The 72,089-nt window shown below is 43.9% G+C and overlaps 1 protein-coding gene across 4 annotated transcripts; it reads left to right on the forward strand.

Moving 5' to 3' along the window:
- Positions 1–3,311: 3,311 nt before the first annotated feature.
- LOC142906541 (uncharacterized) lies at positions 3,312–37,383 on the forward strand. Of its 4 annotated transcripts, XM_076054607.1 has the most exons (8): positions 3,329–3,970; positions 7,105–7,210; positions 8,332–8,463; positions 11,814–11,948; positions 12,854–12,991; positions 18,012–18,149; positions 21,105–21,175; positions 33,571–37,383. In XM_076054607.1, exons 1-8 carry the CDS (start codon positions 3,968–3,970, stop codon positions 34,639–34,641), a joined length of 1,794 nt encoding a protein of 597 aa, XP_075910722.1. In that variant the 5' UTR covers positions 3,329–3,967; the 3' UTR covers positions 34,642–37,383. The 4 variants fall into 4 exon arrangements, with proteins under 4 accessions (XP_075910719.1, XP_075910721.1, XP_075910720.1 ...); XM_076054604.1 differs by lacking the exon at positions 33,571–37,383 and having other exon boundaries at positions 3,312–3,970; positions 21,105–23,863; XM_076054606.1 differs by lacking the exon at positions 33,571–37,383 and having other exon boundaries at positions 3,312–3,920; positions 21,105–23,863.
- The last annotated feature ends 34,706 nt before the right edge of the window (positions 37,384–72,089 follow it).

A 72,089-nucleotide genomic window follows, 5' to 3' on the forward strand; every position in this document is an offset into this window, starting at 1 on the left:
CTAATGGATAATACGGCCCTGGTGGGTGAGTGGGTGGCTGGGTGAGTGAGTAGGCCCTTGACACAGTGCCTACTGTGGCCTATTGGATAACACGGCCCTGGTGGGTGGGTGGGTGAGTGGGTGGTTGGGTGAGTAGGCCCTTGACACAGTGCCTACTGTGGGCTAATGGATAATACGGCCCTGGTGGGTGAGTGAGTGGGTGGTTGGGTGAGTAGGCCCTTGACACAGTGCCTACTGTGGCCTATTGGATAATAACGGCCCTGGCCTACGCCCTGATGTTCGACACGAATGACGGGGCATCGAGGAGTGGATTCTGCTCCCATCTCGACGATGACGCCGCTCAACCGCCATCCCGAGGAGCGAGCGAAAAGGTGCGTACGGCCTGGGGGACTTCCATGCCCGGGTGGCCACTGTGGCCGCAGCATTTGGACCGGAAACCCATTGGCAAGGTCGGGGGGTGGGAAGAAAAGTCAACGCCAAACAGCATTTCTCCTCCTTACCCAAGTGTGTCCAACACGGCCTGATCTGATCATGACAAACGCAGTCGGTCGCCAGAGAGACCAACAAAAGACCACGCGGAAGCACCCCAGGTTCCAAGCACTGGCACCTCCTGGACCAGTGGTTCTTAACCTTGTTGGAGGTACCGAACCCCACCAGTTTCATATGCGCATTCACCGAACCCCTCTTTAGTGAAAAATAAAATGTGATTATTTTCAAATTCAAGACATAGATATGTTTTTTACTGGTACACAAAATGAGCCGTGCATGAACATTACCTTGTTCAAAGAATAAAACCAACACAATGCATAAACTCACAACAAATTACATACCTGGAAATCAATGTGACTTCTGCTGTTGCCTTTGAGAGATCAGTTCAGATATGCGTGGCTTCACCTTGGCAAGTGCCACTCTCATGTCATTTTCACAGCAAAGTCTGTTCCTTTAATTCGTTTTTATGTCCAGCATCCTCGAAAAGGATTGCTCACAAAGATATGTTGTAACAAATGGTATAAAAAAAATCCAGGGCTTTCTTAGCAATAACTGGATACTTGTTCATTTGTCGACACCAAAACGTTGAGAGCGTTATTGTTCTGAAGAGTTGCTGTTGAACCTGGCTCTGCTGAATTTCAATGATTTCGTCGAGGAATTCATCATTGACATCTGCTGTTTCAACAGCAAACGTGAACGGCTGTCTCACCCATGCTGGATATGACTCTCTTGTAGGGAAATATCCGTCGAGAGACTTTGCAAGCTCATCTAAGTGCGTGGCAATTGTTTGCTTCAGTTCCGTGGATACATCTTCGATCTTACTTGCACAGTCGTCCAGAAGCGGGAAGTTTGCGAAGTTATTGTTCTCTGTTCGTCGTTTCCATAACGGTAGCTTTTTTTGAAAAGCCTTCAGGTGTTCTTCCGCTTCCATGATATTGACTCCACCACCCTGCATCTGCTGATTGAGATGATTGAGAGCTGCGAATATATCAGCCATGTACGCTAAAATGAGAATGAACTCAGGATTTTTGAAGCAATCTGCATGGCAGTGTTGGTGCTCTTGCAAAAACAGGGCTAATTCCACACGCATGGCAAAAACACGATTCAGCACCTGTCCCCGGGATAACCACCGAATATTAGAATGGAGCAGAAGTACCTCAAATTCAGAGCCCATTTCTTTACACAGCTCACTGAAGATGCGGTGCCTCAGAGCACTTTTTCGCACATAGTTCACACATTCCACCACAGTTTTTAATACTTCTGCCATTTTTGGAGGTAAGGTTTTTGTTGCCAACGCATGCCTGTGCAGAATACAATGCGTCACAATGATGTGTGGTGCATCGGCCTTTACTAGCGCACCAAAACCAGACTTTCTTCCCAGCATGACTGGAGCTCCGTCCGTACAAACTGCAGAAACCATATCCCATGAAAGATTGTTGTCTCTGAAGAAGTCATCCACAAGCTTCTTCACATCGGCTGCCTTCGTTGTTGTTGTAAGAGGCTTACAAAATAAAAACTCTTCTTTTATCATGTCGTCTTTCACATAGCGTACAAAAACAGCAAGCTGGCTTAGATCAGAAACGTCTGTGGTTTCGTCGAGTTGAAGGCTGAATTTTGCCGGGCTTGAAATCAGATCCGCGACTACTTGAGCCAAGATGTCTTTACTCATGTCTTCTATTCTGTCACTGACGGTGTCATTTGAAAGGGGAATTTGGGATAATTTACCTTCGGCCGCTGTTCCGAGTATCAGATTCGCCATCTTTAATGCAGCTGGTTTCACAAGTGTTTCACCAATGGTGTGTGGCTTGCCCTGCTTTGCGATCAGGTAAGCAACTTCGTACGATGCTGTCAGGATCGGTTTGTTAACAGGTACAAATCCAAGAGCAGGCAGAGTGGCCCTTTCATCGAATCTGGCTCTCTTCACCCTGAATTCAGCAAGTGTTGTGTTCTTGTATTCCCCGTCTCCATGCAGCTTCAAGAAGTGTTCCTTTAGTTTTGCCGGTGCAAGACTAGAGTTGCTCAACTTGGTGTTGCAAATCATGCAGATAGGACGCTCACTCCCATCACGTTCCGTGATACATGAGAATCCATGTTGTACATATTCGTCCGACCACTTTCTTCTTTTGCCCGACATAGTTAGTATGGATAAAATATTAAAGAAATCACACGACGTACAACAACAACAGTCACACGTTGACTACTGAGTACGCACTAAATTCCCCGCAGCGCTGATTGGCCAAGCAGTGTAGCATGATCATCTGCAGCCAGTGATGGCCAAGCGGGCCGTGTGTGTCATCACAAATTTACACAATAATTCAAGTGTGTCCGGACCTCCGTGGCGGGGGCTCTGCCGAACCCCTGAGATCGACTCACCGAACCCCTGGGGTTCGATCGAACCCAGGTTAAGAACCACTGTCCTGGACTTAACGCCATCGTCCGTGCCATTGATCTGAGAGACACGCAGCGCGTGTGGGCTACACGGGGGACCTTTGTGTGTGCTCACAGCACTTGCCCCTACAGCCCGTGTGGGCTACACGGGGGACCTTTGTCTGTGTGTGTGCTCACAGCACTTGCCCTACATCCCGTGTGGGCTACACGGGGGACCTTTGCTTTTGTGTGTGTGCTCACAGCACTTGCCCCTACAGCCCGTGTGGGCTACACGGGGGACCTTTGCTTTTGTGTTTGTGCTCACAGCACTTGCCCCTACAGCCCGTGTGGGCTACACGGGGGACCTTTGCTTTTGTGTGTGTGCTCACAGCACTTGCCCCTACAGCCCGTGTGGGCTACACGGGGGACCTTTGCTTTTGTGTGTGTGCTCACAGCACTTGCCCCTACAGCCCGTGTGGGCTACACGGGGGACCTTTGTGTGTGTGTGTGCTCACAGCACTTGCCCCTACAGCCCGTGTGGGCTACACAGGGGACCTTTGTCATTGCACTGAGCCAGCAGGCAGCACGGAGTGGAAAGGGATTTTTTATTCATTTGTAATCTCTCTAGTGTGTGTGTGGCGTTTTAATGTGATCGCTGAATTGCGTGTGATGTGAATCCTCTTCGTAATTTAACCGTTAACTTTTTTCTATATTTTTAAAAGTGCGAAATAAAACACGCAGGCACACATCCCTTGTGTCCTGGCGGGCCCCGGGCCCAAGCGCAAGCGCAGGGCCTGCCTTGCCTGATTTCGCTGCCGGACAAAAGCCCTCGTTGTCCCGGCGCTTCCCGGGCCTGCGCCAGGGCCTGCCTTGCCTGATTTCGCTGCCGGACAAAAGCCCTCGTTGTCCCGGCGCTTCCCGGGCCCGCGCCAGGGCCTGCCTTGCCTGATTTCGCTGCCGGACAAAAGCCCTCGTCCCGGCGCTCCCCGGGCCCGCGCCAGGGCCTGCCTTGCCTGATTTCGCTGCCGGAGACCTCGCGCGCCTTGCCGGGCGACGGAGTCCGGGTGAGACCGTGGTAGGTCCAATCCGGTTACGTGACCGATGTGATTTGATGGTGAGCTAATTAAATCCACGCGTGTTCGTCATTCTGCCGCTTAAGTTTAAATTGTACCCCGTCTCTCAATGCAATCGTAAGCGCGCGCATTGATTTTTAAATTGTTCTAATGCTCTAATCCACTGCTTCGTTAAGGTTGACGCGTCTCGAACGTATGGCACACACTGCCGTGTACTGTATTATTATTTTACTTAGATATTACAATACGTAGCGTGGACACAATACATATTATTGCTACGGTATTACTATATATTTTTTTAAGTATGTTAAGTTTACCAGTTGTAAGCACCCCCCCCCCCAAACTGAACTGCTTTGTCGCTTTTTTTGAGAAGGCGACCTGATCATCACAGATGATAGCTCGACCAAAGTGGTGGATCTTCATCATTCTTGATTTGAAGCTTTCGTGACTGCAGGAATCAATACTCCTTGGTTCTTTCGGTAAGGTCACGTAGAATGAGAATAAAATAATAAAATAACACGATAACATTCTCTCGACGTTTCGGCCACAACGCAAGCGGCCGTCTTAAGGTGAAAGGTACAGACCGCTTGCGTTGTGGCCGAAACGTCGTGAGAATTTTATCGTGTTATTTTATTATTTTATTCTTATTCTACGTGACCTTACCGAAAGAACCAAAGAGTATAATCATCATCGTCGCGTGGAAATTTATAGCAGCAGTCAAATCCTCTATAGCAAGGACTGGTGGAATGCACAATTATTGCATACCGTGATCATAACAATATTAACTTGACCGGGCACGGTCGAGTTAAAACTATAAAACCACTGTAAAAACGTTGTTTTTTTATTACTACTACACACTTTTATTCAACTTTCCGTGTTATCTGTTTATATTCTTTGTAATATTTGAACGCGTTCATGTCTTCGGATCGACGCAGCCCTAACAAAGCTTGACATTTTTTTCCACACAGACTGGCCGCCTCACGTGATCCATCGCGGTCATATTCGTGTTTTTAACTAAATGTTAATAATTAATCATCTTACATTTTACCCCTCCTCCCTCCCTCCCCCCCGTTTTTTTTTTAAATCGTGAATGGTCGTGCCCCAGCCACGAGGGCAAACGTCCGGTGCAATCACAGCGGCTGTTGCTGGGCCAGCCTTCTGTCGCCGCTCGTTATGACGCCGGAGCGGCCACTGTGTGTCCCACTTCCTCCTTTTACCCCTTCTTCTTTGTCACGTCTCCTGTCCAACCTATATAGTCCCTTCCCAGTATTATGCACAGGCCACCGCTTCTGGTGTTGGCATTGCAAAATCTTGAGGAGTGCGTCGTGATGCTGCAGGGGGCATCTCGGCAGATGATCCATGTGGTTTGCTTCTCCTGAAGCTGCCCCATGATTTCACGAGAGAGTTGCATCTGGCGAAATAACACTCTCGGTCTGTTTAGGCTCCGCCATGTGAGCCATTTGGAATTGGAGCCAGATGCGAGCTCCTCACTCGTCCCACTCTCACGACTTGCCGGTCGTGGTCAGCTGCTACCCTGGTCCTAATGTTAGGGGGCGCTATGCCAGATACTATGAAAAGCCAGGAAACGGATGTTTCCTCAGGCACCATGTTACGATTCTGCACGTGTTATTTAGGGCGGTGTCGACATGGTTACTGTGGGTTGAGCGTCCCCAGTTAGAGCATGCATATTCAGCCACAGAGAAACAAAGTGCTTCCTTAGCGCTGTGTGACAGGATAAAATGAATCTGCGACACATAAAGACAATTAAACATCGAAATTAAGCCACCCACTTTTATTCAGTACATCACATTTTGTTCATTTCTGGGGTGATAATTTATTTTTCTACTTTTTAGTGAAAATAAAAGTGTGTGCATTGAAAAACTAGTTTTTACCTAATTTATTTTACCAGGTAAGGCCCCACTGAGCTATGTTTTCTTTTCAGAAGTGACCTGTCCATCACAAATGATAGCTCAACTTAAGTTGCTTGTCATCGCGTGCAAATTTATAGCAGTAGTCAAATACTCTAAATGCGTGATGTTGATTCTGATTAACTAAATCAAATGTAGTCAATTATTTGACTACGAGCATTTAAGTATTTGAAGGAGACTTGATTGCTGCCATACCACACCCGACTTCCTTTGGGTGAGACAAAGGTGGCTAGGTGTGGTGTTAGCCAAACCACTGCCACCTTGTACACCGTGGTGACCATAACAGATGCTTGCGCACAGCACTTCTCACACAATAGGCGATATAGATCACTGCAGGAATCCATACTCTTTGGTTCTTTCGGTAAAGTCACTTAGATAGGAAATTAATAGATCACGACGTTTTGATCTGCTGGCTGACTGCGTCAGCAGTTCTCTTGCTGTGTTTGTCTCACCTGATGACGGTTGCTTGTGTTGCAATCGAAACGTCGTGATTTATTAATTTTCTAAATACGTAACTTTGCCGAAAGGCTATATAGGGTTATTTGTAGGATGTTTTATTTATACGTGTGTAGTCTCCAAAAAATAGGAGTCATTTTCTCAGGCACGGGACACATGCGGGTTTTCAAGGATTCCCTTCACTTCAGGAATCTCAAACTATCTTGCTTTCCCTTAAAATATCCCTCAAGCCCCTTTCCCAAAGGTTCCTTAACCTTCTGAAATGCCTCCAGCCAATCGCCTTGCATTTTCTCTAATGCATTCCAACCATCCTCCCTGTCAATCTTCCTCCGTTTCACGCTCTGAGGAGTCATTTTCTCAGGCACGGGACACATGCGGGTTTTCAAGGATTCCCTTCACTTCAGGAATCTCAAACTATCTTGCTTTCCCTTAAAATATCCCTCAAGCCCCTTTCCCAAAGGTTCCTTAACCTTCTGAAATGCCTCCAGCCAATCGCCTTCCATTTTCTCTAATGCATTCCAACCGTCCTCCCTGTCAATCTTCCTCCGTTTCACGCTCTTTCACGCTCTTTCCATGTTTATTTCTCCTCCAATCCCCTTAAATTTCCCTGCCTTGTACCAATCCACTTTCAGGCCCGTGAAGTACCAATCAGGGGGGCTTGTTTTTATTTTCATGACTGTCCGTGTCATGCACGCCGTGTCCATAAAGTCAGGGGTGGGTATTTTCGGTTGTGATCGAATCACTACACGTGTGCATGGCTGATTTTTGTTGGTTTTATTTTTGCTCCTCAGATGGCTTCTTGGATTGACTTTGCACCCATCAAACAAGAATGTGAAGACAATACGAGTCTTGGGACTTGGCCGGATTTGGTGATGAAAAGTGCAGACATTGATGGCGGTGAGATCAGCAGCACCTATTCTTGTCTCTGACACGTACAGTAGACTCTCAATTATCTGTGCTAATGAAGGGGAGGACGGCCGTGGATAATCCAAAAATATTCATTTCTCGCGGATCTCGCTACCAAAAACACTAATCTACGTATAAATTACATTTCAGTTAAGAAAATGTAGTTGTTTTAAAGAATAGAAAAATACGTGGAGTAAATAATTTATTGATATTGTTTTATTACAACTGACGATTTCGATTGTTACTCTTTCGATTTAGAACAAATACTAACATCGACCGATTGATGCGTGTGCTTCGTGATAACATTTTCCTGCTCCCGTGCAGAAGACTCCGCCCACTAAGTGGACAGCAGAGCCACGCCAAATACAAATAAACAAAACTCCACCCACTGTTGTAAATATAGGCAACTACTGTACTGTAGAGGCAATCACATGGATTTCTGATTAACCTGAGCACATCTTTTTTTAGGTTTAAGCATGTGACTTGTAAAAATATTTTCAGAAATAACAATATATAACTATTTTGAGATTATTATTTGGACTAAAGGGAAAATCCACGAGTTATTAATTTGTCAAAATCTCAGGTGCGCGGTTAATCCGCAAATGGGATAAACCGCACACGCATGTAATCGAGAGTCTACTGTATAATAATTTCAATGTAATTGGAAGTCCAAGACTCCAGTCACAAACTAAGGAACTGCATCAACGTTTAGTGTGAGAAACGTCCATATTCGGGCCGTTTAAATATCTTGTTCTTGTATGCATTACACCTCCCATTTATTTAATACACCAATAAACCTCATCCCACTTATCAATTACACTGGTCTTCAAGAGAAAAGAGTATACAGTTGGTGATGTTTCAGAAAATTAGCATGGTTGGCACCTCCGATTAGCACGGTTGGCTACGTACGGTGCGAAAACAGTTTAACATAAATACGGTTGGCTACGTTCATTCTAGATTTGAAGTTTTCGTGACTGCAAGGATTCATACTCTTTGTTTTTTTCGGTAAAGTCACGTAGGTTAAAAAAAAAGTTCAACACATACACATGGGGCAATGATCCTTACAGTACATATGAAAAGCCACACCTTATTTATTCATTTATTAATTTCAGCTCAACTTCCAAAGAATGTTAAGATTGATGGAGGCAGTGAGAGGCGAGAGGAGATGGCGGATTCCCGTGCGTGTGTAGCCACTTCAGACCAGGACTACGTCAAGGTGGAATTGGAGAAGTACGCTGCTCGAGGTGAGTTGTCCCGTTTTGGTCACGGAGAAGGCGTCGTTGTTGCTGTGGAGACGAGGAGACTGGGAGATCGATGATCTCTGTTCGGTTGATGGCATTCGTCGTGATTTATCACTTTACAGAGTGGGCCTTGTGAAGGCTGCTGCCATATTCCACACAGTTGCGAGATGTTAACTACCTTGCCTGGTATACAGGAGGTCGTGAGTTTTATCCTGATTTTGATGCCTGCTGTATATTTGGAGTTTGTGTCTCTCTTTCTCCCTGTAGTCATGTGGATTTTTCTCTGGGTCCTCCGGTTTTTCCCTTCATAGATCAACATGCATTTAGAATATTTGGTTACTGTTCTAAATTTTCACGTGATAATAAATAGTTTATCGCAAAGTACTGTTTACTCATGCAGAACAATAACACTGTGGTCTTAAAAATAAATCTACATCTATCTTCTATGTAAATAAAGACCTTAATTTGTATGTATTTATCAAAATATCTAGGGTACTTCCTGACAAGGGAGAGCTGAAATTTGGCACATAGATAGCTTTTAGGACACAAACAACAGAAAAAATCAGAAAATCTGAGATTTTTTATTTTAAAACCCCTAAAACTCGATTTTAAGTGCCCCATAAACATGTTTGTGCTTGTCATTCAGAAACCGTAAAAAATATAAGATTGCGGGTTTCTTCATTTTATGGAGCGTTAAACAGCAAATGAATTTAAAGTGAGAATCATTGTTCTATATTTTATTGTTTTTGAGATATTTCAGATAAAAGTGGTTTTGAACGAAAACATTTTTATGATGTTCAAATCTGAATAATATGAAAATGGTAAAAGATAGGAGCTTCCCCTCATAGAGTATTTAGTTCATACATTTTTGTTCTTTCTAATAAAGAGAACGGATTCTTTAAATTGAGAGATTTCTAATGGGTACGTCTTTAAATATAAAAAGTCGAATCAAATCAACAATTTTAGTTTTTTTGTGGAAAAGTAAAAAAAAATTTAGTAATTATTTGTGTCTGATCGTAAAAAAACATCAGGTTAATTCTTACTCTTTGGTTCTTTCGGTAAAGTCACGTAGGTACAGTAAGGGAAAAAAGTATTTGATCTCCTGCTGATTTTGTACGTTTGCCCACTGACAAAGAAATGATCTGTCTATAATTTTAATGGTAGGTTTATTTGAACAGTGAGAGACAGAATAACAACAACAAAAATCCAGAAAAACGCATGTCAAAAATGTTATAAATTAATTTGCATTTTAATGAGGGAAATAAGTATTTGACCCCCTCTCAATCAGAAAGATTTCTGGCTCCCAGGTATCTTTTATACAGGTAACGAGCTGAGATTAGGAGCACACTCTTAAAGGGAGTGCTCCTAATCTCAGCTTGTTACCTGTATAAAAGACACCTGTCCACAGAAGCAATCAATCAATCAGATTCCAAACTCTCCACCATGGCCTAGACCAAAAAGCTCTCCAAGGATGTCAGGGACAAGATTGTAGACCTACACAAGGCTAGAATGGGCTACAAGACCATTGCTAAGCAGCTTGGTGAGAAGGTGACAACAGTTGGTGCGATTATTCGCAAATGGAAGAAACACAAAAGAACTGTCAATCTCCCTTGGCCTGGGGCTCCATGTAAGATCTCACCTCGTGGAGTTGCAATGATCATGAGAACGGTGAGGAATCAGCCCAGAACTACACGGGAGGATCTTGTCAATGATCTCAAGGCAGCTGGGACCATAGTCACCAAGAAAACAATTGGTAACACACTACGCCGTGAAGGACTGAAATCCTGCAGCGCCCGCAAGGTCCCCCTGCTCAAGAAAGCACATACGCCCATCTAAAGTTTATCAATGAACATCTGAATGATTCGGAGGACAACTGGGTGAAAGTGTTGTGGTCAGATGAGACCAAAATGAGCTCTTTGGCATCAACTCAACTCGCCGTGTTTGGAGGAGGAGGAATGCTGCCTATGACCCCAAGAACACCATCCCCACCGTCAAACATGGAGGTGGAAACATTATGCTTTGGGGGTGTTTTTCTGCTAAGGGGACAGGACAATTTCACCGCATCAAAGGGACGATGGACGGGGCCATGTACCGTCAAATCTTGGGTGAGAACCTCCTTCCCTCAGCCAGGGCATTGAAAATTGGTCGTGGATGGGTATTTCAGCATGACAATGACCCAAAACACACGGCCAAGGCAACAAAGGAGTGGCTCAAGAAGAAGCACATTAAGGTCCTGGAGTGGCCTAGCCAGTCTCCAGACCTTAATCCCATAGAAAATCTGTGGAGGGAGCTGAAGGTTCGAGTTACCAAACGTCAGCCTCGAAACTTTAATGACTTGGAGAATATCTGCAAAGAGGAGTGGGACAAAATCCCTCCTGAAATGTGTGCAAACCTGGTGGCCAACTACAAGAAACGTCTGACCTCTGTGATTGCCAACAAGGGTTTTGCCACCAAATATTAAGTCATGTTTCGCAGAGGGGTCAAATACTTATTTCCCTCATTAAAATGCAAATCAATTTATAACATTTTTGACATGCGTTTTTCTGGATTTTTGTTGTTGTTATTCTGTCTCTCACTGTTCAAATAAACCTACCATTAAAATTATAGACTGATCATTTCTTTGTCGGTGGGCAAACGTACAAAATCAGCAGGGGATCAAATACTTTTTTCCCTCACTGTATAACATAAAATACATTAAATCACGACGTTTCGGGCGCAACACAAGCGTCCGTCATCAGGTGGGACAACCACAGCAAGAAACACTTGCTGAAGTGGGCAAAAGGGCTGCTTGTAACAAGAGGCTATATAGGTAAGAGAGGGGGGAGGAGCGAGGGAGGAGAAATAGAGAGGGTGGGGGTGCGGGGTTGGGGGAGTGGAGAGCTACAAGCTCTGACACGAGCCCGACAAAATGCTGGGGCTGGGAAGTGAGCGGGGCTGGGGGTAGGAGGCTGAAGAAACTGGAGATGCGGATATGAAGGCAAACTATAAAGTAGTTAAGGTTTTACCTGGTTAATAACATCCTTCCAATGATTGCTCAATTTGTACCCATCTTCTCGGTTGAAGTTATGTCTATGAACAAACCTTTGATAGTAGCCCGAAGGTTTGCAGAACACCTTGGTCTCGGAAAAAAAACAATATCATGAGAGCCCACAGCGTTATAGCAATGGTCAGCCACGGCGGAGGTATTAGTTCTGCCGTGCTAGAATAATTAACCTGCCGTGCAGGTTAATTCTTATATTTATTTAAACTTTTGCCTGGCAAAGATGGGCTTTATCAATGGTGGCATTTTAGGCAGCCAATGGCCCTTCTTCAAAGCACAGGTGAAAACCAATGCTGTGTTTTCTTCATTCCAGCTGAACTTCTGAAGAATGTGAAGATTGAGGGAGCCAGTGAGAGGCCAGAGGAGATGGAAGATTCCCATGGATTCCTGCCCACTGCAGGCCGGAACTTCATCAAGGTGGAATTGGACGAGGAGGACCTTGGGAAAGGTGAGTTCCATTTTGGTCACACCTTGTTGTGAAAGACGCAAGGCAGAAGATCCTTGGGTTTTAATCTTCCACAAAGCTCATGGTCCACCCTAAAATGCATCCGCTGCACAAATCATGGCAGATGCGGTTACCTGATGCACAAGCCCGATACTGCCACACTCCTGGTTCCTCAATTATGTTTTTTTACCATATCCGTAGCTGTCCACTATTCGGACGAGTGAGTGCCTCTGTCTTGATTTTTGGCTGTTAGAGTTTATATGTAAGGAACATAACTCGCGAAAAACGGAACTGGTAATATTTTGCGTCATCATCAAACGAACAATGTCCACATCCTTTGGACATGCACATCCTTCTATCCATCCCTCCAGCCAGCCCAACAGCAATATTAATAAAATATATGTACATGGTATTATATGTATCAATGTTAATGTGGCAGTTTCGATTTAATGACTTCAAATAATTACTTTTAGTTCAGTGGAATTGAAAGCTGAAGATGCTTAGAGGAAACTTAAGTAAACACGTCAATAATTCAAAAGTGTATTTGATATATCCATAACCTGCCTTATGCAATTACATCTAAAAGACCAGTGGATGTTTTTTTTTACATCTAATAGACCAGTGGTTACTAACCTGAGGCACACGCACCCACTGGGAGTGCGAGATGCCCTTTCTGGGGGCTGTGAGATATGGCCATATTTTTGTATAAGGCAAATTTTCGAAACACAAATTAAGCACGGGTACGTAAGTAACAATTACTTTGTTTCATAAAACCCCATGTGTTTATTAACATAAACAATTTTTACGATTGAGAACCAAAGGGGTGCAAGGCTGCAGGAAAGGCTAAGAACCACTGTGTTATTAGACCTTCCATCTGTCATGAATGATTGTGCTTATTATTATTACAGGCCCGGATTTTAATCACTTCAAATTTGAGGGAGGAGCCAATGAGAGACCGGCGGTCACGGGGAGTTCCCGTGGGTGCCCGGCCACTGCAGACCAGAACTTTGTCGAGGTGGAGTTGGATGAGGAGGACGTTGGCGAAGGTAAGGTCGCGGAGAGATGGAGGAAAGGAAAAAAAAAACGCTTTCTTGTTTGGTTTAACGTGTTAAGTAGGCTTTTGGCACAAACAGGAGGAGGATTTCTCCACAGTTCTGGCGAATCACCTGACGAGGCTGGTTGTTGTCATAGTTACCAGCAAAAACGTCGCGGTACTCAAATATGTAAATGTTGCTGTAGGTTTTGCTCTCCAACACACAACCGATTAGTGCTAAAGTATTAACTAATTGGCACGTTTTGTTTACCTGACAAACCTTATTAATTGGCTGTATCGAGTGGTGGCGGGTTTAACGACACGTTTATATTTATGCAATCTAACCCAAAAAAAAGATTATAGTTGTCTTGTTTTATGTACGTATATATGTTGAACTTCTTTCGCACCGTACATAAACAACCGTGCTAATCGGAGGTGCAGGGGGGAAGCACAACATACTAAGCACAAAAAGCATTTTTAAAAAATGAGTTTGCCAATCTAGATGATGATTTAAAAGTACATACCGTAGCTTCTAATGGCTTACTAATATCGGAAGGAAGAGCTGTTCCAGACGGCCGCAGAAGCGCATCTGAAAGGGCGCAATGCGGTGACCATCTTTGTTCGATGGCCAGCCAAAAGCCACTGCGAGGATGACAGGAGTGATGGTTTATGCTCCTTATCACCCACATTTTCTCGGTCACGCGACAATACATGAGATGGACACCTGATGTCACCTCGGTGGCGAGATGTTAACTACCTCGCCTGGTATACAGGAGGTCGTGGGTTCGAGCCTGACCCTGACGCCTGTTGTATATTTGGAGTTTGTGCTTCTCTTTCGCCGTTGTCACGTGGATTTTTCTCTGGGTCCTACGGTTTTCCCTTCCACATTTTGCAGCATGCGTTTAAAGTATTTGGGTTCCTATAAATGTCCATGTGATAAGCCACTTCTACTATCCTAATCTGTTATTCCTTTCCTAAAGTAATATCTCGTACTGATAAATGTTACGTCCAGTTTTACATTTTTTGGGCTCGTTAAGTTTGTTCCACATTAATTTATCGTTAAATGGAGGATATATATGTAAAAAAAATAGTTTAATTTTTTTGTTTGTGCTGTACAAGCTCACCTCTGCCCAACTCCCCCTTTGTTTGGCTCCTGCATTAGCTTGCCTCTTGTGCAGCTCGTGTTGCTTGCACAGCTCTTTCCCCCGCGCACTCACTTTGATACCTTTATAAGCAGCTACATTTGGAGGCTTGCCCCCTCTTTTCTCTCCGCCCCGATGAAAACCGCTTGTGTTTCGATCGAAACGTCGTGGGGTTTTTTTGCTTTTATTATTTTCTATTTATTTTTTCTATTTACGTGACTTTACCGAAAGAACCAAGAACATATAGTTTAAATATTGTGTTCTTAATTTTTTCTCCGAGTAACCAGGGGTCACCTTTGCAAAAAGAGGCCGTGATATTTCGTGACACGTCCCAACGGTTCTGCTTCATCGTCTCATTACTAATATAACTAGCTTGCTAGCCCGTCCTAAGATGGAAGCTGTAATATTAAAGATGTAAATTAACGTTTTATTCAGTTTAACACGTAGGCTTTCGCGACCAATATTATTCATAATAAAGGTTTTTGGGTTAGATCGCGTTTATTTATAAATGTGTCGCAACCCTCCACCACCCGACACGGCCAATCAGCAAAAAAAGTGTCACGTTGACAAAAGACAAATAATTCACTACTTCAGCCCACCGGTGTGTTGTTCATGTGGCAGCTGCTACATTGGGCAGACGGGACGTAACATCAGCGTAAGACTAAAAGAACATCAGAGAAATATTAAATTATCTCAAACACAACTGTCGGCAGTGGCAGAACATGCTTGTCAACAAGGACACTCAATTGATTTTGACAATGTTGCAGTGGTGTGTAAAACTAATTATTACTGGCAAAGACTAATTAGAGAATCCATTGAAATTGAGAGGAACAAGAATAACTTTAATCGTTCTGACAGCTACCGGCTTAGTGCGGCCTGGAAGCGTATTATTAAATAATACACATTACATTTTGATTTAAAGAATTACTAATCTACAACTCATTACTAATCATAACCAATGACTGATTACTAATCGATTATATAATTACATTACCCCCCCCCCTCCGCCTCTAATCACTGCACCTGATGAGTTAAGTGATGACGTCACCCTGCTGCTCTATATAAAACCGGGAGCAAGCGAGGGCTTTACCATTCTGGCGAATTGCCCGATGATGCTGGAAGTATTTACCAGCGAAACGTCGTACTCAAACTGTAAATGTGGATTAACTCTTCAACACACCGGTGGGCTGAAGTAGTGAATTATTTGTCTTTTGTCAACGTGACACTTTTTTTGCTGATTGGCCGTGTCGGGTGGTGGAGGGTTGCGACACATTTATAAATAAACGCGATCTAACCCAAAAACCTTTATTATGAATAACGTTTTATTGTGATTGAAAATTTTATTAGGAAAAGTAGGACAAATACATTTTTCTTAATTTATTAAATGAAATTATGGAAGATTTCTCGGTATACCATATTTAGCCGCTCGACCTTCTGCGTTAGTCTAAAAATCCAGGTACACATGAAAAAAATGAGGGGGGGGGCGCATGTGGAGTGACGTCACGCGCGGGACACACACACAGCCTTTTTTGACTCGATATATTGGTTGCTGCATTAATTTCTTTATTATCTTTACTTTCCAAAAAGAAAGGTCAAAATTAAAGCTAATGTGCGTAAACAAATTATCGTTTCCGCTCCACCTTCATGCAGAGTGACGTCACCCGTTCATTATTATTAATGACGGGGTGGGGTCCATGTGGAGGACCCCACCTGTTCTTGATTATTAATGAGGGGGGGCTGGTCGACGCGGAGTGACATCACGCGCGTTACACACAGACATTCTTGGCTCAGTGATGAGCCAAGAATGTCTGTGGTGCGACTGTGGTCACTTAGAACAGACCGTACACAACGACGCAATGCCTCCAATCCACAAATACGAAGGAGACATCGTCACAGCGATGATGATTCGCAACTCTGCTTCTTCAGTTGTCTGGGCTTGACCACCTGAATGTGACATTGTAGTTCTTGCTCTGCATCTGCATCAGCCATACGAAAGAAGAAGAAGACAGAGAAAATTATGTTTAGTTTTTAACACTAATCATATCTCAGTCATGCTACACTTGATCATCGATTACCCGACACGAGATTATCCAGCTTCCAACATTATCCGGCGATCCCAGTCCGATCCGACAAAACCGCTCCAAAGGCTGTAACCCAGTCTGGCGATCGTCAAACACATGTTTGTTGAAACAAGAGCCTAGTAGTACTACGTACATCACCCCGTGCAGAGTCTTCGAGATTAGAGTGGTAAGTACCATACAGTAAATATGGTAACTTTTTACAGTAGGATATTTGTATTCTTATTTATGCCAATTTCACATAGTAAACATTTAAAACACAAGATAATAATATCAACTTATAATGTGCACGGTATTTGCTCACTCTTGAGGAGAGCGGATGACTTGGACGCGCGAGGAACCACAGACTAGTAGAAGCGCGTCCACGCGCTGAACTGGTGCCAACAATTTCCCAAGCTCTGTAGTCCCCTACGTAATTAAGGTGTGGTTCGGCAATTAACCCTTTCCCCTTCTGATGTACGTGTAAGTGTACGGAATCGGAATGGATTCGGCAGATAAACTAAATTAAATTAACATTTTATGTCCGGAGGCTCCCCGCAAGGCCAATGCGGGGAGGGGCGTGTGGCACAATTTTGGTGCCCAGCTATCATAGAATGGCGGCGGTCGTGTCGCTATGGTTCTCTGCGGCGAGCAACGACGTCCTTTATGAAAACAACAGCACGACTACTACTACGCCTCTCAGATGTCAGTAGACGCTGTATGGATTGCAGCGACACACTGCCGAGGATATTCATGGAATGGCGAAATCGTCGATGACACGTTTGACGGCTTGAACTTCACCACAGTTGTAGTTGGGTGATTCTTTGATCTACCATTTATGGAGGATTGTCGTGAGCAAGAGAAGCCCTATACTTCTACACTCCCGGTTCCTCAATTATGTTTTTGTTTGCCATTTCCGTAGCCGTCCACGATTCGGACGAGTAAGTGCTAGTGTCTTGATTTTTGGCTGCTAGAGCTTATATGTAAGGAACATAACTCACCAAAAATGTAACTGGTAATCTTTTGCGTCATCAAACGAACGATGCCCTCATCCTTTGGACATGCACATCCTTCTATCCGTCCCTCCAGCCAGCCCAACAGCAATATTTTAAAAAAAGATGTACATGGTATTATATGTATCAGTGTTAATGTGGCAGTTTCGATTTAATTACTTAAAATAATAACTTTTAGTTAAGTGGAATTGAAAGCCGAAGATGCGTAGAGCAAAACTTAAGTAAACGTCAAGAATTCAAAAGTGTATTGTATATATCCATAACGTGCCTAATCAACACTGTTGGTTTTTTTACATCTGTAGTGAGCGACTTCCGACACACGTCTAGTAGAAAGCTTATTTAGTAAGAGCACACAGGGCGATGCACTTCCTAACATGGCTACACCTAGGCTGTCCAAACACGCAGCACATCTCCCAGATTATTACCCCAGATGCCCCTTCATAATAAGGCATTATGCAATGCAGCTATAACCGTAATTACCCTTACAGGCCAGCAGGGGTCACCCTGTCATTACACATCTAATAGACCAGTGGTTACTAACCTGAGGCGCACGCACCCTCTGGGGGTGCGAGAAGCCCTTTCTGAGGGCTGTGAGGCATGGCCGTAATTTTTTATAAGGCAAATCGTCGAAATACAAATTAGGCATGGTCACGTAAGTAACAAATATTTTGTTTCCTCAAACCCTCTGTGTTTATTCACATAACACATTTTTTAACGATTGAGAACCAAAAGGGTGCAAGGCTGCAGTAACGGCTAAGAACTACTGTATTATTAGACCTTCCATCTGTCATGAATGATTGTGCTTATTATTATCATTACAGGCCTGGATTTTAATCAGTTCACATTTGAGGGAGGAGCCAATGAGAGACCGGCGGTGACCGGGAGTTCCCATTGGTGCCCGGCCACTGCAGACCAAAACTTTGTCGAGGTGGAGTTGGATGAGGAAGACGTTGGCGAAGGTGAGGTCGCTGAGAGAGAGGAAAGAAAAAAAACGCTTTCTCGTTTTGTTTAATGCATTAAGTAGGCTTTCGCCACAAACAGGAGGAGAATTTCTCCACAGTTCTGACGAATTGCCTGGCGAGGCTGGTTGTCGTAATTACCGGCGAAAACGTCACGGTACTCAAATGTGTAAATGTTGCTGTGGGTTTTGCTCTCCATCACACAACCAGTGAGTTGTCAAGTAGTAACTAATTGGCACATTTTGTTTACGTGACAAACTTTTGATTTAATGCTTTCTTGACTGCAGGGATTCATATTCTTGGTTCTTTCGGTAAAGTCACGTAGAAGGGAAACAATAAAATAATAAAACAATAAAATTATCACATTTCGACTGCAACACAAGCAATCATCATCGAAAGAACCAAGAATATGTGACAAACTTTATTAAGAATCGAGTGGTGGTGGGTTTAACGACACGTTTATATTTATGCAATCTAACCCAAAAAAACTATTATTGTTTTATGTACGTATATATGTTGAACTTCTTTCATATAGTACATAGTCAACCATGCTAATCGAATGTGCGGGGGGGGGGGGACAACATACTAAGCACAAAAATCATTTTAATAAAAATGAGTTTGCCAATCTAGATGATAGTTTAAAAGTACAGTAAAACCTTGTATTTCGAGCATGATCGTTCCGAAAACATGTTTGTAATCCAAAGCACTCGTATATCGGTTGTGATCACGTGACGCTCGGCAGACAAAGCGTAGACACGTACTACTCGTATTGCAAGACCCTCGCTCGTTTATCAAATTTATATTTATTAAAAAAATTTGCTCGTCTTACAAAACGCTCGCAGGCCAAGTTACTCACAATCCAAGGTTTTACTGTACATAGTTCCTAGTGGCCAGGGGCGGAGCCAGGATTTTGACTTTGGGGGGGGCTGACTTCAATATTCTGAGATATCCAGTGTATGTTTTCCAATGGGTGCCACAAATGTATAAAACAAATTTTATTGGACTTGAACGCGGAGTTTATTAATAGGTTGAAGCCGCTGATGTGGCTAATAAGTTCGATAAGTTCGAAAGGCTGCCGCTCAAGCAGCCTGCAGGGGAGCACAAGGTGGCAGCCAGCATTTTGCAGCAGCCGGATATCCGGTTATCCCGATTACTGACTTTCCCAAAATTTCAGGGGGGGCTGAGCCCCCCCCAGCCCCCCCTGTGGCTCCGCTCCTGCTAGTGGCTTACTAATATCGGAAGGAAGAGCTGTTCCAGACGGCTGCAGAAGCATATCTGAAAGCGCGCGATGCGGTGACCATCTTTGTTCGATGGCCAGCCAAAATCCACTGCGAGGATGACAGGAGTGATGGTTTATGCTCCTAATCACCCACATTATCTCGGTCATGCTACAATAAATGAGATGGACACCTGATGTCACCTCAGTGGTGAGATGTTAACTACCTCGCCTGGTATACAGGAGGTCGTGGGTTCGAGCCTGACCCTGACGCCTGTTGTATATTTGGAGTTTGCGCTTCTCTTTCGCCGTGGTTACGTGGATTTTTCTCTGGGTCCTACGGTTTTCCCCACCACATTTTGCAGCATGCGTTTTAAAGTATTTGGTTGCTATCAATTTTCATGTGATAAGCCACTTCTACTATCCTAATCTGTTATATTCTTTTCCTAAAGTCATATTTTTGTATTCTGATAATTGTTATGTCCAGTTTTACCTTTTTTAGGCTCGTTAAGTTTGTTCCGTATTAATTTATTGTTAAATGGAGGATATATATTTTTAAATACAGTTTAAATATTGACTTAAAGCTTTGGTGACTGCTCGAATTCCTATCATTTGGGTCTCTCGGTAAAGTCACATCGATAGGTTCAAAGAAAATAACAAAAACTACGACGTTTCGATCGCAACACAAGCGGTCGTCATCAGGAAAAGGGGGTTCGCCTCTAAAGTCAAACTGTTTATAAAGGTTTAAAATGGGCATAGCCCAAGTGTCAGCAGCATGGGCAGGGCAGCTAATGTTAATGTAAGAGATGGACAGCGACGGCGCTGGTGGTGGGTTTCCACCAATTAAAAGGCTGCCGGGTAAAAATTTGTATGCTAATGTAAGATCGGAGAGCAGCCTCCAAGGCGAGTGCGCTGAGGTGGCTATGTTAATGTGAGAGATTAACATGTTAATGTAAGATCGCAGAGCCGCCACGTCAAGGTCGGCGCGCGGAGGTGACTGTTGGTGTGAGAAATTTTACCTGTTAATGTAAAATCGGAGAGCCAAAAATAACTAACATTGGAAGGTGGCAGGATGGGAACATCACAGCCAGTTATGACTTAAACTGGTTGATGACGTCCTTCCAATGATTTCTAAGTTTGTACCCATCTTCTCGGTTGAAATTGTGTCTGTGTCTGTATATATGGATGGCTTCATGAACAAATCTTTGTTAATAGCCAGTGGGTTTGCAAAGTACCTTCGTCTTCGAGAAATACATTTCGTGTGAGCCCACCGCATTAAAACAATGATCATCCACGGCCGAGGTATTAGTCCTACCATGTTTTAGATCTGCCTTATGTTCACGAACACATCACATCTAATGCTAAACGGATCTTGTTCATGGCAGGCTTAGCCCTGACCTCAGAGAGAATAACATTCCTTATTCTCTCTGTGTTGCGATCGAAACGTATTTTTTGTTATTTTCTTTGATCCTATCTACGTTACTTTACCGAAAGACCAAAACAATAGTTTAAATAGTGTTCTTAATTTGTTCTCGACGTAACCCAGGGTCACCCTTGCAAAAAGAGGCTGATATTTCGTGACGTGTCCCAACAGGTCTACTTCATTGTCTCATTAATTAAATAAGACGCGAGGTAAAGATGAGCTATCGATGAGAGAGCTTCTACACACCACTTGACTGTTTCTCTCTCTCTCACGGGCCGCCTTTTCGCGTTCCGTTTTTTGTTTACGTGCGCGACAGGCGAAACAACCCCGGCGGACCTGCTCTGCACCGAGTGCGGGGACGGCGACGGCAGACCGATCCGAACGAAGGTGAATGAAGCGAAGGGCGTCGTCGGCCAGACCTCGCGAGGCTGTGCGCAGTGCGGCAAGATTCTTGGGGGCCCCGAGTCTCACGCAAAGCCGCATGTGTGCGTCGAGTGCGGGAAGAGGTTCTCAAAGCGGTCGAATCTAGAGATACACTCGAGAAGACACACCGGCGAGAAACTGCACGTGTGCCCCCAGTGCGGCAAGAGCTTCACGCAGCATTCCCACCTGGTGATGCATTCGCGAACGCACACCGGCGAGAAGCCGCACGTGTGCAACGAGTGCGGGAAGGGCTTTTCGCAGCGCTCCACTTTAAACATGCATTGTAGAACGCACACCGGCGAGAAGCCGCACATTTGCGTAGAGTGTGGGAAGGGGTTCACGACTCGTACCGATTTGAAAAAGCATTCTAGGACGCACACCGGCGAGAAGCCAAACGTCTGCAAGGAGTGCGGTAAGTGCTTCGCGCAGCTCTCCATTTTAAAGACCCATTATAGAATACACACGGGCGAGAAGCCGTACGTGTGCAAGGAGTGCGGTAAGAGCTTCGCGCAGCTCTTCAATTTGAAGATGCATACCAGGACGCACACCGGCGAGAAGCCATACATGTGCAAGGAGTGCGGGAACACTTTTTCAAAGCGTTCCCATTTGGAGACGCACTCCAGGACTCACACCGGCGAGAAGCCGTACATGTGCAAGGAGTGCGGGAAGAGGTTTACGCAGCGCTACAATTTGGAGATGCACTCCAGAACGCACACGGGCGAGAAGCCGCACGTGTGCAAGGAGTGCGGTAAGGGTTTCGCCACGCACACCGATTTAAATAAGCACTGTAGAATACACACTGGCGAGAAGCCGCACGTGTGCGGTGAGTGCGGCAAGGGATTCACAAGACACACCGATTTAAATAAGCATCGTAGAATACACACGGGCGAAAAGCCGCACGTGTGCATGGAGTGTGGGATGGGATTTTCACGTCGTTTCCATTTGGAGAGACACTCTCGGACGCACACGGGCGAGAAGCCGTACGTGTGCACGGAGTGCGGGAAGAGTTTCACGCAGCGCTACAATTTGGAGATGCACTCCAGAACGCACACCAACGAGAAGCCGCACGTGTGCAAGGAGTGCGGCAAGGAGTTTTCAACGCTCACTGATTTAAATAAGCATTCTAGAACCCACACTGGCATAAAGCCACATGTGTGCATCGAGTGTGGCAAGGGGTTTACAACACTTTCTTATTTAAACAAGCATGCTCGGACACACTTAGTGATGAGTCGCTCATAACACAGTTGGGTTTTTTTTGGTATATCGCGTAAATATACGTGTCGTTAAACCTGCCACCAGCCAACAGTAAACTAGTAAGGTTTGTCACGGAAACAAAACGTGGCCAATTCGTTTATAGTTCAGCACACCAGTGTGTTGCAAAGTAAACCCACTACAACATTTATAATTTGAGTACCGTGACGTTTCGCCAGTAATTACAACCAGCATCATCAGGGAAAGAAATTTAACATTGCCCTTTCACGGTGGATAAAAGCACCACATTTTCAGTTTGGGTCTTTTCAGTGCTTAGAATAAAAATAAGGCAAGGAGCCCTTCCGAATGTGTCTTAGTATCCAAATTGTGGCCGACAATCATTGTGGAAAGAAAGCCCATGCTATGTTTGAAGTTAGTATGCCCCACGGACTCCTTATGTTTGCAAAGCGGCAAGCAATCCAGGGTTGGCTTTCCCACACGGTTAAAACCCATTTCCTTTTCAGGAACACTTGCTCAGAGCTCTCCTTCACATGCTTTAAACAACCTCTGGAAAATTAGAAAATCCAAATTGGCACCCAATGATTTATCGTTAATTAAACCAAAACGAAGCCTTTCTGGAGAAGGAGACAGCTGCTCCCGACGTGGTGCTTGTGACTAAAATTCCAGCCTGGTAGGTGGCGAGCCCGTTGAGCGTTTTTAATTAGATCATCCCGAGTGGGTGGGAATGTGTCCATGGCTCGATCCTTCCGACGGGAAAGAGATCCACGGCGGCCTCTTCCATAGCAGATTTAAGAGGGCTTGTGTTGTCGTACGTGACGGCAAGACAATCTTTGGAGCTTTTTGGAAGCGACGAGAGAGTGTAAAGCGTTAGCTGTTCAAAGGCGGTGATGGCTGCATGTGCACAAATGTCTCTGGAACCTGTCTGACAGGTAGTAGTAGGAGGCTTTCGCAACCAATATTATCCATAAGAGTTTTTTTGGGGTTAGATTGCGTAAATATAAATGTGTCGTTAAACCCGCCAACACCACCCGACAACCAATTCGGAAGGTTTGTCATGTAAACAAGTTCAGCACTAACTGGTTGTGGGTTGCAGAGTAAACCCACAACATATACAATTTGAGTACCTTGATGTTACGCCAGTAATTGCAACAACCAGCCTCATCAGGCAACAGCCAGAGTTGTGGAGAAATCCTTCTGGTTCGGTCGTAAATAGATGGAGGGATAAATGTGATGTTATCACTTGTGAGCCAATCAGGGCAGGTTAATGTATTCAGATACATTGCAATGGATATATATTATTGGTTTGCTTATTCACAGTTTATCAACATACAATAATGTATGTACATAATGCATGTTCTTCGCATGCCTGCCAGGCTGACCTTTTGCCCTTGCCCATGAAGGGGGAAGCACTTTGATCCTCTGACCTTATTTTGTCCTTTCCTTTAGTTGTCTTCCTGAAACCACCAAGTTGAGTTCATCTGGATAGTATTGTGGATAATGGTTTTGGGTGCAATTTTCAGTGGCATTCTGGAAATCCTGGTACAGATTTTTGTGCCTCGATCGTCCAGTTTGCGAAGTGACTTATCCTTACCATTCTGACTGTTACTAAGTCTGGGAAATTTTCCAAGAAATAAATTTTCCTAATCTTTTATTGGTCTGAGATAGGTTTCTGACTTGGCTTTGGAAAGTTTTTTTTGTTTCCTTTTGTGATTTGTGAAGTTTATGGTGATGTCTAGGTGCACCATCCTCTTAGCAATTCTAGTGGGAAGTCACCAGAGACTATTTAAGGATTCATGGTAAAATTTATTTTTCTTATGATTAATGCAGCTTTAGCATGAATAAGAGCATCTCAGGTAAAGTCTAGTTTATTCAGGGATTCTCTCTTGGCGTGCTTTTTCATTCCCTTGAAAATGAGGATTTTCACTGCCATTTCATTCCTCTTGGAGAGCATTCCAGCAGTCTGATTTTGTTTACGAGTTTCTTGAAGCCCAAGTCTCGGAGGTGAGTCATATACAGATAGCTTAAAGAGGAGAATTCCAGATTTCACACTTTTTGTCAATGTAGCTGGTGAGCTGTCATCAAATTTTCATCGATTCTTGATGGGCCTTTTGTTTAACTTTCTATTGAGCCTTCGATTCCAGTTTCTCAATTTTATCAGGCATTTAAAAAACATAATTTGATCTCTTCCGGCAATTCGAAGTTGAAGCTGACGGTGTTGTAGTTCTGTGGCCATGCCTCTCCCATTTAGTTTTTGTTGGCATCCAATGCAGATAAATCATGGGAGGTCAACGTCACTATTTCCTTGTTCACAGAAGATGCACTCTTGAATTATGAATACACCGATGCTTGCTGGCACCCTTCTCACGTGAGGCTGATCTCTTACTTTGCTTTCAGGAGTTTAGAGAATTGCATTCTTTCTTTTAACGCCACGATTTTGTGTCAGGATGCACGATGAGTGGCATAATTGCCTGTACTATCACCCCACCCCCAAAAGAAAAGCTTAAATGGTTGGCCCAGAGGTGTGCTACATTTGTCGTCTACTAAACTCGGCAGTATTTATTAGTGTTACATGCAAATGGTACAATATTTATTATTCATGAGTTTAACAATGATTTAAAGCTTTCGTGACTGCAGGGATTCATATTATTGGTTCTTTCGGTAAAGTCACGTAGAAGGGAAACAATAAAATAATATTTTTTATTGTTTTATATTTTTATTTTATTGTTTCCCTTCTACGTGACTTTACCGAAAGAACCAAGAATATAGTTTAACAATGCTTAAAATTTTTGAACCATAATGCATTTTATTACACCCATCGTACGTGCATTTAAATGGAGTGCGTTGTTGTGTTCCGGCTTAGGCACCCTTCGACTTACGAACGGACTTGAGAACCATTCGACTTATGAACGGTTCTGAGGAACGGAACCCGTTAGGAAGCCGACGACTGTCCTTAAAGCAAACCGTTCCCTCTGGCGGGTTTGAGCTATTGCAGTTTTTCCCCCAAATTTATTTAGGGTACCGTTTACCGATCGCCCCTCCCTATGGGTTGACCATTCATGGTCGACTGCGACATTTTTCCTATACAGCGTCGCAACCGCACTGCTCGCGATGACGCTGCTGCTGCCACGGAAGAACAGATGCGGTGCCATCTTGCCTCCGTCTTGTCTCCCGTACGGCCCATCCCAGGTCCCAGGCCACGTGGAGTTGTTCATAGCCTCTAACGAGGAGGAGGCAGCGAGGTTCAGCCTCACGATTTTTCTTCCTGTAGTGTACAATACTATACATGTACGGTAAAACCAAGGTCACAAAATTTTACGGGGTGGTGGTACATCAAATCAGTTCTCATGATGTCAAAGCAGTCTGAAAGACGAATGTTTATGAGCGACTGGACATAAAACTTCATAGTCTGTTGCCGTATAGCAGCACCCAGCCTGATGACGATTGGCTACTTATATTACACGTGCCCTCGACAGATTAGACTCCTCATGCTCTAGACTTGGTCGGGACGATTTCTCGATTCATTTCCAGAATAATTTCTTGGGGTGGATGGAGGCATCAAAAGATTGACTCTTGTTGTCACCACACATTTGAATGGGGAAACAGCTGCTGAATCTCAGGCAAATCATGATGGAGAGTCTGCAGCTCACTCAAGGGCAACAGCGACATTGTCTGTTTGGGCCACATTGTTACCTCATGGGTCTACAGCAGCAGCTCAGTGGCAACAGCGACAGCACAGCAGTTTTATTCTGGTGGAGCATCAGCGCTGGCTACAGTGTCTGCACGTGCTTCATGGTCAGCTAGAGAGTCAGCGGTTCGATTGTCTGCAACTGCGTCTGCGTGTCCTTCATCGTCAACTGGAGGCTCAACGGCACTTAGTGCTCATCACGTTTGTCAGCCGCAACTAACGAAAGCGCAGAGCAATGCCAAGGCCTTTGGCAGGATCAGAGCGATACGGACTAGAAAAGGTCAAATCCATCCGAGACAAATGGGTCGGTCAAAACAAATCGACACAAACCTGATTGGGAGAAGGGGAACGGCATCATCCTTAACTTGTTATCGATGGGTCTAAGTGAGATTGAGATCATGTCTCTGTTCAAAGTTGGATCCAGCAGAGTTCAGTGGCTCCGAACTTTTGATCCCGAGAAGATTCGGGAGCAACAAAAGCCTTCTCATGCGTTCAACGAGGTCAGGGTTGAGTTTTTCAAGAAGCAGTGTGATCAGTGGAACCTGGAAGATGGATTTCCTTGTCCCCACAGGCGAGCCCGGCAGTACTTCACTGATGAAGGGTTGACATGGCTTAAGGTCTACAAAGACTGAGGCCGCCTGGAAGGCATTGCCCCAAGATCAAAAGTGTCCATTCACAAAATGGCGTCTTGTACATTAATCCAGTACGTCAACTTCGAGTGTCCCGGCCTGCGGTTGACCCGATAAATGCAGGATGTCTGTGATTTGTGCATACGATTAAAGTGGATTCTCAACGACCCATCTGCAAGTGAGGCATCGAAGGGTGCAGCCCAGACGGGGCTCGACATGCATATTGGCGCGGCCAGACATCAGCGTCAAGCAGTATCGGCGTTCACAAAGGCCTATCTCGAAGGGCTTTCTGACAAGCACAGGTACGATCGGCTCCACTCCATACTGTTTGATTACATTAATGACGATGTTGATGAAGCCGATTGAGAACCATATGAGCCATTGTCAGTTCTCCTTGTCGCCGAGGACTTGGGCCAAGCAATTGCCATCCCAAGTCTTGGCTATCGTCGACCGGGGATGGACTGCTTAACTTCGAACCTCACGTTGCACCTGGACATGATGGCGGATATCTCTCAGAACGAGCACAATGTCTTGCTGTACGATGAGCGATGTCAGGGCCAGAACATCGATGCGCTGTGCTCGCTGCGAATGGCTTTTCACATTGAGCAGCGCAATCATCATATCGAGGAAGGCAGGACTCCTCCCTGATACGTTCGTCGCCATTCGGGACAACTGTCATACAGAACAAGAACAATGGCACTATCAAGTTGAACTGTTACCTCTCAATGGCATTCTAAACACGTCATGATTGTCTACATGATCCCGGGCCACAGCCACATGATTGTGGACCGTGTTGTTTCCTGGGTGAAGCAAACGCTGATAACCCAGAACTTATATCATCCTGATAACATTATCTCACGCATGAACATGGTCAGGGGCATAAATTTCAAGTTTATCATCGGGAAGCTCGCAAGTATGTCTTTGCCATTTGGAAGTCTTTCTCGACAAGTTCATCGACAATCTGCTAGCTGGTTTCACCGAAAATTACATGTTTGAGTTGTATGATGGCAAGGTCCAGATGCAACACTTGATCTCGACGCCTATCAAGGAAACTGCTGAGATCACTTTTTGCCAGAATTCATCCAGATCTTTTGGGTAATGAATGTGGAGCTGTTTGGTAGTGACGTTCTACCTGTGGGTTTCAATCGAAGAGACATTCTCCTACCGTGTGCGCCAGCGATCACATTGGATACAAGCAAGGTGAAATTCAGAAGTATGACACGATCCCAGCACTCTACTTGCCGTACTATCCATCGGCAGTTCAAGACGACGACAAAGATGATGTTCCAGTCCCACCTCAGGCACGTAAGAAAGCTGCTGCTGCTGCTGCTATTGCTCCAGGTGCTCGCCTTCCTGGTCGGCCCAAAAAAATTGTGTGTCCCCCGGACTGAAATCAATGGTCAATATTGACCCTTAGCGAGTCTCAGTAGGCTGAATAAACCTTCGAATTGCGTCAAACTCGGCGACAGGGTCAATTAAAGACTGATAAAACAGATTTTCCAATTCAAATTTCGATTTCAGGCTTTTATGAGGACTGGTGTGTTATGGTGCACCGGTGTACCACCAATATGTCCATTTGGTGCTATTATCCATACGGTAGTAGTAATTCTGTAAAGCCACCTGGCTACACATCCAGAAATAAATTTTGGAAGGTGTTCTAAATGTACACGCAAGACACATTTGCAACAAGTGGAAAGGCTTTTACAAAAATATATAATTCACATTTACCGTAACACACTGACGAGAAGCTGCAACACTGCGAGACGATTACACGCAAGAAGAGTTGCTATTGATTGTTTCCGTCTCATATAGCATAGATGGTGGCATATGGCAGGCGGGATAATGTAAAGCAGCATGGGAGTGGGCCTGACATAAGTCGTCGTGGCAGCGTTGAAACTATATTGAGCTGTGCTGCTTCAACAGTGCTGTCATCAGCATAGACCTAAGGTTTGGCGGAGGGCACGTCTGCTGTGTAAAAGTTGAGAAGGGCTCTTGCGAGCAGCAATCCCGATGGCAGCCAGCCCGTTGTTGAATGTCCGCTTTCGGACGCTGGTCTTGTCACCGAGGTAGATGGAGAACCTGTGGTTGCTCGTTAAGGTCTTGATCATTCTTGAGAGTTTTGTGGCATCAGATGGTTTTTAATAGTTTCAGTAGCATGGAATGGCTTCACACTCCGAGACCCACCAGGAGATAGTCAAATAAAACTTTACTTATATAGCACAATTCGTGCAAAGAATGCTATACAAAGTTATTTACAGGACAAAATAGAAGCGAATGACACAATGTAAATAACAATAAGAATGATAAAAAAAATTATGTAACAAAGTAAAAGTATCATAAGCATAATAAACAAAATAAGGGCACCCTAAATCTTGACTGAAAGCTTTCGTGACTGCAGGAATTCATATTCTCTGGGTCTTTCGGTAAAGCCACGTAGATAGAACAAATAACAAAGTAAAAGTATCATAAGCATAATAAACAAAATAAGGGCACCCTAAATCTTGACTGAAAGCTTTCGTGACTGCAGGAATTCATATTCTCTGGGTCTTTCGGTGAAGCCACGTAGATAGAACAAATAACAATATCACGACGTTTCGATTGTAACACAAGCAATCGTCATCAGGTGAAGTGGGAAGAGCTGTTGAGAATATATGGTGGGAGCGCTGCTAAGGCAGGGCGTTATGAAGGTTTGAGATTGGTGTAGCCCAAAGGTCAGTGGGCGGGGCTCGAGATGAAATTTGCATGTGAATGTAAGATCCGAGAAATCTTGACAAACGAAGCTGTGGGGTGACCATTGTATTGTGAGAGATTAGCATGTCAGTGTAAGAAATTTGCTGTAAATGTAAGAGAGCTCGGAACGAGCCATCGCCACATGGAGGTGGAAAAGGATGGCAAGCCGCCATTTACTAATCCAGCTAACGATGGCTGTGTTAGTTAATGTAACTCAGAGAGTCGAAAATAACTGTTAACATAGGTCGGTAGGGAGTGAGCATCACAGCTAGTTATGACCTAAACTGGTTAATAACGTCCTTCCAATGATTGCTCAGTTTGTACCCATCTTCTCGGTTGAAATTGTCTGTTTATATATCTGGATGGCTTCATAAACAAATCTTTGCTGATAGCCAGTGGGCTTGCAGAGTACCCTCGTCTTGGCAAAATCAATTTCATGTGTGCCCACAGCGTTAAAACAATGATCAGCCACGGCTGAGGTATTGGTCCTACCGTGTTTCAGATCAGCCTTCTGTTCACGAACCCGGTCCGAGACACGTCGCTTAGTTTCCCCAATGTAACTGCTGCCGCAGACACAGCTTAGTTTGTAGATACCGAGGTATTGCATGTCAGGGATCACATCCTTCACAGATGGGATCAAATCACGAATTTAAATACTGTGTTGAATCGTACTTGGATCTTGTTTGCTCATGATTTTGGAAATCTTTTTGGTGACCCCTGCTACTTATGGCAAGGTGATGGTTTTGATTGGGTCATCATGGTTCTTTCCCAACGGTTGGGGTGATAGCTTCACGGATTGTGTAGTCTAAATATCCATTCTTCTTGAGGGCTTGGTGTACGTGCTCCAGTTCACCCTAATTAAAAGCCATTATAAAAAGGTATGTTTTTAGATTGTGTTTAAAAACATTCACTGATTCTGATGCCCTCAGATCCTCAGGCAAGGCCGTTCCCAGGCGAGGGCCATAGAAGCTAAAGGCTGCTTCCCCATAAGTTTTGGTCCTGGTGTTTGGCACAACCAAGAGACCAGTGCCAGAGGACATGAGGGATCTACGAGGTTCATACCTTAAAAACGCGTCAAGACGTGTTTAGGTGTCAGTCCATTTAGTGACTTAAAAACCAATAAAATAATCTTGAAATCAATTCTAAAGCTGACCGGCAGCCAGTGTAGAGACTTTAAAACAGGTATAATGTATGGCTCTCCTTCTGATATTGGTCAGCACTCTTGCTGGAGCATTCTGAATGAGCTCTAGTTTACCTATTGCTTTCTTGGGAAAACCAGACAGGAGGGCATTGCAGTAGCCGAGCCTGCTAGTGATAAAACATGCACCAGTCTCTCAGTAATGAGCTGAGAGAGAAAGGGCTGCACTTTTGCAATATTTCTGAGGTGATAAAAAGCTATTTTGATAACATTTGGGCTTCGAAGTTCAAATCCGGATCGAAAACACACCTACGTTTTTAGCCTGCTGTTTGGCGTTTTGTGCCAGCGAACTTAAATTTGTGAGTAGTTTCTCTCTGCGTTTTTGTTGCAATAACCAGTGCCTCTGTTTTGTCTTTGTTCAGCTGCAAAAAATTGTGACATCCACATGTTAATATACTCAATACACATAATCAGGTTATCGATTGGGCTGACGTCATGAGGTGATACAGAAATGTACAGTTGTGTATCATCAGCATAGCTTTGAAAATGTTATCCCATGCCCCCTGAAAACTTTGCCTAGTGGCAGCATATAAAGACTGAATAAAACAGGGCCCAGAATGGAGCCTTGTGAAACACCACATGCGGTATCTTTCAGGAGGGTAGATCACCAACGGAAACAAAATAATCTCTACCAGTCAGATAGGTCCTAAACCAAATTAACTACTGTACCGTAGAGGCCACAACCTACTTGTGCAGTCTATCAATGAGAATGGTGTGGTCAACTTTTCAAATGCTGCACTCGGGTCTAAGTATACAGGGACAGAAAGCGTTTTGTCATCAGTGTTCATTCTTAGATCATTAACAACTGTAACTAGAGCTATGAAGGGCATGAACACCAAACTGGAATTTTTAAAACGCAGTTGGCATTTAGGTAAACATTTAGCTGTTTAAAAACCAGTTTCTCAAGAATTTTAATTAATAAAAGGAATAAAAACGGGCCTGAAATTGTTACGCATCAGGGGATCCAGGTTATTTTTTCTGGAGGGGTTTCACCATGTCGGTTTTAAGTGATGTTGGAAAAATACCTGTAAGCAGGGAATGATTCACAATAGTTAGCACTTGCTCTGCCACACAATTTAAAACGTTTAAAAAAGGAGGTAGGGATAGAATCAAGTGAGCATAACTTCTTTCCTGAGCATCTCTGAGTTTCCTGCAGAAAAGGAGCTGATAGTTGTTTCATGTAGAGGGAGGGGGCACTGGGGCATGAATTCACACATGTAATGTATCACTTGGTTTATACCCACTGGTGTTTGTTATCTTGTCTCTGAAGTATGCTGAATTCTCTTCAAATTTAGATGTGGAAATGAGGTCAGAGTGGCTTTTAGGGACTGGATTAATGAGGCTATCAATAGTTGAGAAAAGCACTCGATTTGTTCTTATTGTCATCAGCCAATTTATAAATATTAACCAATCGGGCATTTCTAAGTGCATGATTAAATGTAGTGAGATGCTCCCTTAGAATGTCATAGTGGACGTGTATTTTAGTCTTTCTCTGTTCATTCTTTCTGAAGTTTCTCTTAAGGTTAAGGATATCCTCATTTCTCTATTGAGGTTTGTTTTTGGAATTTTTCTTATTTAGTTTGGCTGGTGCTGTAGCATCAATGATAGCCTTAAATTTGGTATTGAGTGTATTAACTAAATCTTCATTGGAGAAGGGTAAAATAGGTGGGGGTGTATCATGAATACATTTCATGAAATTCTCAGCTACTTCAGAAGACAACGTTTCTTAACGACATGCACAATATTACACCATGTCGTGGACACCAATGCAGAGAAAAATAAGAGTAATGGTCTGAAACAGCCACATCAACAATGGATGATACTTCAATTATTAGACCAAGTAATAACTAGATTCGGAGTATGGCCATGATTGTGATTCGGCCCACTAACATGTTGAATAAAATCCATGGAACTCAAAAGCTTCATGAACTCCTGGGCTTTGGAGTTGGCCACATTGTAGATTGAAATCACCTACGATGATGTTATCATAGTTTGTACTCACAATCGACAGCAATTCTGAAAATTAATCTAAGAAATCGGGGCATTGTTTAAGTCTATATGGGGTTATAGCAAGCACAGGGGAATGACATTTTTATAAAATAGCGGGATGTTCAAAGAAGCAGAATTCACCAATACAGATCGCCCTGTAATGGAAAGTGTTAACAAAAATTGCAGCTGTACCACCACCTTTTTTACCCTGCCTAATAAAATGTGAGAAACTATAGCATGGGGGGGAAGATTTAATCAGCACAGTGGACCCATCATTATTTAACCAGGTTTCTGTTAAAAGCATGCAATCTAGCTTACGTTCCGTAATGAGGTAATTTATGACGAATTATTTTTTGCTGAGTGAACGAACATTTGTGATCTCTGCCACTGTTTGCCATGTGGCTCGATTTTTTTTAGACCGGGGATTTGTTGGCATTCAGACAGCCACCTTGTTCTGCCAGAGATGCACAGTTGACCATTTTTCAGAGTTCTTGGCAGGCCCTCACTACTACCGTAGTGGCTCGTGAAACATGCCCACCGTACATCACCCTGCCAAGCAGCCTCTTACTTTGATCCAATTTGCTTTACCAGCAGACAAGGCAATCTGAGCTGGACTTGGACTTGCCCTTTCGTCCCTCTGCTGTCTGGTACATCTGGCAACAGAGGGTGGGGTCAATCGTCCCAGGACCCTGACCGGTTTCACGCATCTGCTAGGTGCCCCAACCAGTCGTCCCTCCGTTGCCAGGCACCATTGACAGAGAGTGAGGTCAATCATACCAGGACCCTCACCCAGGACATAGGTCAGACACTGTCTATGACTATTCATAGACAGCACTGAAGCCAAAGAACATCCCCAATACAGGGTGCTTCAAAAAAATGTGAACACTTCTGAGAATTTTTTTTCTTTCCCTTGCAGTTGACTGAAATGGCAACGAGATTGACTTTGGAGCAAAGAAGAAAGGTTGCTGCATGGATGGACGTCTTTCATTCACCCACAGTGGTTCGCAACAAATACAGAGAGCATTTCAACTGCAATCCACCCTCGAGATTGACCATTTATCGCGTTTACAAAAAGTTTGTCGAAACCGGCTCAGTTGATGATAATTACAAAGGAAACAGCGGTCGACCAAGAACAGGCCGATCCCCTGCAAACATAGCTGTTACACAAGAAGCTTTCTTGCGTAGCCCAGGGAAATCAAACCGACGATTCAGCGTAGAATGTGGTCTTCCCCGGGCAACGGTGTGGAGAATCTTGAACAAGGACCTGGGAATGCGGCCATATCATTTACAGACTGTGCAAGCCTTAAGCCCTGCAAATAAAGTCGCTCGTGTTGAGGCTTGCAAAATTTTCTTAGAAATGAAGAATTTGGAACCTGACATTCACAGGCTTGTGGCATTCAGCGACGAGGCAACCTTTCACATAAGTGGACACGTGAACAAACACAACTGTGTCTTCTGGGGTACTGAGAATCCTCGTGTTGTGCGTGAGCATGAACTTGACAGTCCCAAGGTTAATGTCTGGTGTGCAGTCACTGGAACAGGAGTGGTAGGGCCGTATTTTTTTGAAAATACCACAATCAACGGTGGTGACTTCTTGCACATGATGGAGAATTACGCAGAGGACAACCTGCCACTACAAATCCGGCTTACCGGATACTTTCAGTTGGATAGTGCTGCACCCCACTTCGCTTCGAATGTTCGCGCTCATCTTAACAGAAAATTTGAACGGAGATGGATTGGCAGAGGAGGGCCTGTGAACTGGCCAGCACATTCGCCAGATCTTACGCCTTGTGATTTCTGGCTGTGGGGTATGGTAATGGAACGTGTTTATGCTACCAAGCCACGTGATGTGCGAGACCTCCGACAGAAAATTGAAAATGTGATTGCAACAATACCACAAGAAATGTGCCTCCGCGCTCTGGAGACCACCTGGAGAAGATTCCAGGCATGCGTTGACAATGATGGCGATCAAGTGGAGACTCTATGACTTTTTGAAGCTGTTAACATACATTTGTTAACATGTTACAGTGTATAATCCGTTCTTTTTCCATAAAAAAATGATAGTCTCGTAAGTGTTAACATCTTTTTAAAGCACCCTGTATATCAAGGGAATAAAGTAGAGTTCTGCGAGAAATTAGCTTTGCCACAGTTGTTATTCGCGAGCCAGTCAATCCAATGGAGGTGAGAACTTTATTATTCCCAAGAGGCCACTTTCCTCTTGCCCCCATTGGAAATACATAAAAATGGATACGCTGGGTTTTTTGTAAGCTCCATGACCTGCTCTCGAAGAGGATAATAATATGCACCTTTCTCAGATGCAGCTTCAGGCAAGGAGCTAGAGAAGATCTCGAACCCGGACGGTCACATCAGTGATGAGTGCGTTGTCACCTCTCGCAACAACCAGATCAGGACTCCTTGTTGATCGATCAACCCATTTCCGCCACGTCTACTGCCAAGATGTCGCATATTTTATTGTGGCGTGCATTCTTGGCTTTCTGGACCGCTTGACACTGCCCAAGTATGTGTGAAAGGGATTCAAGTCGGGATGTAGTAGCACTCTCTGAAGCCGCATTGCTGATTTTGTCCTCTGCAAAGTTCTTAAAACCCATTCCTTGGACTGGTCTTTCACACCATCTTAAAAACTCACGCTGCCTCCAGTCACATGGTATGGAGCAAGTGGTTTTATTTTTAGTGGCTTGAATTTCCACCCCTGTTGCCTCAAATTTGGGCATGGCAATTGTCTCCTGCCTGTATTCACATGGTCTGGAATTCTTCCTCCTCACCTTGAGTGGACACTTTTGCGGGTTACTTCGTCCGTGCAATCTGAAACACGGTGCAGCCTCCTCACCTGAACCAATGGTGGAATGCTTCGCTAGCACGGGTTCCTTTACTGAAAGGTCACAGAGAGCTTCATCATCACTACTGCCGTCATCATTTGGAGGAGCAGTCTAATTCAAATAGACTACTTATATGCATAAGTCCATCGTAATCTGCACCACTTTCATTCCTTAATGCAGAGTTATGGAAAGGGATTGATTCTCTCAGAGGACCATCTCACACGACGTTTTGTACATAATAGGGAAGGCAACTTCCGATGCCCCAAGGGCATATTCATTAGTCGTCTGGTTACCAACCAAAACAAGGCAGAGCTTACTTATCTTGAGACTTTCTGTGGGTCTATTTATAAATGGGTGGACATCCGACCCAAGTGCCACTCATAGCACGTTGTTTAGCCAGGCCTCGTGCCAACTGGCTTGATAAATTTGATGCTTTGTTTTGCATGTTTATTTGCTTTTTTGCTCATGCAGGTGTTGATTACTCTTGAGAGTCTTGTGGTATCAGACGGTTTTTGAAAGTTTCAGTCGCGGACCTTGGCGCCAAACAGTGGCCACATGTCGATGTCAAGTCCAGTCTTAAGCTGCTTCTGGAAGCTCTCTTAATGTTGGTGGCAAGCAAGCACCTGGTCAAAGTAGCCTATTCCCTCTCAGGAGGCTGCTGTAAAGGTGTTGAGCGCGGCAGTTTCTTTTCAGAGGGGGCTTGTTCAGCTTTCTCACTCTACGTTGTGGTTTTCGGCAGCAGTTCGGGACCTTTGAGTTAGCTTGGAGGCAGGCTCACTGGCGTCGGCACTGATATTTGGTGTTTCAGGTAGTGGGAGTGGGCAGTGAATCATTTTATATCAGTGGATGGGTTCCAAGGTTGTCCTTTTGGGAGTTTTAAGGTTTGCATTCACTCATGGAAGGCTGTTGCACGTTCTTGGCGATGGCAGCAATTAATCTATTGATGCAGATATCATGGGAGTTTATAGGTGTCAAGAAGGAAGCATCTGTCTATCATGACCAGTAATCACAGTTGTGACCTTGGGGTGATCGAGTGTTTACTTTGGTTGCCTCCAATTTCTTGAACTTCCGACTATTGGAGATCAGGCTCACGGGGAGTGTTAATATATTTAAATCCCAACTAAAAAAACGAAGTTTTAAAGGAAAAGCTTTCTTTGAATTTGCCTTGCTCACTGGCTCTTATTGTGTCACGTGGTTCCTTGTTTATTATCTTTGCCTCTTTTCATGCAACAGAAGTTGCTGGATAATCCAATAATCATACAAAAAGTAACTCAAAGTGAATACAAATGTTAATACACTGAAGTTAGGTCTATGCAAAACATTACAAAAACGTTGCTTAATCCATGCGTGATCGTATGTTCATGAAGCTTAACACAGATGGGTATCAAGTTAAAAACATTATTTGTGTCACAAAGAAAGAAGTAAACAAATTTAATGGGGACATATGACTGAATTTTCATTTCGAAACTCAATGCTATATTAACAGCTCAATGGGATATGGTACAAAATATACAGCACCGCTTTTGGTGAAAGCCAAGTGCGCCCTCTGTTTTTGTATTTAATGTGTTCGTTTTGCACACCATTACAGAATTTGTGTGACAAATTTGTGTGACATTACAGGCAGTCCCCAGGTTACGGAAGGGTTAGGTTCCTGAGAACGATCCATAACCCGAATTTTCCACATGTTGGAAACTGAATAATTTTCTCCCAAAATCAGGATAAAATCCATAGGCAGAAATAGTTGTGCCTCCGCTACTGTTTTCTCTCTTTACTGTATCGCACTATCGTCCGTTTTCTCACGCTACCTGTATCGTATTGCTGTACATATGATATGATTCTTTCATTTAATCGAATATCTACCCTAACACTACTCATTAAACTAATGAAACATATACTGTATCCAATTGTTTGTGAATACAACGAAACATTTTTACATTAATTGTTAACAGAAAGCAGTGACTTACGAATGTTCGTTTACCGTGCATTAGGCTACGTCTCGACTTCACATATATACACATACACGCACACAAAGACAAACGTGGGGTCGGCTCGTCTACACACACAGTACATACAGTAAATAACTCATGACATAAACTTAAAATGAAGGAAACTAGCAACAGAAAAATGGGAAAAATATATTTCTAAGCATAGAAAACAAACAATTACTTAATTCTACAAGAGGAAAAGAATTACGTAATGGTTACTAAAAAATTACATTTACCTGAATCTTAGTGAAGCTCGGTTAGGGCACCGTTTTTGTGAAGCGAGGCGTAAAGGGGGTCTGCCTTATGCCTCACAGCATTCATCTGCAACCTCACTGCGCTGCACTATTTGCGCTTACGTAACTAAAGCAAACGTTTCCGCATATTGAATTTTACATGATTTATGAGGAGACTTTCCCTAAATTCGGATTTCCATAAGTGTCGGGTCTTGCGTAACCCGGGGACTGCCTGTAGTTTTTTTTGAGATACAGTGAGGGAAAAAAGTATTTGATCCCCTGCTGATTTTGTACGTTTGCCCACTGACAAAGAAATGATCAGTCTATAATTTTAATAGTAGGTTTATTTGAACAGTGAGAGACAGAATAACAACCAAAAAATCCAGAAAAACGCATGTCAAAAATGTTATAAATTGATTTGCATTTTAATGAGGGAAATAAGTATTTGACCCCTCTGCAAAACATGACTTACTACTTGGTGGCAAAACCCTTGTTGGCAATCACAGAGGTCAGACGTTTCTTGTAGTTGGCCACCAGGTTTGCACACATCTCAGGAGGGATTTTGTCCCACTCCTCTTTGCATATCTTCTTTAAGTCATTAAGGTTTCGAGGCTGACGTTTGGCAACTCGAACTTTCAGCTCCCTCCACAGATTTTTCTATGGGATTAAGGTCTGGAGACTGGCTAGGCCAGTCCGGGACCTTAATGTGCTTCTTCTTGAGCCACTCCTTTGTTGACTTGGCCGTGTGTTTTGGGTCATTATGCTGGAATACCCATCCACGACCCATTTTCAATGCCCTGGCTGAGGGAAGGAGGTTCTCACCCAAGATTTGATGGTACATGGCCCTGTCCATTGTCCCTTTGATGCGGTGAAGTTGTCCTGTCCCCTTAGCAGAAAAACACCCCCAAAGCATAATGTTTCCACCTCCATGTTTGACGGTGGGGATGGTGTTCTTGGGGTCATAGGCAGCATTCCTCCTCCTCCAAACACGGCGAGTTGAGTTGATGCCAAAGAGCTCCATTTTGGTCTCATCTGACCACAACACTTTCACCCAGTTGTCCTCAGAATCATTCAGATGTTCATTGGCAAACTTCAGACAGGCATGTATATGTGCTTTCTTGAGCAGGGGGACCTTGCGGGCGCTGCAGGATTTCAGTCCTTCACGGCGTAGTGTTTTACTAATTGTTTTCTTGGTGACTATGGTCCCAGCTGCCTTGAGATCATTGACAGGATTCTCCCGTGTAGTTCTGGGCTGATTCCTCACCGTTCACATGATCATTGCAACTCCAGGAGGTGAGATCTTGCATGGAGCCCCAGGCCGAGGGAGATTGACAGTTCTTTTGTGTTTCTTCCATTTGCGAATAATCGGACCAAGTGTTGTCACCTTCTCATCAAGCTGCTTGGCAATGGTCTTGTAGCCCATTCCAGCCTTGTGTAGGTCTACAATCTTGCCCCTGACATCCTTGGAGAGCTCTTTCGTCTTGGCTATGGTGGAGAGTTTGGATTCTGATTGATTGCTTCTGTGGACAGGTGTCTTTTATACAGGTAACAAGCTGAGATTAGGAGCACTCCGTTTAAGAGTGTGCTCCTAATCTCAGCTCGTTTCCTGTATAAAATACACCTGGGAGCCAGAAATCTTTCTGATTGAGAGGGGGTCAAATACTTATTTCCCTCATTAAAATGCAAATCAATTTATAACATTTTTGACATGCGTTTTTATGGATTTTTGTTGTTGTTATTCTGTCTCTCACTCTTCAAATAAACCTACCATTAAAATTATAGACTGATCATTTCTTTGTCAGTGGGCAAACGTACAAAATCAGCAGGGGATCAAATACTTTTTTCCCTCGCTGTAAATGGTAGATCAAAGAATCACCCATCTACAACTGTGGTAAAGTTCAAGCCGTCAAACGTGTCATCGACGATTTTGCCATTCCATGAACATCCCGGCAGTGTGTCGCTGCAATCCATACAGTGTCTACTGACATCTGAGAGGCGTAGTAGTAGTCGCGCTGTTGTTTTTATAAAGGACGTTGGTCACCGCAGAAAACCGTAGCCACACGACAGCTGCCATTCTACGACAGCTGGGCACCAAAACTGTGCCACATGCCCCTCCCCGCATTGGCCTTGTGGGGAGCCTCCGGACCAAAAAAGTTCATTTAATTGTTTTTCTGCCAAATCCATTCCGATTACGTACACTTACACGTACGTCATCAGAATGGGGAAGGGTTAATTGCCCAACCACCTCATGTATGGGACTACAGAGCTTTGGAAATTGTGGATGCGTTTCTGCTTGTCTGTAGTTCCTTGCGCCTCCGAGTCATCCGCTGTCAAGAGTGAGCGAATACCGTGCACGTTAAAAGTTGATATTATTATCTTGTGTTTTAAATGTTTACTATGTGAAATTGGCATAAATAAGCATACAAATATCCTACTGTAAAAAGTTACCGTATTTACTGTACCGTACTTACCACTCTAATATTGAAGACTCTGCATGGGGTGATGTACGTTGCACTACTAGGCTGTTATTCACTCTCACATGGTAAAAAATACACTTAAGGGAATTTCTAAATAAACTTATTCGCAAAGCCCGGCCATCCAATTCACCATGGAAGTGGATAACACTCTTCCATTCCTGGATATTTTGCTCAGACACCACCCAAACGGTAAAATAACACGGAGCGTTTACCGAATGTAAACACACACTGACTCCTATCTGAATGCAGATTCACATCATCACCCTGCACAGAAATCCTCTCTCCTCAAGTCTCATACATCAGGTTAAAACAGTGTCAGATGGTGAAAGTCTGAGGAGCAAGATTAAGCATGTTAAACAAGCTCTACAATTAAATGGTTACAATAATGCTCAAATTAACAGCATTGAATGCCAAACCCAGATTGAACAGCAATAATGCTGAAAGCGATAATGATATTAAAACAATGAAAATACAATACATTGCGGGAGTAACTGACAAACTAACTATAGTTTTGGAAAAACCCAACAAATCAGTGAGATTTGGCACGGTACACAAGAAAAATCGTATCTTGTACTAAAGAGGTGTGTAACCGGATTAATTGCTCATGTGGTAAATGCTATGTTGCACAGACGGTACGAAACCTAAGCGTAAGGCTAAAAGGACGCAAAATATTAAACACTCACAAACACAACTGTCGGAAGTTGCAGAACATACTTGCCAACCATGAAATTTTATTTATATTGATAACGTTGAAGTGTTGTGTAAGATGAATTATTTTTGGCCCGGAGACTAATTAGTGAATCTATTGAAATTGAGAGGAATACAAATAATTTTAACCGCTCTGACAGCTACAGGCTTATTGCGGACTGGAATCGTAGTATTAAGTAATACACCTTACAATTGTATGCCTTGTAAAGGCATCGTATACTAATTAACTGAGATTAACAAACTATTTTTATATAATTACAATACCCCCCCCCCTCTGCTCTCTGCACCTGTTTGACGCACGGTAATGACGTCATCCTGCTCTGTTTAAGACCGGAAGCAGGTGAATAGCGTCTTTATTCAGGCAAATCGACGCATGATGCTGGATGTAATTACCAGCAAAAAGTCGTACTCTAAATGTAAATGTTGTGGATTTACTCTCCAACACACTGGTGGGCTGAAGTAGTATACTAATTGGCACGTTTTGTTTATGTGACAAACCTTACTGGTTGGCTGTGTCGGGTGGTGGCGGGTTACGACACATTTATACGTATGCCACATTTATACTTACGTGATCTAACCTAAAAACCTTCATTCTGAATAATATTGGTCACAAAAGCCTACGTGTCAAACTACATTCATTCCATCACAGTCTGTAAATGAGATTTCATTTGGATGCATCCAGAAGAGTCTACAGATGAAAGAAGACGTTGATTAAACAGAGAAAGACAGCAGAGGCGTAATCGACAAAGTCAAGAGACACTGGATCATTTACGACGTGAAAACACTGAAAGAATGTCTCAGCAACGAGCTCTGGAAACTGCTGAAATGTCACAAGCAAGATGAGCGACTGATACAGAAGCACATTGTGAAGCTCGCGAAAGGCAACAGTTTCGAAGAATTGACAATCAACGTAGTCGATTAAACAGATAAAAATGTTGACTTAAGCTTTCGTGACTGCAGGAATTCATATTTTTGGGTCTTTCGGTAAAGTCAAGTAGATAGAAATAAAAAATATCACTGCGTTTCGATCGCAACGCAAGCAATCTTCATGTACTGTGTAAATGTGATTAGCATGTCAATGTAAGCTCGCAGTCCTCGATGTGACGGCGCGCTGCGAGCTTACATTGTCATGCTAATCACATTTACATGCACATTTCTCACTTTAACATCGCTAGCCCTGCCCACTTCTTTTGACTCTTGGGCTACGGCCATTTCTACCCTTTAAAAGCAGCCTGCATCAGCAGCTTCCCTCCTCTTCTGCCTGATGACGATTGCTTGCGTTGGAAACGTGATATTTTTATTTCTATCTACGTGACTTTTTCCGAAAGACCCAAAGAACATAAACAGAGAAAGACAACAGAGATGACGTAATCGACAGTCAAGAAACACTGGATCGTTTACGACGTGAACATACTGAATGGCACACGTCTGGTGATTCGTGAAATGCACCGTAATTTTGTTGTGGCTGAAATCATTTCAGAATCCAAACGTGGTAATGTTGTCTTCATTCCCAGCAATTGATCTGGCACCGTCTGATGTGAATTTGCCAGTTATTTTGAAGCGAAGACGGCTTCCCATCATCCCTGCTTTTGCTATCACTCTCAATAAGTCACAAGGACAAACTTTATCTCAACGAACATGTTTTTTTTTCCCATGGACAACTTTGTGTTGTTGCTTTGTCAAGATGCAAACGTCCAACCAACGTCAAAGTGCTGATTCAACAAAATTTATCTCAAGGAAAACTTTTCCTTGAAATAAAATTTTAGTCTTTTTCATTAAATGTAATTTCATGAACCCGTCATATGATGTGCAATTACACTAGTTATTCACATAATGCACAATAGTAATACCATGGTACATAAGAAAAACTATTTAAATGATTTAAAGTTATATCTTTCTTAATAATGCGTGCGTGACAAAATGAGCACGTAAGTGGCAATGATGGCTGTTCAATTCTCTTCGTGCATATGGCAATATGTTCAGGAACTATAATAGCAATTTTGATTTAAAGCTTTCGTGACTGCAGTAATTCATATTCTTAGGTCTTTCGGTAAAGTCACGTTGAAGGGAAACAATAAAATAATAAAATATTTTTAAAACAAAAATTCTCACGACGTTTCGACCATAACACAAACGGTCGTCATCAGGTGTGTCGGTTCGCATTAATTTATTTATTTTTTAGCGGTGTATTTATAAAAAAACGTCAGCGCCACGCGCAGCGATTTGGCAGTTTATTTAGAAGGACTAGTCCATCTATGTTCTGAAAAGAGGAGGGGGGAGACGAAAATGAATGTATGCTGTCTGAAAGCCACTGTAAGCGTAAACAATCAATTAAGACCTGAAATGGTTAATCAAATCTTTCCAATGATTGCTAAGCCAAAATCTATCTTCTCGGTTGAAATTGTCTCTGTGCTTGTATATGTGGATAGCCTCATATTTATTCAATTTGTACGTTTGTGGACACCATTAACAAAAAAAATATTGCGGTGTTAACACCATGCGTGTTTCGCTATCATAAGCAAAGTAATTTTAGACCCATTTTTTCTTCCCAAAACGAGCAAAATGTTCGATTGGCGAGCGGAGACCGACCGATAATGCTGTCCAGTGGCGGCCCGCAGCTATTTTGTGTACCAGCTGTGCCGTTTCGTTTACCAGCTGTGCTGTGCAGTGTGCCCCATGTGCTTTGTCCAGTGAAAAAAAACCTTTTGTTCGCATTTCCTTCGCTGCTTATCGCTCCACCCCCTCCCCCATCCACCATGAATTCCAAGAGGCCAGCAAGTCGACCGAGTAGCAGTGGTGCTCCAAACGCGAAGAGGAAGGCCATTACACTCCATCTTCAAAACTCGCGCTGCCTCCAGTCGCATGGTATGGAGCAAATGGTTTTATTTTTGGTGCCTTGAATTTCCACCCATGTTAGCTCAAATTTGGCCATGGCAATTATGTCTCCTGCCTGTACTCACATGGTCTGGAATTCTTTCTCCTCACCTTGAGTGGATACTATTACGGGTTACTCCCTGCGAGGAATCTGAAACACGGTGCAGCCTCCTCACCTGAACCAATGGTGGAATGCTTCGCGAGCATGAGTTCCTTTACTGAAAGGTCACAGAGAGCTTCATCACTACTGCCGTCATCATTTGGAGGAGCAGTCTAATTCAAATAGACTACTTATATGCATAAGTCTATCGTAATCTGCACCACTTTCCTTCCTGAATGCAGAGTTATGGAAAGGGATTGATTCTCTCAGAGGACCATTTCACATGACGTTTTGTACATAATAGGGAAAGCAACTTCCGATGCCCCAAGGGCATCTTCATTAGTCGTCTGGGTACCAACCAAGACAAGGCAGAGCTTACTTATCTTGAGACTTTCTGTGGGTCTTTTCATAATGGGTGGACATCCGACCCAAGCGCCACTCATAGCACATTGTTTAGCCAGGCCTCGTGCCAACTGGCTTGATAAATTTGATGCTTTGTTTTGCATATTTATTTACTTTTTTGTTCATTAAGGTGTTGATCAGTCTTGAGAGTCTTGTGGTATAAGACGGTTTTTGAAAGTTTCAGTCGTGGACCGTGGCGCCAAACAGTGACCACGTGCTGATATCCAGTCTTATGAAGGCAGCTCCAGTCTTCAGCTGCTTCTGGAAGCCTCTATTAATGTTGGTGGCAAGTGCAAGCACCTGATCAGAGTAGCCGATTCCCTCTCAGGAGGCTGCTGTAAAGGTGTTGAGCGCGTCAGTTTCTTTTCAGAGAGGGCTTGAGCAGCTTTCTCACTGTACGTTGTGGTTTTCGGCAGCAGTCGGGACCTTTGAGTTGGCTTGAAGGCAGGCCACAGTGGCGTCGGCACTGATATTTGGTGTTTCAGGTAGTGGGAGTGGGCAGTGAGTCAATTTTTAGATCAGTGGATGGGGTCCGAGGTTGTCCGTTTGGGAGTTTGAAATCTGGCATTCACTGCATGGAAGGCTGTCGCACGACATCCTTGGCGATGGCAGCAATTAAGCTATTGAAACATATGGAAGTTTATAGGTGTCAAGAAGGAAGCATTTGTCTATCATGACCGGTAATCACGATCTCAGTTGTGACCTTGGGGTGATCGGGTGTTTACTTTAGCCTCAATTTTCTTGAACTCCCGACTTTTGGAGATCAGGCTCACGGAGAGTGTTAATATATTTAAATCCCAACTAAAAAACTAATTTTTTTGAGAAAGCTTTCTTTGAATTTGCTTTGCTCACACTGGCTCTTATTCTCCCACGTGGTTCCTTGTTTATTATCTTTGCCCCTTTTCATGCAACAGAAGTTGTTGGATAATCCAATAATGAAACAAAAAGTAACTCAAAGTGAGTACAGATGTTACTACACTGAAGTTAGGTCCATTCAAAACATTACAAAAACGTTGCTTAATCCATACATGATCGTATGTTCATGAAGTTTAACACAGATGGATTTCAAGTTAAAAACATTGTGTCACAAACACATCTAATGGGTACATGACTGAATTTTCATTTTGAAACTCAATGCTATATTAACAGTTAAATGGGATATGGTACAAAATATGCCAGCACCGCTTTTGGTGAAAGCCAAGTGCGCCCTCTGTTTTTGTATTTTGCGTTCGTTTTGCACACCATTACATAATAATCTATTCAGTTAATTTGTGTCTGACAGCACAGGCAGTCCCGAGGTTACGGAAGAGTTAGGTTCCCGAGAACAATCCATAACCCGAATTATCCATATGTTGGAAACTGAACAATTTTCTCCCAAAATCAAGAAGGCGGAAATAGTTGTGCCTCCGCTACTGTTTTCTCTCTTTACTGTATCGCGCTATCGTCCGTTTTCTATCGCTACCTGTATCGTATTGTTTTTACATATGCTATGCTTCTTTAATTTAATCGCATATCTACCCTAACACTACTCATTAAACTAATGAAACATATACTGTATCCAATTGTTTGTGAATACAACGAAACATTTTTACATTAACTGTTAACGGAAAGCAGTCACTTCTGAATGCTGACTTACCGTGCATTACGCTACGTCTAGACTTCACATACACACATACAAAGGTGGAGTCGGCTCGTCTACACGCACACAGTACGTACAGTAATTAACTCATGACATAAACTTAAAATGAAGAAAACTAGCAACATAAAAATGGGGAAAAGATAGTTCTAAGCATCGAAAACGAACAATTACGTAATTCTACATAAGGAAAATAATTACGTAATAGTACAAAAAAATCCATTTACCTTAATCTTAGTGAAGCTCGGTGAAGCCTGCGTTTATGTGAAGCGAGGCGTAAAGCGGGGCAGCCTTACGCCTCGCGGCATTCACCCGCAACCTCACCACGCTGCACTATTTGCGCTTAAGTAACTAAAGCAAACATTTTCGCATATTGATTTTTTCCCATGATTTTCGGGGAACATTTCCCTTAATTCGGATTTCTATAAGTGTCGGGTCTTCCGTAACCTGGGGACTGCCTGTAGTTTTTGTTTAGAGATAGAATAGAAATTGAACTATAGAAGCAGAATCGCGTTTAATTTTAACTCAGTGCAGTTTTACTTTGATGACTTTTGCTCGCCCTTATAGTGAAAATTAGTGAACACCAACCTCTCCCCTTACAATACATAAATAGTAACTTGTTTAAAATTCACGCCAACTAAGGCTTCAGTAAGTTGTAACTTCGCGACCTTCTGGTAAAAGCGACCTCACATTTTCTGCGAAAATTAGTGTACACCGACCCTGTCCTTCCAGTTTAAAAATGGTAAAAAAAAAATGTGTTCACATGAATACAGAATCCAGTAAGTCGATACTTAGGATAATTAAATAATCCCTACAACAATTGCACATTTGCACAAATATAAGTGGAGAACCAGTGTTGATATATTTTTTATTCACTCTCACATGGTAGAAATACACTTAAGGAATTTCTAAGTAAATTCAATTCGCAAAGCCCGGCCATCCAATTCACCATGGAAGTGGATCTTTTGCTCGGACACGGCCCAAACGGTAAAATAACACGGAGCGTTTACCGAAAGGAAACGCACACTCACACTTGTCTGAATGCAGATTCACATCATCACCCCGCACAGAAATCCTCTCTCATCAAAACGCTTATACGCCAGGCTAAAACAGTGTCAGATGGTGAAAGTCTGAGGAGCAAGGTTAAACATGTTAAAGAAGTAATACAATTAAATGGTTACAATAATGCTCAAATTAACAGCATTGAATGCCAAACCCAGTTCGAACAGCAATAATACTGAAAGTGATCATGATATTAAAACAATGAAAATACCGTACGTTGCGGGAGTAACTGACAAACTAGCTAGAGTTTTGGAAAACCCCCAAAAATCTGTGAGATTGGGCACGGTACACAGGAAAAATAGTATCTTGTACTAAAGAGGTGTGTACGGGATTAATTGCTAATGTGGTAAATGCTACGTTGTACAGATGCTACATTGCACAGACGGTATGAAACCTTAGCGTCAGACTAAAAGAACACTAAATATTAAATACTCAGAAACACAACTGTCGGCATTTGCAGAACATGCTTTCCAACCATGAAATTTAATGTATTTAGATAACGGTGAAGTGTTGTGTAAAACTAATTATTCCTGGCCCGAGACTAATTAGCGAATCTATTGAAATTGAGAGAAATACAAATAACTTTAACCCTCTGAGAGCTACAGGCTTATTGCGGACTGGAAGCGCATTATTAAGTAATACACCTTACAATTGTATGCCTTGTAAAGGCATCGCATTCTAATGGTGATTAACAAACTATTATACAATTATAATAAACCCCCCCTCTGCTCTCCGCACCTGTTTGACTTACGGTAATGACGTCATCCTGCTCTGTTTAGGACCAGCAGCAGGTGGATAGCTTCACTATTCTGGAAAATCGACGAATGATGCTGGATGTAATTACCAGCGAAAAGTCGTACTCTAAATGTAAATGTTGTGGATTTACTCTCCAACACACTGGTGGGCTGAAGTAGTATACTAATTGGCACGTTTTGTTTACGTGACAAACCTTACTGGTTGGCTGTGTCGGGTGGTGGCGGCAGGCTACGACACATTTGTACTTACGCCACATTTATACTTATGCAATCTAACCTAAAAACTTTCGTTCTGAATAATATTGGTCACAAAAGCCTACAATGTCAAACTACGTTCATTCCATCACAGATGTCATTTGGATGAATCCAGAAGAGTCTGCAGACGAAAGAAGACGTCGATTAAACAGAGAAAGACAGCAGAGATGGCGTAATCGACAAAGTCAAGAGAAATTGGATCGTTTACGACGTGAAAAGGCTGAAAGAATGTCCCAGCAACGAGCTCTGAAACTGCTGAAATATCACATGACGAGCGAAAGGCAGAGTCAAGCTATCCTTGATGAAGCCAACAGTTTCGAAGAATTGACAATCAACGTAGTCGATTAAACAGAAAGACAGCAGAGATGGCGTAATCGACAAAATCAAGAACACTGGATCATTTACAACGTGAACATACTGAATGGCACACGTCTGGTGATTCGTGAAATGCACCGTAATTTTGTTGTGGCTGAAATCATTTCAGAATCCAATCGTGGGAATGTTGTCTTCATTCCCAGCAATTGATTTGGCATGTCTGATGTGAATTTACCAGTTATTTTGAAGCGAAGTCGGCTTCCCATTATCCCTGCATCACTCTCAATAAGTCACAAGGAAAAACTTAATCTCAACGAATCTGTTTTTTTTTCCATGGACAACTTTGTATTGTTCCTTTGTAAAGATGCAAAAATCCAACCAACATCAAAGTGCTGATTCAACAAATTTTATCTCAAGGAAAACTTTTCCTTGAGATGCAATTTTAATCTTTTTCATTAAATGTAATTTTATGAACCTACATATGACGGGCAATTGCACTAGTTATTCACATAAAGCACAATGCTAATACCATGGTACGTAAGAAAATACATATTCTTGGTTCTTTCGGTAAAGTCACGTAGAAGGGAAACAATAAAATAATACAAATATAAAACAAATTCTCTCGACGTTTCGATTGCAACACAAGTAATCATCATCAGGTGTGAAAACAACAAGAAATTTTGAAAAAAGTGGCGGTTATATTTAACGTTAGCACCACGGAGAGAGATTTGACAGTTTGTTCAGATGGACGAGTCCATCTATGTTCGGAAAAGAGGAGGGGGGAGACGAAAAATAATGGATGCGGTCTGAAAGCCACCTTAAGCGTGATCAATCAATTAAGACCCGAAATGGTTTATCAAATCCTTCCAATGATTGCTAAGCCAGAATCCATCTTCTCGGTTGAAATTGTCTCTGTGCTTGTATATGTGGATAGCCTCATGAACGAATCTCTCATGGTAGCCAGATGGCTTGCAAAGAACCTCTGTCTTGTTTTATAATTTTATTATTTCCCTTCTACGTGACTTTACCGAAAGAACCAAGAATATGAATCCCTGCAGTCACGAAAGCTTTCAATCAAAAGAAAATACATGTAAATGATATCAAGTGATATATTTCTTGATAATGCGTGCATAAAATGAGCACGTCAGTGGAAATGATGGCTGTTCAAATCTCTTCGTGCATATGCCATGATGTTCAGGAGCTATAATGCCAATGTTGAGGTCTGTTAGTCCATGATGAGAGGACTTCAGGAGAGAGTGCGTGTGCAATTTTTGCTATTCCTCCTCCGTTGAAGAGTGCAGACTACAGTGGTTTGCTCGTGTTCTATAGTTCGTCTACGGCGCTCCTTTGACGGACGAATAAGATAATGGTCACGTCACAGGAGGCACGTGCAATTCCTGGCATATTTATTCAATTTTTACGTTTGTGAAGACCGTTAAAAAATATATATTGCGGTGTTAACATCATGCATGTTTTGCACGAAAAAAATCAACTTGGTGCACTACATTGTAAACGAAAGGCTAGTCTCGTTTAAAGGCTGTTCATTTGTACGAGAATTCACTATCACAAGCAAAGGTAATTTTAGACCCATTTTTTTTCCTTCCCAAAACGAGCAAAATGTTCGATTGACAAGCGGAGACCGACCGATAATGCCGTGCAGCGGCGTTCTGCAGCGATTTTTTTTACCAGCTGTGCCATTTCGTTTACCAGCTGTGCTGTGCAGTGTGCTTAATGTGCTTTGTCCAGTGAAAAGAAAAACTTTTGTTTGCTTTTCCTTCGCTGCTTATCGCTCCACCCCTCCACCATGAATTCCAAGAGGCCAGCAAGTCGACCGAGTAGCAGTGGTGCTCCAAAAGTGAAGAGGAAGGCCATTACACTCCATCTTCAAAACTCACGCTGCCTCCAGTCGCATGGTATGGAACAAATAGTTTTATTTTTGGTGCCTTGAATTTCCACCCCTGTTAGCTCAAATTTGGGAATGGCAATTGTGTCTCCTGCCTGTACTCACATGGTCTGGAATTCTTCCTCCTCACCTTGAGTGGATACTATTGCGGGTTACTTCGTCCAAGGAATCTGAAACACGGTGCAGCCTCCTCACCTGAACCAATGGTGGAATGCTTCGCGAGCATGGGTTCCTTTTACTGAAAGGTCACAGAGAGGTTCATCATCACTTCTCTCAGAGGACCATCTCACATGACGTTTTGTAGATAATAGGGAAAGCAACTTCCGATGCCCCAAGGGCATCTGCATTAGTCGTCTGGGTACGAACCAAGACAAGGCAGAGCTTACTTATCTTGAGACTTTCTGTGGGTCTATTTATAATGGGTGGACATCCGACCCAAGTGCCACTCATAGCACGTTGTTTAGCCAGGCCTCGTGCCAAATGGCTTGATAAATTTGATGCTTTGTTTTGCATATTTATTTACTTTTTTGTTCATTGAGGTGTTGATCAGTCTTGAGAGTCTTGTGGTATCAGACGGTTTTTGAAAGTCTCAGTAGCGGACCTTGGAGCCAAACAGTGGTTACGTGCCGATGTCAAGTCTTACGAAGGCAGCTCCAGTCTTTAGCTGCTTCTGGAAGCCTCTTAATGTTGGTGGCAAGTGCAAGCACCTGGTCAGAGTAGCTGATTCCCTCTCAGGAGGCTGCTGTAAAGTTTCTTTTCAGAGAGGGTTTGAGCAGCTTTCTCACTCTACGTTGTGGTTTTCGGCAGCAGTCAGGACCTTTGAGTTGGCTTGGAGGCATGCCACAGTGGCGTCGGTACTGATATTTGGTGTTTCAGGTAGTGGGAGTGGGCAGTAAGTAATTTTAGATTAGTGGATGGGGTCCAAGTTTGTCCTTTTGGGAATTTGAAATCTGGCATTCACTGCATGGAAGGCTGTCGCATGACGTTCTTGGCGATGGCAGCGATTAAGCTATTGACACAGATATCATGGGAGTTTATAGGTGTCAAGAAGGAAGCATCTGTCTATCATGACCGGTAATCACGATCTTAGTTGTGACCTTGGGGTGATTGGGTGTTTACTTTGGTGGCCTCCAATTTCTGGAACTCCCGACTATTGGAGATCAGGCTCTCGGAGAGTGTTAATATATTTAACTAAAAAACATTTTTTAAAGAAAAGTTTTCTTTGAATTTGCTTTGCTCATTCTGGCTCTTATTCTGCCACGTCGTTCCTTGTTTATTATCTTTGCCCCTTTTCATGCAACAGAAGTTGTTGGATTAATCCAATAATCATACAAAAAGTAACTCAGTGATTACAAATAATGTTAAAACACTGAAGTTAGATCTATGCAAAATATTACAAAACACGTTGCGTAATCCATACATGATCGTATGTTCATGAAGCTTAACACAGATGGGTTTCAAGTTAAAAACATTGTTTGTGTCACAAAGAAAGAGGTAAACACATCTAATGGGTACATGACTGAATTTTCATTTCGAAACTCAATGCTATATTAACAGTTAAATGGGATATGGTACAAAATATGCCAGCACCACTTTTGGTGAAAGCCAAGTGCGCCCTCTGTTTTTGTATTTAATGTGTTCGTTTTGCACACCGTTACAGAATAATAAATAATCTATTCATTTAATTTGTGTGACATTACAGGCAGTCCCCAGGTTACGGAAGGGTTAGGTTCCCGAGAATGATCCGTAACTCGAATTTTCCTTATGTTGTAAACTGAACAATTTTCTCCCAAAATCAGGATAAAAATCCATAAGCGGAAATAGTTGTGCCTCTGCTGTTTTCCCTCTTTACTGTATCGCACTATCGTCCGTTTTCTATCGCTACCTGTATCGTATTGCTGTACATATGCTATGATTCTTTTAATCGAATATCTACCTTAACACTACCCATTATTAAACTAATGAAACATAGTATCCAATTGTTTGTGAATACAATGAAACATTTTAATATTAATTGTTAACAGAAAGCAGTCACTTCTGAATGTTCGTTTCCCGTGCATTAGGCGAGGTCGAGACTTCACATATACACACATACACGCACACAAAGACAAAGGTTAAGTTGGCTCGTCTACACAGACACAGTATATACAGGAAATAACTCAGGACATAGACTTAAAATTAAGAAAACTAGCAACAGAAAAATGGGGAAAAGATAGTTCTAAGCATAGAAAACAAACAATTATGTAATTCTCCAAAAGGAAAATAATTACGTAATGGTACAAAAAAATCCATTTACCTTAATCCTAGTGAAGCTCATAATTAAGGTATTAGGTTAGATCGCATTATTTATAAATGTGTCGCAACCCTCCACCACCCGACACGGCCAATCAGTAAAAAATGTGTCACGTTGACAAAAGACAAATAGTTCACCGGTGTGTTGAAGAGTGAATCCACAACATTTACAGTTTTTGAGTACGACATACCGCTGGTAATTACATCCAGCATCATCGGGCAATTTGCCAGAATAGTGAAGACCTACACCTGCTCCCGGTCTTAAATCGAGCAGCAGGGTAACATCATCATTTAACCCAATCGTACTCAAACATTGTAAATGTTGTGGATTCACTCTTTAACACACCGGTTAGCTAAAGTTAGTGAACTATTTGTCTATTGTCAACGTGACAGATTTTTTACTGATTGGCCGTGTCGGGTGGTGGAGGGTTGCGACCTAACCCAAAAACATTTATTATGAATATTGGTTGCGAAAGCCTACGTGTTAAGCTCGGTGAAGGCGACGTTTTTGTGAAGCGAGGCGTAAGACGGGGCTTCCTTACATCTCGCTTTGCGGTATTCATCTGCAACCTCACCACGCTGCACTATTTGCGCTTACGTAGCTAAAGCAAACATTTCCGCATGTTGATTTCTTTTTTACGTGATTCATGGGGAGCATTTCCCTAAATTAGGATTTCCATAAGTGTCGGATCTTTTGTAACCTGGGGACTGCCTGTAGTTTTTTTAGAGATAGAATAGAAATTGAAATAAAGCAAGAATCACGTTTAATTTGAACTCAGTGCGGTTTCACTTTGATGACTATGACTCGCACTTGTAGTGAAAATTAGTGAACACCAACCTCTCCCCTGCCAATCAATAAATAGTAACTTTTTAAAAATTCAAATCAATTGAGACTTAAGTAAATTGTAACTTAGCGAACTTCTGGTAAAAGCGGCCTCACATTTTTTGCGAAAATTAGTGAACACCAACCCTGTCCTTCCAGTTTAAAAATAGTATACAAAAAATTTGTATTCACATCAATACAGAATCCAGTAAGTCGATACTTAGAATAATTTAATCATCCCTACAACAACTGCACATTTGCACAGATATAAGTGGAGAACCAGTGTTTATATTTTTTTTATTCACTCTGACATGGTAAAAATACACTTAAGGAATTTCTCAATTTGCAAAGCCCGGCCATCCAATTCACCATGGAAGTGGATAACACTCTCCCCTTCCTGGATCTTTTGCTCAGACACGGCCCAAACGGTAAAATAACACGGAGCATTTACCGAAAGGAAACGCACACTGACGCCTATCTGAATGCACATTCACCCCGCACAGAAATCCTTTCTCATCAAGACGCTTATACATCAGGCTAAAACAGTGTCAGATGGTGAAAGTCTGAGGAGCATGATTAAACATGTTAAAGAAGCTCTACAGTTAAATTATTGAAATAATGCTAAAATTAACAGCATTGAATGCCAAACCCAGATCGAACAGCAATAATTCTGAAAGCGATCATGTTATTAAAACAATGAAAATACCATATATTGCGGGAGTATCTGACAAACTAGCTAGAGTTTTGGAAAAAACAAATGAAATCAGTGAGATTTGGCACGGTACAAAAAAATAGTATCTTGTACTAAAGAGAAGGTGCGTACCGAATTAATTGCTCATGTGGAAAATGCTACGTTGCACAGACGGTACGAAACCTTAGCGTAAGGCTCAAAGAACACAATGTTGTGGATTTACTCTCCGAACACACTGGTGGGCTGAAGTAGCAACTAATTGGCAGGTTTTTTTTACATGGCAAACCTTACTGGTTGGCTGTGTCGGGTGGTGGTGGCTGGTTACGACACATTTATAATCAGGCCACATTTATACTTATGCGATCTAACCTAAAAACTTTCATTCTGAATATTGGTCACAAAAGCCTACGTGTCAAACTACGTTCATTCCATCACAGATTTCATTTGGATGAATTCAGAAGAGTCTGCAGACGAAAGAAGACGTCGATTAAACAGAGAAAGAAAGCAGAGATGGCGTAATCGACAAAGTCAAGAGACACTGGATCGTTTACGACGTGAAAACACTGAAAGAATGTCCCAGCGACGAGCTCTGCAAACTGCTGAAATGTCACAAGCAAGACGAGCGACTGCTGCAGAAGCACGTCGTGAAGCTCGCAAAAGGCAGAGTCAAGCTATCCTTGATGAAGCCAAAAGTTTAGATGAATTGACAATCAACGTAGTCGATTAAACAGAGAAAGACAACAGAGATGGCATAATCGACAAAGTCAAGAAACACTGGATCGTTTACGACGTGAACATACCGAATGGCACACGTCTGGTGATTCGTGAAATGCACCGTAATTTTGTTGTGGCTGAAATCATTTCAGAATCCAAACGTGGGAATGTTGTTTTAATTCCCAGCAATTGATCTGGAACCGTCTGATGTGAATTTACCAGTTATTTTTAAGCGAAGACGGCTTCCCATTATCCCTGCTTTTGCTATCACTCTCAGTAAGTCAAAAGGACAAACTTTATCTCAACGAACCTGTTTTTTTTTCCCATGGACAACTTTATGTTGTTGCTTTGTCAAGAGGCAAAAATACAACCATCAAAGTGCCGAGTCAACAAAATTTATCTAAAAAAAACTTTTTCTTGAGATCAAATTTTAGTCTTTTTCATTAAATGTAATTTTATTAACCCGTCATATGACGAGCAATTACACTAGTTATTTACATAAAGCACAATGGTAATACCATGGTACGTAAGACAATACATGTAAATGATATCAAGTGATATGTTTCTTGATAATGCATGCATGACAAAATGAGCACATCAGTGGCAATGATGGCTGTTCAATTCTCTTCGTGCATATGGCAATATGTTCAGGAACTATAATGCCAATGTTGAGGTCTGTTAGCCCATGATGAGAAGACTTCAGGAGAGAGTGTGCGTGTAGAGTGTTTTCTATTCCTCCTCCGTTGAAGAGTGCAGACTACAGTGGTTTGCTCATGTTCCATGGTTCGAGGTAACCACTGGAGTCTGTGGCGCTCCTTGGATGGACGAATAGCATTATAGCCGCGTCACAGGAGGCGCACACAATTCCTGGCGTATTTATTCAATCTGTACGTTTGTGGAGACCGTTAACAAACAAAAATATTGCGGTGTTAACACCATGCGTGTTTTGGACGAAAAAAAACAACTTGGTGCACTACATTGTCAACGAAAGGCTCGTCTCGTTTAATGGGTATTCATTTCTACGGGAATTCACTATCACAAGCAAAGTAAATTTTAGACCCATTTTTTCCTTCGCAAAACGAGCAAAATGTTCACGTGTCGAGCGGAGACCGACCGATAATGCCGCCCAGCGGCGGCCCGCAGCTATTTTGTGTACCAGCTGTGCCGTTTAATTTATCAGCTCTGCTGTGCAGTGTGCCCCATGTGCTTTGTCCAGTGAAAAAAAAAACTTTTCTTTGCATTTGCTTTGCTGCTCATCGCTCCACCCCATCCACCATGAATTCCACGAGGCCAGCAAATCGACAGAGTAGCAGTGGTGCTCCAAAAGCGAAGAGAAAGGCCATTACACTCGAGATGACGAAATACATAATAAGGCAATACGAAGGTGGAGAAACGGTCCGCGACATCAGCAAATCTCTGGGCCTGGCCACATCAACTGTTTGTGGTATACGCAAGGCCTCCGAGAACATTGAGGCCAAGGCGCAGAGGATGACGCCATTCGTTGCAGCGACACTCATGAGGAAGCGCAGCCCACTGATGGAAAATATGGAGGAGTCGCTGGGCATGTGGATAAAGCACCAGAATGAGCACCGCATGCCGCTCAGCACGGCGCTCATCCAGGTGAAGGCGCTTATCCAGGCGAAGGCGCTCCGGTTGTTCAACGATTTCAAGAAGAGAGTCGGCAAGCGGAAACATTCGGCGCCAGCACCGGGTGGTATGCGAAATTTAAGGGGCGTTACAACTTGCACCACCTCAAGATGACCGGCGAGACAGCGGGCGCCGACGTCGAAGCAGCTGAGGCGTTCAAGAGTACCCTGAAGGAGATTATCGAGGGGGGTGGCTACTCCCCCGAGCAGGTGTTCAACGTGAACGAGACCAGGCTGTTTTGGAAGAGGATGCCAGCAAGCACGTTCCTATCCAGGGAGAAAAAGACGGCGCCTGGCTTTAAGGCTTCTAAGGATCGGCTCGCCCTGCTCGTGGGCGCCAATGGGGCTGGTGACTGCAGGCTCAAGCCACTGCTGGTGTACCACTCCAAAACGCCAAGGTATTTGAAGGGCTGCATCAAGGCCGACCTTCCCATATCTGGCGCTCCAATAAGAAGGGTTGGATCACTGCGAGCGTGTTTCTCGACTGGCTGAAGAATCACTTCTGCCCGGCCATCGAAAAATACTGCAAGAAGAAGAACCTGGATCTCAAGGCACTGTTGCTGCGGAATAATGCTCCCGGTCATCCACCCACGCCCTCTGAACTTTCGGAACATGTCAGGGTGGAATTATTTCCAATAAACACCACACCGTTGATACAGCCCATGGACCAAGGTGTCATTCGCACCTTTAATGCGTACTACATGCGTCGAACGATGCAGCAGATCGTCGCAAACACGGATAAGGACGTGCAAATAATACGAGAGTTCTGGCACTCTTACAACATAATGGACGCCATTGACAACATCAATGAGGCGTGGAATGAAGTGGCGCAAACAACATTGAATGCATACTGGGGAAAACTGTGGAAGGAATGCAAGTGTGACCTAACCGGTCTTCAGGAGCCAGTTAATGATATCCATAGGATCGTCGAACTTGCCAGGGATGCTGGATTTCACGCAGTGGAGCAGGCTGATGTGGTGGAAGTGTTGGAGTCTCATGGTGAAGAACAAACAAATGAGGAATTTATTCAGCTGAGGAAAGGATTAGTTTCAGTCGAGAAGGATGATGGCGCTGAAGCTACACAAACACCCACCCCAACGTTTACCCTACGAAAGTTGGCTGAAGCTAACAAGAATTGACGGACTCGCAATCTATGCCCAGAACGATCTGAACCAAGAACGCAGCAGTGAAGTGAATCGTGTGATACGCGAGGAGATGTCATGCTACACCGAGTTATACCTTGAGAAACAGAGGTAAGCTTCAGAGTCGAAGATCAATAGGTTTTTCACCACTTCGACCTCCGTAAGATCAACTCTAACTGTAACCTCTCTAATACCAAGCCCCTAGTGGCGTGTCATTGTCCAAACGACAAGATTCGTCAGAAGAATCTTAGGAGGAAGAGGCTGACGATCCTGCCTCTCCTGCCACCCACTAACATCCTTCTCATCAACCCATCCCATCTCATAGCACTATTGTTCTGCTGTACAAATTGCTCATTCTTTGTTCAATGCCTTGGTTAAGGCGCTATGCAAATTAAAACAAGAAAGGAACATCTACCCTTAAAATAAAAAATACAGGTCCCTTGCGAGCGCTTGTGGTTCTTAATGCATGGTGTTACACTGATGTTTTACTGCCCTGTTATGACGTTTAAGTGTATTTCTCACGTAAAAAAAAATTGTTGTTCAAGAGTGTGGAACATTTTTGGAGGCCAGAACATACATCTCGGCTTTTAACGTGGGGTGAGTCGATGGAAAAATGACGGTCGTTGCAACCGAGATTTCTGTTACCAAACAATTTTCATGGAACGTATCTCCCCCTCGTCAATTGAGACATGGCTTGCGTTGAATTGTATTGACTGTGGTGTTTATGCTGTTAAAAAACACACAATTGCATCCTTATAGATGAGCTGCTAAACAACAAACAACCCACACACAATGTTAACCTCGTGGGAAAATGTAGAAAACGATGTGTGATTTTTTTTGTTTCGTGTTATAATTGGGGACAGTAACTGTTTCCAAGTTTCCATTCATGAATATACCGTGGTGATGACGTTGTAACGTGTAAACTTCGGTCATTTAAATGTTTGTAGCAGAAAGGTTATTTTGGTATGAAAATACTTTTTGTATTAAAACCTCTGGTCACCCTATAGCACCACTAGAATGGATATATCATACTGTGTTGTAATTATGTTTAGTCTTTATATCTAGAAAAGCTTGGTCCCTCATCTAATTCAATACGGTTGTGCTTTAACGCGAGTTATTGGCGACGTGGCTTGCCCAGAAAGCTTCTGTATGCCTGTGACTTGTTTGCAACCCACCTTGAATTTTGATGAACTTCACTCATTGGTTCGTCACTTAATTTATTTCCAACTTGACTGGCTGTCCATTGATTCATTTGTTGACGTGCGTGCAAGTCTCAGCTTCTTCAGAATGCAGTCAGATTGTTTTCAGATGTGAAGTTTATCGCAATACTCTCCCACATAAGTTACATTGGCTCCCAGTCTCAGCCCTAGCTTATCTCAAGATGAGTATTATTGAGGTTCAGTAAACATCATTACAAGATATATTTCACCTATTTGCTCATATCCAGGTGCAAACTCTGTTGAGCAGCTGCTGAATCGGTGCAAGGGCACGTCACAGACTTGAAGGCTCCATTCGGAACTGGCAGAGTGGTGACAATGCTTCACGTTAGAGAACAATCTGCAGAAGAGAGCATCATGGAACCACTGAGATCCCTTCACTTTTATCACACTCGGGGCAGCATTTTCTCAGCTGCCTTGCCAATAGACCATTATCTTGTATCACGTGACAGTCAAAAACCTTCACGAGTTGAGAACAGAACATTTTTCAGGCTAAGGGCAAAAACTAATTTGGCATGATGTATTTTCACACAATCATCAGTCACCAGACGGAAACCATCGCCAACTAACTACACTTGAGAGCATGGCTCAATCACAAGTAGCTGGAGGGATTCAAATCCAAATTGTAAGCATCGCTCTTATCCTTTAAGCCACATGGCTATCTCGAACTACAATATTTTTTATGACTGAGTTATTTTCTACATTAAGATTTTAATATACGGTTATTATCGTTGGTTCTTTTTTTCTCTCGTCTTATTCGAATTACTCATCTTGTGTTTAAATATGATTTTTTGTTATAAATCAGTCTTGCTGGATGAACGCATCTCTACATCCGTTAATGTGACATGTAGGTTGTTTTGAATTGAGCGTTGAAAATGAAGACGACGGTTACTGTGACAATGCGGAACAAAAAACAGCTGATCACAAGCACATTTCAGGGTTTTTTTCATTACGGACTTCACGGGAGGAGGGGAGTTTCAGGCATGCGTAGCAGTGGAAGATACGGAGGGGGACACATCATGCAGAGCCGGCTGTGGCCTCTCTTGAGCCCGGACCAGTCTACTGAACCTATATTCCACAGAGGTCCAGGCGGTACCGGTCCATCTCCCGACAGAGGAATGGCAGCCTCTCCTCCGAAGAAAGAGGTCAAACATTGCACGTGCCCAGGTTCAGTCATGCTCCGCCAAATGGGATTTGGGCAGAAGGCGCCATAAATGTCTGTCCCCTGGGGCCTCCAGCACGAGCTTACTTTGGTGTTTCCACCACGGTGCTTGATAGAAGTGCCAGATGGAGGTGTTACCAGCCCCTCGCACACACGAACTACATACACACCCCCACTCGCCATTACGGCCCACATACACAGCCTGTACTACACGTACACAACCTGCACCGCAATATATGTACTACAGTAACCCACACACTACGCTCTACATGCCGCTGTACACACAACGGTACCACCGTTTGCCATTAAGTGGTGGTGATGTCACCACGGCGCCTGTGCCATGCGAGGTGCACTTTGAGGCCACAGACCTAAGTGCCATGGGCTGACCGAGATGGCCGACAGATTCACCCACCGTGCTCAACAACGAGCAGAGCTTGTGAGCATCGTTCCTCTTGCCCTCTGTTGTTGCTGGAGGGCGATTGCCTCCAACTCCCCAGCACCATCCTTCACGAACCTCCACAGAGGCCGATCTTAACAGTGCTGCTAACAGTCATCAGCAAGTCCAATCAGCTCCACATCCTTTTGTAGCAAATCATTCGATCTCCATTCTCTAGCTCGTGCTGTGCCTGTTTACCCCCATCTATCCGGCCAAACAGAAGCTGCTTGGGCCAACACACACTACGATAACACTCCACACACGCGAGGGTGTGCACACAAACAAATTCCCAGCAGGACGCTGGGACTCATTACATCTCGTGGAGTATCGCTCCACCGAACAAAATAGTTCTTAGGTTCGGTTCGCTGATACGAGCGATGTTCGCAAATCGGACAGTTAAAAAAAATCCATAATATTGGTTCATTCGTAAGTGCGAACGTTCGTAGGTCGGTATTTGAATTTTTTTAAAGGATACATAAGACCAAAGTGATAGTATTAGTTATGCGATGAGCATCTTAAAAGGTGCACCGCTTGAAGGCTACCATCCCCCACCCAGTGAGGTTTTGTATTACCTTTATTTGAAATTCTGCAATTCACAAAACAGGTCTTGAGTACACAAATGCTAAGTTACGTTTGCAGATATATACATATGATCGTGTAAATTTTAGATTTTTAAATAATGCATCAATTCAAATACGTATATACAAATCGGACCATTAAAATAATGGATGGATAGGAGTTAAAAATGTGACCATTCCTTCAGTTGGTGTGGTCAACTCTGGAGTTTGTGGTCTAAAAGATAATGCGTCCGCACATTCAACTCATTAGAGCTGGTGGTCCCGGATAAAGCCGAGAGAATTATACTTTAAATTTGGAGATCAAATAACATGCATGCTGGGCATGACGGAAGTTGTCCCTTCCTGATTGTTACTTATGTAATAAAAGACTTCCACGATGATGCTTGTCAGAGTGCTTCTTTTATAAACGGTCGTACGACACAGCTCCGCTCCCTCCCCCTCCGGGTGATTTCCCTCTTCTCAACACCGTAGACGAGGCGTCCCTCTCCGAGTACCCCCATGGCTCACTCCACTCTCCCGGCCTCGCCGCTGACTGACGGCGTGCCGGAAGGAGGGGTGAGCTCCATTGGAGGATCTGCCACGTGGCCCGTGGCGAGGAGGGGATGAGCAGTGATGCGGTCTGGAACCCAGGCTTCCCACACCAACCAGGAGTCCTCCCCTCCCTCTCCTTATATTCACCCCCGGCGGAGCTAGGCTCCGCCTCTAGCCACGCTCCCTCGTGGAACCTTCCCGATGGTTCCAGAACCTCTCTGTGCGACTCTGCCAGTCTTCCCTGGCCCAGATATTATCCCTCCTTCGGATTAGATGCTGATTACGTAATGGTGCCTGTCCCCATTACCCTCTGGCACCCCCCGGATGGCGCTCTCTCATTACACTTACATGTATTTTTCCAGCTTCCACACATTTGCCTTTTGTGGTGTTTTTTGTCATCATTTACAGAGTGATGGATTTCAGTGACTGCTATCTGCTGCACCAATTTGAGAGTCTACCAGTGGCTGCGATTAGTCAGTGTTGTTGTTGTACTCCGGTGCGGAGGGACCTGGACATCGTTTCAAGCCGATTTGGTATCAGGCTGCCAATCGTCCTCCCTTCCACACTGCGTTGCCAAAGACACCCTTCTTGGCATCCGATAGGTGGGGGCTGATTCGTTCAGAAACGTCACCGTTAGCATCTGTGACTGGACCAGTCTCCTTAGCGATCGAGAGCTCAGAGAGAGGGATGGCTGTCATGTCACTTTGCTTGGCCACGTTACCCCAAGCCCCCCGTCTACGACACGCAAAATCGTGCAGCAAATTGCCCTCTCGCTTCAGTTGGCGGTCGACGCTCCGAGCAGACCGCGTCGCCCCCCGCGATGCATTGATCAAACAAATCACTCCAGACGCCGGCGTATGGCGGCCAAGAGCAGTTCTTCGCCGACTACGCGGGGTGAATGAATGAATGGATCTCTGCTGGCCATCATGTGTCCCAACAGCCCGACGGAGACCTGCATGCGCACTGTGGTCACCCATCAAAGCACTATCCAGGCTCAAACTCACTTAGTTTCTGACATCTGGTGATTGGGCAGATGCCAGATGCAGGCGATTTGGTCATAAGCAGCCATCAATTAAGGACAAACATCCATTGACCAGATATGTACGCATTCATGTTGAACTTCTTTCCCGCCGTACGTAGCTAACCGTGCTCGTCGGAGATATAGTAGATTAGACATACAATTATTTCAGATATTGAATCGATTCTTACGCTTCTGATCCATGCATTTATGAACTATTCTTAACTATTTAAATGCGTGGGTTTTTGTTTTTATACAAGTGACCATATAGCTTCATACCACTATGGTGTCCCCGGTCAGGAAACATTTAAATTGCAACGTTGTGCGATTTAACTCCCTTGCGACACTCCTTTCAAGACGTTAACGTCTCACTTGCATGCGTTCCGGAAGTGCGCATCGTAAAACCCTTTCCACACCTTTGGCACATGTGCGACCTCTCGCCCGTGTGCGTCCTCGAGTGTTTCTCCAAGGTGGAGCGCTTCGAGAACCTCTCCCCGCACTCCTTGCAGATGTGTGGCTTCTCCCCACTGTGCAGTCGATAGTGGGTCTCTAAGTTGTAATGCTTCGAGAACTTCTTCCCGCACTCCTCGCACACGGTTAGCAAGATGGCCGCCTGAGGCGCGCGCTCTCCCGGGGCGCTCCCGGGCCGCGCTCCCAGCAGCGGCTGGCGGGGCCGTTTGTGAGGGGGCCGAGGGAGCCGACGGAGGGAGCCGATGGGGCCGGTGGAGCCGACGGGGCCGGGGGAGCCAGGGGGGCCGACGGGCCCGGGGGAGCCAGGGGGGCCGACGGAGCTGGGGGGGGGGGCCGACAGAACCAGGGGAGGCCGACGGAGCCGGGGGGGGGGCCGATGGAGCTGGGGGGGGGGGCCGACGGAGCTGGGGGGGGCCGACGGAGCCAGGGGGGGGCCGACGGAGCCGGGGGGGGCGACGGAGCCGGGGGGGGCCGACGGAGCCGGGGGGGGGGGGGGCGACGGCGTGAGCAGAAGGAGCCGACACTGACTTTCTCATACATCATACACCGACTCACACCATGCACTGACTCACTCATCATGCGCTTACTCATTCACACATCATACACTCGCACAACCACTGACCCATTCACTCATCATAGACAGGTTCACTCATCGTGTGCTGGCTTACTCGCACATCATACACTGACTCACTCATCATGCGCTGACTAACACATCGTGCGCTGACTAACACATCGTGCGCTGACTCACATCATACACTCACGCTGCTGCTGACTCACTCACAAATCATACACTGGGAGTGTCGTGCTGCCAGCTATGGCTGCAGGTTTTGTCGTACGTGTTATGTATATCGTTTATTGTTAAATTTAAAACCACAGTTCCTATGATAACTGTTGTTACATTGTTTTTGTAGCTTTATTTTGGTCTGGTTGTGTTTGTTTGTTGTGGTTGCACCCGACCTAAGAGCCGCATGGCTCACAGGGCTATACCTAATAAATTAAACTTGAAATGAAATGAAACACGAACGGCTTCTCGCCCGTGTGCATTCGAGAATGCTTATTTAAATCATCGTGAGCCGTAAACCCCTTCCTGCACTACGGGCACACGTGCGGCCTCTCGCCGGTGTGCGTCCTGCAGTTTATCTCCAAATTGGAGTGACGTGTGAACCGTTTCCCGCACTCGCCGCACGTGTGCGGCTTCTCGCCCGTGTACGTCCTACAGTATATTGCTAAATTAGACTGCTTGGAGAACGTCTTCGCGCACTCCGAGCACTTGTGTGGCTTCTCGCCCGCCGCCTTCGGCACTCTATGCCCTCCCATTGTATCCGCTGGTACAGAAATCTTCTTAAGCCTTACCCTCAGGCACAGCTTCTTTACAGTACATTCCTTCCGATTCACGGATGGTGCAGAGCCTTTAGGCTTCCTCCCACACCGCATGCAGCCTGGCGGGGTCTGCTGGCCGGTGCTTTCCTCTCTCTATCCAGCCGTGCTCCGAATCGTCCACCAGTGCTCCGAATCGTCCACCACAGTCCTCGTCGCACTCTTCGCAAAGCAGTCCCTTTGCACGTCCTTCATCGCCCGCGGTTTTCCAAAATATAATGAAAGAGAAAAAAAAACGTCTGCTCAATGTATATTAAAAAAAAGTTATTTGTCGCATGGTTTCAGCATTGTTAAATCAACATCACCCGCGGCAAGATGCAGGGAACATGCAATCGGTGCGGGAAGCCACTGAAAGGCGCCGCGCTGTGCACGGTGGTGGTCGCCGCCGATGAGAGGAAGCTCGCGTGCAAGGAGTGCTGGAAGGGCTTTGCGACACGCTCCGACCTGGAGGTGCACACGAGGACGCACACGGGCGAGAGGCCGCACGCGTGCACCGAGTGCGGCTGGGGCTTTGCCCGGTGCTCCCACCTGGAGGTGCACTCGGCGTCACACGCAGGCGAGTGGCCGCACGTGTGCGGCGAGTGCGGCAAGGGCTTCGAGCACCGCTTTTCTTTGGAGAAGCACGCGCGGACGCACACGGGCGAGAAGCCGCACGTGTGCGCCGAGTGCGGCAAGGGCTTCTCGCAGAGCGCCCACTTGAAGCGACATTCTAGGATGCACGCTGCCGGGTAGAAATCTTGAATCGAAGCGTTTTTTTTCCTTCTTTTTTACTTCCCCTTTTTGGCTAAATACGCTCCCCTGCCTTATATGTAGTACCTATAGTGTGACATTGTATTAGGGATGTAATAAATAAACTTTAAAAAAAGTTTTGCATAACTGTATATACGGGAAAACCCGGGCTATATAAGATGCTCGGTTTGGCTTTCTGCACGGTTTTACCTCCTGAGGTCTCTTTTCCGGAACACGGGGGGCGATTTTTCTTCTGCTAAGGTTCTCATCTTCTTGTAGGGAAAGTAGGGCCGTGAGAGTGCCACATCCGTTGGAAGTTGTGAATCAATCGACAGTCCTTCATGAGCCTCCTCCATAGAGGCCAATCTTGACACTGCTGGTACCTGTCATTGGCAAATCCACTCAGCTCCACTTACTCCCCTGCCGCATCAGCTCCATCTCTTCTCCAGCCCTTGCCACTCACCCACTCACTCATCCATCAGCTCCATCTCTTCTCCAGCCCTTGCCACTCAACCACTCACTCACCCATCACCTCCATCTCTTCTCCAGCCTGTGTCGTGTCCGTTTAGCCCCCTCTATCCGGCCAAACAGTAGCTGCTTGGGCATGCGGTGACTGGGCATGCGGGCTACGTGATCCAGCCAATGCAGTCTCGCCTACCGGAGGGGCTCACTGACTGGAATGTGTCCAGATCTTTCAAGAATTTGTGAGAGATGCCGGCACAGAGATGCACCTACCCCACCTTCGGTTAGCCAAGTTTGGCTATGTACGATGGAAAGAAGATCAACATGCATACATACGTACACACAGAGTTGCAATGTTCTGTACTGTGGGCGTGACTCAGCAAGTGGCTATTCTATGGAGGATTTATAAAGCGCCTTTCACCAAGGCGCTTGACAATGCTTACCAACTTTGGTACAAAAAAGCAAAATTAGGGGTGGGTAGTGACTAGGGTGGGGGAAGCGAGGTGGAGGCTGCGGCTGGGGAGGGGTTAAGGGGGTTAGGTGGTGCTGGTAGGGGTGGCGGAAGATGAAGGGAAAAGGTGAGAGATAAAAGGAAAGCGACAAGCAGATTCGGATGTGGAGAGGGAGTTTATTCCAGTGTAAGGGGACAAGCAGAGAGAAGAAGCGAAAGCAAGATTGGGCGCGGGGTGGAGGAGGGACGGCAAGAAGCTAGTCAGGACGTGCAGTTTCGCTTGGCATGCCCCACTTTTGTAACGCATCTACTACTACCACCACACGTTTGTGTCCCGGATAAAGCATAACGGAAATGTGTGGTTCAGTTTTCTTTGTCTCTCGAACCTGGGGATTCTCGCACTGAGTCCCAGTGTCTTTGAAGTGTTGGCAGCCACCGCTACCTCCTCCACCTCCTCGTCTTCATCGTCGTGTGGCCCATCGTGTCGTTCAGCGCGGTCGCTGCTGCTGCCACTGCTGCTATTCTGCGTTGAGCATCATAAGTGGCGGTGAAACTCACTCAAGACGCGAAGTGAATTCACACTCGCTCTGCGATTCACTCTCTCGCACCATGTTTGCTATTGGTTAAAATAGTTTAGTTGTATTTGTTTCTATATTTTAAGCGATTTGTATACCTTTACTATACTTTACCCTCCTGTCATGTTTCTGTATTGTTTGTTGTAACGTTCTGACCCCAATGCCCCTACTGGACATCTGTGAAAAAGAGCTTTACGACTTATCGGATTCCTCACGTGTAAATAAATATTCTGAAAGGTGGCTGGTGCACTTGCCCCTCTGCCCCCCGCCTACCCCTCCGAGGATCGCCACCTTTTAAGTTGATTAACTGTGAATAACCAAACCAATAACAGATATCTATTGTAATTTATATGAATACATTACCCCCCCCCCTCCCCGCCTCTGGTCCTCACACCTGATTGGCTAACAAGTGACGACATCACATTTACCATCCTGCTCTATTTAAGACCAATGGATTTCTCCACAACCCTGGCTGTCGCCTGATGATGCTGGTTGATGTTGTAATTACCGGCGAAACGTCACGGTAACTCGAATTGTAGATGTTGTGGATTTACTCTCCAACACAACCATTTAGTGCTGAACTAGTAACGAATTGGCCACGTTTTGGTTACATGCCAAACCCCTTGCTGATTGGCAGTGTTGGGTCGTCATGGCGAGACACATTTATATCCACGCGATCTAACCTAACAAAAAAATATTTTACGGATAAGTTTTTTCATGTTCCAATGATCCCGAGAGCGAAACCGTTGGGAGCCTCGTGCTCCTGGTAGGGTCACTCATCATGGCGGCAAGGTCTATTAAAATTTTTAAAATTATAAACTCCATACAACATGTAACGACACAATGCCCGATCCGCAGATACGAAGGAGACATCTGTGTGTGTGTGGACGCAACTTGCAATGGATTTAACTCACAAACCGTGGGGTTTGTGAGTACCCAGATACCACGCGATAAGCGCCGTGGTGAGCCAACGCTCTTCTTATTCACATACGTCAACTTTAAAGTAGTTAAATTAACTATTCAGTACTATTATTATATTACTACACTGAGCACATGCCAAAGCATGCATCTGCGCATGTGCGAGAAAGCTGACCTGTGGTTGCCCCGAGCAATGCACACACACAATCAGTGGGGGTGGGGAAAATTCTCATTCGCGTTCAAAATGCTGAATACACACAAAACTCAGTGTGATGTCCTCTTCTTCTTCCTCCCCCCCCACCCCAATGTGTGCAGTTACTACTATAGAGTCGGTAGATGCTACTACTGTAGGCCGTAGATACGACTAGAGCGGGCGGGGGGATTGGGGTGGGGGTACGGGGTAGCGGCCAAGCCTCAGCCTGCCAAGATGCCACCTCGTCCAGCTGGGCAATCTAGGCGAGGCTGGGGGCTCTGCACGGGACTAGGCCTCACCACTACACTCTATTATAGAGTTAGTATAGCTACTACAACAGCCAGTACACATTGCTATAGAGTTAGTATAACTACTACTATAACTACTACTACAGCCAGTACACACTGCTATATAGTTAGTATAGCTACTACTACGGGCAGTACACATTGCTATAGAGTTAGTATAGCTATTACTACAGCCAGTACACACTGCTATGGAGTTAGTATAGCTACTACGGCCAGTACACACTGCTATAGAGTTAGTGTAGCTACTACTACGGCCAGTACACACTGCTATATAGTATAGAGACTAAATTTTGATTTAAAGCTTTCGTGACTGCAGGGATTCATATTCTTGGTTCTTTCGGTAAAGTCACGTAGAAGGGAAACAATAAAATAATAAAAAATATAAAACAATAAAATTATCATGACGTTTCGACTGCAACACAAGCAATCATCATCAGGTGTGAAAACCACAACAAGAAAATTTGAAAAAAGTGGCAGTTTTTTTTTACGTTAGCACCACGGAGAGCGATTTGACAGTTTGTTCAGATGGACGAGTCCATCTATGTTCGGAAAAGAGGAGGGGGGAGACGAAAAATAATGGATGCGGTCTGAAAGCCACCTTAAGCGTGATCAATCAATTAAGACCCGAAATGGTTTATCAAATCCTTCCAATGATTGCTAAGCCAGAATCCATCTTCTCGGTTGAAATTGTCTCTGTGTTTGAATATGTGGATAGCCTCATGAACGAATCTCTCATGGTAGCCAGATGGCTTGCAAAGAACCTGTCTTGGAGAAGTCAATGTCATGTGAGCCTACTGAATTATAACAGTGATCTGCCACGGCCGAGGTGTTGGTGCTACCGTGTTTCAGGTCTGCTTTGTGTTCACGAATGCGGTCCGAGACATGTCGTTTGGTTTCTCCAATGTAACTACTACCACAGAGGCAACTTAGTTTGTAGACGCCAGGAATCACATCTTTTACAGATGGAACCAGATCACGGATTTTATGTAATCCGTTGAATCGGACCTGGATCTTGTGTTTATTCAAGATTTTGGAGATCTTTTTTGTGATCCCCGCAATGTAGGGTAAAGTGATGGTTTTGAAAGGCTCCTCAAGAGGGTCCTTCTTCATGGTTGGAGTGATAGCTTTGCGGATTGTGTAGTCGGAATAACCATTAGCCTTAAGAGCTTGGTGTATGTGCTTGAGTTCACTGGCTATGTGTTCCTGGTCGGATATGCATTGGGCTCTATGGTGCAGTCTTGATGAGGGAATTCTTCTGGGATGGTGGTGGGAATCCGGTTTTAGGTAAGCATCCGTATGGGTAGCTTTCCTGTAGACAGAGTGGCTCATTGAACCATGAGGTCTCTTTTTTATTAGGACATCCAAAAAAGGTAGCTTGCCATCTTTTTCGACTTCCATGGTAAATCTGATGGCTGCGTGTATGGAATTGATGTGGTTGAAGAATTGGTCTAGAGCAGGCCAGCCATGTGGCCAGATGACAAAAGTGTCATCCATGTACCTCTTCCATAAGGTTGGGCGCAGAGTGGCAGTCTGGATAGCATCAGTCTCAAATTTCTCCTTGAAAATGTTGGCTACAACCGGAGATAGGGGGGAGCCCATTGGGGTGCCCTCAGTTTGTTTGTAGAAAGTTCCATTCCAAGTGAAGTATGTATTGGTTAAGCAGTGTCTTACCGGGGGGGGGGGGGGTACCGCAGTGTTTAGTCGATGAACCAAGTCTTCAATGATTGCGATGGTGTCAGGTACAGGAACTTTGGTGAATAAGGAAACTACATCAAAACTGACAAGTAGGTCGTCTGGGGACAGGGGCATACCCTTGATTGTCGATACCAGGTGAGTAGCATTTTGTACCGCAGAGGTGGTTTTTCCAGTGAAAGGCCGCAGAATTTCAGACAGAAAACGAGCCAGTTTGTAGGAGGAGGAGTTGATAGTAGAGACGATGGGACGAAGGGGTGTATCTACTTTATGTATTTTTGGTAAGCCGTATAATCTTGGTGGCCTGGCAGCAAAAGGTTTCAACGAGAACTGTTTGGTTTGATCAATTAATACGGTTGAATCAGAAATTATTTTGTTGATTTTTATGACGAGGCTGTTGGTGGGATCTCTTTTTATTTTTGTATATCTGCCATCGTTGAGTAATTCTTGAATTTTGTTGTTATATTCTATTTTATCCATGATGACAGTAGCATTGCCCTTGTCGGCTGAGAGGATGACAATGTCATCTCTCTTTTCTAATTCATATAATTCAAAACGCTCATTTTTTCTGAGGTTGCTAGCTGGCATCTTAGCGTTTTTAAGGGTTGCAGCGATTTCAGATCTTGCTACGTCTGCAGCGATGTGACCCAGGCCCTTGAGAGCCACGTATACTTGGGAAATGATATAATTAACTGGTATGTATTTAGTGTGACTGCAAAGTTTAACCCTTTAGCTAAAACAGATTTCAGACCATCGGAAATAGAACTGTTACTGCGATTAATTACGACTTTGTTAACGTCTAGCTGTTTGGTGTGTGGGTCCGGTCTTTTGTTTGAGAGTAGGTTAAATTTGGAAATCAGGTTATCCTTACATTTGGTCGACATAGTGGCAGCTGAAGAGGCAGTCACATTGTCTACATGTTCCCAATCCTATGTGGACATTGTTGCCGTCAATAATAAGTGTGATTTGTAGAGTGTATAGAGACTACTACGGCCAGTACATACTGCTATAGAGTTAGTATAGCTACTACTACAGCCAGTACATACTACTATAGAGTTATATGCTTGGTTCTTTCGGTAAAATCACGTAGAAGGAAAACAATAAAATAATAAAAATATATTGTTTCCCTTCTACGTGACTTTACCGAAAGAACCAAGAATATGAATCCCTGCAGTCACGAAAGCTTTAAATCAAAATTTACTAGAGTTAGTATAGCTACTACTACAGTCAGTACATACTGCTATAGAGTTACTATAGCGACTACTACAGCCAGTACATACTACTATAGTGATAGTAGCTACTACTAGAGCCAGTACATACTAATGTAGTGATAGTTGATACTGATATCGAGTCGGTAGATACTACTATAGAGTTAGTAGATATTACTATAGTCTGTATATACTACTGTAGAGTTCGTAGCTCTGCTATAGAGTCGATATGAACTACTATAGAGTCAGTAGATACTACTGCAGTCCGTAGAAACTACTGCATAGTCACTAGATACTCCTATACAGTCATTAGTTATGACTATAGAGTCAGTTGATACTACTGTGAGTCGGTAGATACTACTGTAAAGTCGGGAGATACTACTGCAGAGTCGGTAGAGGCGACTGTAGAGTAAGTAGATACTGCTATAGAGTAAGCAGATACTACTATAGAGTTAGTAGTTACTACTATAGCCAGTGGATATTATTATAGAGTCAATAGATACGACTATAGATTCAGTAGATACTACTATAGTCAGCAGATACTACTGTAGAGTCAGTATTTACTACTATAGAGTCGGCAGATACTACTATAGAGTCAGTAGATACTACTACGGTCAGTAGGTGCTACCATGGTCAGTAAATATACTACAGTCAGTAGATAGTAGATACTACTTTAGAGTTAGTAGTTACTACTAAAGTCAGTGTATACTACTGTAGTCGGTAGTTACTACTATAGAGTCTGCAGATACTACCATAGAGTCAGTAGTTACTGCTATAGAGTTAGTAGTTACTACTATAGCGAGTGTATACGACTATAGAGTCAATAGATACGACTATAGATTCAGTAGATACTACTATAGTCATTAGATACTACTTTAGAGTCAGTATTTACTACTATAGTGTTGGTTGATACTACTATAGAGTCGGCAGATACTACTATAGGAGCAGATACTACTATAGTCAGCAGATACCACTATAGAGTCATTAGTTACAACTATAGAGTCGGTAGATACTACTGTAGAGTCAGTAGATACTACTGTAGGGTCAATAGATACTACTATACAGTCAGTAGATACTACTGTAGAGCCATATACTATTGTAGAGAAAGATACTACTATAAAGTCACTAGATACTATTCACTCTATTGTATGTAGGGTGTGTAGGTATATATGCCTTCGGGGGGGTAAAAATATTTTTTGAGGTCGAGAATTTTCGGAAACCTTTTAGATCAACTATTTATCTGCCACTTTCTATTACTTTTT

This window comes from Petromyzon marinus, chromosome 66 (assembly GCF_048934315.1).
Source record: "Petromyzon marinus isolate PM22_M1 ecotype Great Lakes invasive population chromosome 66, UKy_Petmar_22M1.pri1.0, whole genome shotgun sequence".
NCBI lineage: Eukaryota > Metazoa > Chordata > Hyperoartia > Petromyzontiformes > Petromyzontidae > Petromyzon > Petromyzon marinus.

Coding starts and splice junctions, on each gene's coding strand:
- LOC142906541 (XM_076054604.1), top strand. Junction 11,949..12,853: donor CGAGGAGGACCTTGGGAAAG/GTGAGTTCCATT, acceptor TTATTATTACAG/GCCCGGATTTTAATCACTTC. Junction 18,150..21,104: donor TGAGGAAGACGTTGGCGAAG/GTGAGGTCGCTG, acceptor CGTGCGCGACAG/GCGAAACAACCCCGGCGGAC.